This window comes from Rosa chinensis, chromosome 6 (genome assembly GCF_002994745.2).
Source record: "Rosa chinensis cultivar Old Blush chromosome 6, RchiOBHm-V2, whole genome shotgun sequence".
In the NCBI taxonomy this organism is placed as follows: domain Eukaryota; kingdom Viridiplantae; phylum Streptophyta; class Magnoliopsida; order Rosales; family Rosaceae; genus Rosa; species Rosa chinensis.
Window position 1 is genome coordinate 28,348,536 of NC_037093.1, and position 60,948 is coordinate 28,409,483.

Sequence of the window (60,948 nt, forward strand, 5' to 3'; positions counted from 1 at the left end):
CCTAGTCTCACCTCCTAGCAGCATCAAGACTCCTAGTGTCATCAGGTTTCCTAGTCCAACTGGGACTGTCATTTCTTTATTTCCGAACATCATTTTTCCGAGCTCATTCCTAGTTGCATTAGGATTCCTACTTCAACGGGGATTTCTTTTCCTGGTAGAACTGGGAAAACTTCATTTCTCCATTTCTTCTCATTTCTGCGCAAATAACTCCTCGCCTTCCATTTCCAAACTCAAAACTACCTAAAAACACAAAACAAGTTAGAAATGACATTGTTAAGAGAATAACTAAGCAAAATGTAGAGAGAAATGTACTAAAAATATAGTAGAATTTAGTCTCAACATGCACCAATGACATGTCAAACTGTAAATAGCTGTTTCTTATGGACTTTCTTTGGAATGTGACCATACTTGGTCATTTTTATAGTGACCTCGAATTGACCAAGGCCGTTGTTAGGCAATACTGAGGACAATTATTTTTATGTAGTCATTAAACTCTATCCATCTTATGCACATGGGAATAGTGAAGTAATGTATTGAAGATTCGTTTAGTATTGAATCCTTTTGGGTATCAAATTGATTTTGATATCAAATTTTGGATTCACCCTGACCAACTTCACAAAACTATAACATCACATGCACTTCATCTTCACCCTGACCAACTTCACAAAAGTATAACATTACATGCATTGCGTCTTCATATGCAAGTTTGCAAGAAAAGCTGGTATGGAGTTGTGGAAATGATGTGGGCTATGGTGACACGCTTCTAATGTATAATCGAGGTGCCCATAATGGTTTCAGTCTCTACTGGTAAGAACTAGTGTTTGAGATATATAATCGAGGTGCTCATAATGGTTTTAGGCTCTACAGGTAAGGTTCGTGGAAGAAAACTTGGAACTTAATGAAACTTGGTGCACCATGCAATCATTGAACGGATTAGCCATGATGATAAAATTGGTGCCAATGGGAAAAACGATGTATATTACTGGACGATATAAGGCATTTCGGAAACATTTCAAATTGCTCAAGAGAAGCAGCATCGGCTTGTATCTCGTTCGCCCATATTATTTTCTGTTTGTATAAATGGCGTATTGGGCTATGGCGATGCGCTTCTATCTTTGTTTCATTATGTTGGAGTTAGATTTGAACTTTATTACTTTATGTCTATGTGTTTAATATTAGTATACGAGCATAAAACATTGATGGTGGTCAATTATTTACAATGTCTATGACTTTGTTATTATGTCTATTACATATTTATATATAATGTGTGTGAAGGGAATGACCTCGTTTTCCATTGAACTGTAGGATTTTTATTCCTGCTTCATTACAACAAACCATTTTCATAAACCATGCATGTTGTGGTGGAAATACAATGTGTTCACCATAAAATAATGTAAGTGAGATGAAAAATCAAAATTTTTTGCCAAGATATCGGAATTTTTTTTTTCTCGGATGCGCGATATATATTATCTCTATATACTGTAAGAAATTTGCAGTGATTTTTATATTATTGAGATATTTACGGAAATTTTGAAAATTTTGACTAAATTCATGAAATGTAGTCCCGACGATGTTACTACAGATTTGATAAAATGGTATGATAATTATAAGTATATGAAATATCGCACCATATTGACTAATTGTTATTTGTTATATCCTATTATTATTAATAAGTTTCATCTCCACAACTACCGTCAACCTAGATATCTAAATTATACAACATTAACAATGCACCAAAACAGTGGAAATTTCTGGAAACCTCTTTCAATCATAAAATAAGCATAAGCATGTATTTTGAAAATATATTAGTACATTAATGTGTGGCTCAACCCCAACTGCAAACGTCAACTTCTACTATTATACTATATATTAAAGTTGAGTTTTCGGTTACTGTTACTAAGCTGTTTTTGTATCGGCTCCAGCCAAGCCAGTTGGTGGAAATCACGTTTTCGTCTTTATTTTGTGATAAAGACGACATCGACGTCGTCTAGCTCAACTCTTCTAGATTATCATCATCTGCACTCCCTTTTTCGCTCTCCCAAACCTAATACACCAGAATTGATATTATCCCAAACAATTATCATCCCAAAATCTTTTTCAAATCCATCAATCGTATCTTACCGGACCAACAAAATTAACTTTCCTCAAATCTCTGTCCTCGAGATCAAAAATAAAGGAGCTTGAAATTCTTTGCTGATTCATAAGGTTAGTAATTCAATTTCATTTGTTTCCCATAATTGGAAAAGCTGGAGTCATCTGATTGGTAATATATAAAATTGACAGGGGAAGAAGATAGATAGCTCAGAGAAAAGGAAGAGGGGGACGGGAAGCAGTCAAAATCGGTAATTTTTTTTTTCCTTTTGAGGTTTTGGGTTTCCTGTGTCTGCATGCTTTTTGGGATGATTGATTGTATAATCACACAATTGGTCTTTACAAAGTGAATCTTTGTTTAATTTCCTGCATACCTACGACTAATGTTCCATTTAGTTTGGCTCTTTTCAATTGAGTTCTTGTTCTTTTCCACTATTGATTTTGTATTTTTAGTCGATTAGGGATAAATACTGGTAATGATTTTGTTCATATACGAATTCTGATGTTCTTAGTTGGAACTTTTAGATTATATTTATTTCATAGAGGGGTCGTGATTTGGATTCCAAATCAGTTCAAACTTGAAAAATTGGTGGATGATACTGAATTTTTTCATTTGTTGACAGCATAGTAGTTTTAGTCTTTAGGTTAATCTAGAATTTTGATTGCATGGACTTTAAATAATTGCAAATTTAAAGGATGATGGTTGATTCCGAATTTGGTTGTTAGTTGGTAGGATATTGTTTGAATATTATGCAGTTTTCTTCAAAGCTTGGGTTTTTTGCATATGGATCATTAACAAGCTGTTACTTAATAATAATAATATTGATAATATCTTAATTTTTTTTTTTAATCTTTTGCTTTTGGTTAGACTAACTTTCTGTTCAAGTTAGTTTTGCAGCTTTATGACTAATTTTCAAATTTCATTGCTGTTTTGTTTAGGTATAGAGTGTGCATTATTCTTCTGCCGCTGTTCTTGTGTACATTGTTTGGTGTTATCTCAGTCTCTTATTCCTATTCAGGTATGTTCTTCATATAGAACTGATATGTTTATATTCATATTCACTATTGGTCATGATACATATTAATTAATATTTTGAAGATCAGTTGTTAACTTACTTATCATATGTTTGTAGTCAGATTCATGTTGTGTTTATATTAGTTACTATAGAAGAAATAAACTGCAATGCATTGTTTTCGGTTTGAATTAGATAATATTTTGGAATGAAGTTAGAGTCTCACAGACCTAAATTGCCTCCTTTTTAAATGCCTTACAACTCTTAAAATATCCTGCCTTTTGTTTTGATCTTTCGTTACTGACATTTTGAATCAAATAAATATGTTGATTTACTGCAAGCAAAGAAAGTCTGAATGCAAAATTATATATCTATTATTTTAAATAACCTTAAAATATAAAGAGTAGAATTATATGGCCATTGGCCACAACATTATCTAATTTTTCAAAACTTTTAGTTTAAATAAGTGTTAAACTTAACCATGTGTGACTTTGGTTTTCTTTCAGCAATTATTGGTGAGAACAACAAAAAATTAGCATATCTTCTCACTTTTGCTACTGTTCATCCAACTCAGTTAGCAAGTGAGTGGCTTTACTACATACTTATATCTGTAGTTAACTATATTTAAATTTAACTATATTAGTATCTTTCAAATTATAGAACTTGATGGAGTTAGATGTCAGATTTTTTTGATGGTGTATACAAATTTGTTATATTCAATAATATCAGTAACAATTTTTAAATTTTACACACAGTTGGAGGTTCATCTTTTTTTGGTTAGGCATCATATCAAAGGAATAAACAGTGAATGGTTTTCTATTTCAGCTTTTATTGTCTGTGTTTATAGAAGATAAATATATAAATCATTTATTAAAAAACTACAATTGCAGGAGTTATTATAAAGTATGAAAATTTTGGCGACAATAGTTTCACATGTATTCATTGCAATGCATCTTTTTGGTTAAAAGAAGCAAACAAACAAAAATTGAAAAATGCACCCATCATCTGTACAAATTGTTGTGAAAAAGGAGAAATCAAAATCGAACAATCAAACCCAACTCCATCATTTCTTGAGCAACTACTAGATCCAAAAAACAGAGAAAGCACATTTTTCAGAGAGAATATTAGAATTTACAATTCAATGTTCTCTGTTACATCAATGGGAGCAATAATTGATCATGATATAAATAACAGATCAGGTCCTTATGTTTTCAAAATAAATGGTCAAGTATATCATTTAATGGGTTCTGTGTTGCCTCTTGATGGTGAATGTCCAAAGTATGCACAATTATACATCTATGATACAAAAAATGAGGTATCAAATCGTATTTACGCAATAGATCCTTCTCATATCAATAGAAAAATCAGACCAGATATTGTGCAGGGATTGATTAACATGTTTGATGAAATTAACGAATTAGTTAAAACTTATCGAACGATCAGAGATAAATTTGATGATAGTTCTTTGCCTTCATTTAATATAACTATGCTTAATCGCCAGCCAACTGACAGTAAACAATATGAGGAACCAACAAGTGAAGAAATTGGGGTCTAATTGTTGGTGACATTGGAGAATTCAATTCAAATAAAGACATAGTTATTCAATCAAACGACGGACATTTGAAGCGGATTATCAAAATACATCAAAAATACATGTCATTACAATATCCAATTCTTTTCCATATGGTGTAGATGGATATAAATTTGATCTTTTGATGCAAGCAATTGCAACAAACCGTAAAAAAAAAAAAAAAAAAAAATATCAATGCGATGTTTTATTGCATATCAGATTCAAGATAGAAATAATGAAATGAGCACTTTGTTAAAAGGTGGACGATTGTTTCAACAATTCTTAGTCAACTCTTATGCAACGATTGAAGAACATTGTTTAGACTACATTAGAAAAAATCAAAGAAATTTAAGAAGAGAAACTTATAAAGACCTTTACACCACAGCTTCAAATGGAATTAATGAATGCCGTAATCTAGGACAAGAAATTATTCTGCCAAGTTCTCACACTGGAAGCCCTAGATGCATGATCAACAATTATCAAGATGTAATGGCAATTTGTAGAAAATATGGCAATCCTAATCTATTTATAACTTTCACTTGCAATGTTAAGTGGCTAAAAATATTGAGATATTTTGAAAACAAACCTGGATATAAACCAGAAGATAGGCCCGACATAATTTCAAGGATTTTTAAACTGAAATTGGATGATATGACTAAATATGTTAAATCTGGAGAACCTTTTGGAGAAGTTGAAGCAGATGTTTGCATGATAGAATTTCAAAAAAGAGGACTCCCTCATGCCCATATGTTATTTTGGTTGAAAAGAAATTACAAATGTTATATAGCAACTGATATAGATTCCGTTATTTCAGCTGAATTGCCAGAGAAAAATACTAATCTAGAGCTTTTCAAAATTGTTAGCGAATTCATGATTCATGGGCCTTGCAGACAAATAAATTTCAAATCTCCTTGCATGCGAGATGGAAAATGTTCTAAATTCTTTCCAAAACCATACAATATAAACACTACATTTGAAACAAATATACCTCTAACATATCGACGCCGTGACGATCACACAAAATTTGTAATAAAAAATGGTATCCATATTGGAAATAATTTTGTTGTGCCCTACAATTCAAATTTATTATTAAAATATAATACTCACATTAATGTTGAATCTTGTTCTCAATCTATGTTAATTAAATATTTATTTAAATATATTAATAAAGGCCCAGATCAAGCTCGAATTTTAGTACATGAAAATTTAAATGACGAAATTCAAACCTATCTTAATTGTTGATATTTAACTCCTCATGAATCTGTGTGGAGGTTGTTTGAATATCCAATTCATTTCGACATCCAGATGTTCTATATTTGCAAATTCATATGCCTTCAGAACAAAATATTATTTTTGATGAATCTCAATCTCCTCAATCAATTATAAAACATAAAAGTATGGAAGATACTATGCTTACTGGATGGTTTAAAGCAAATACAACTTATCCAGAAGCATGTAAATTAACTTATACAGAATTTCCAACTAAATTTGTCTGGAATGATTGTAAAAAATGTTGGACACCAAGAAAACAATATGAAACTATCGGTCAAATAGCACATATACATCCTCCATTAGGTGAAGTATAATTTATGAGAATGTTATTAAATATTCAAAAGGGTTGTCGTGATTACAATTCAATAAGAACTATTAATGGTATTACATATCCTTCCTATCAAGAGGCTTGTTGAATTTTAGGTTTATTAAGCGATGACAGAGAATTGATTGAAGCATTAACAGATTCTTCACATGTTGCAACAGCATCTGAAATGCGTCAACTTTTTGTCACAATAATTTTATTCTGTGATGTTGCAAATCCCCAAATGTTATTAGATTCACATTGGTCAAACATGTGTGATGATATTTTATATAAAGCCAGAATTAAACTTGGAAATCCAAATTTAACTCTCCCATAGTCAGAATTAAAAAATAAACTTTTATTTGAATTAGAACAAATATTTAATATATCATCAAGTTCATTAAAAGATCACCAATTACTGATGCTTGATACAAATAATCTGTTACAGTTAAATAATAGACTGTTAAGAGAAGAATTAGATTACAATTGTCTTGAATTAAAACGTCACCATATAGATTTAGTAGCTCAATTAAATACATGTCAAAAAATTGTTTATGATCAAGTCATTAAAGCAATTGAAGAAAAACCAATGAATACCTTTTTTGTTCATGGTCATGGAGGAACTGGTAAAACATTTCTATGGCATACAATAATAAGCAAGCTAAGATCTGAAGGCAAAATTGTTTTAGCAGTTGCTTCATCTGGAATTGCTTCATTATTACTTTCAAATGGTAGAACGGCTCATTCTAGATCTAAAATACCTCTCACTGTAAATAATTTATCAATATGTCCAATAAAGAAAGTCACTCAACTTGCAAAATTAATTGAGAAAACAAAATTAATTATTTGGGATGAAGCTCCAATGTGTGACAAACATTGTTTTGAATCATTAAACAAATCTCTGCATGATATTTTATCCAACCCAAATAACACACAAATTGAAAAACCATTTGGTAGTAAACCTATTTTATTAGGTGGAGATTTCAGACAGATTTTACCCGTTGTTACAAGAGGAACTAAAGAGCAAATAATTGAAGCTTCATTAAACTGTTCATACCTTTGGTCATCGTTTAAAATATTTCATCTAACTGAAAATATGAGATTATCGAATAAAAATTTAACTGATGAAGAAAAAAATTTGCAAGCTGGCTGTTACAAATAGGAGAAGGTCGTATACATTCAATTGATTGTGAAAACGATAAAGATACAACTTAGGTTGAGATTCCAAATGATTTACTTATTCATTCTTATACAAATCCAATAGAAACAATTTTTCTTGCTATTTATTCAGATTTTAACATCAATTACAATATTTGACTATCTGAAAGAGCGTGCAATTGTTACACCACGAAATGCTACAGTTTGAGATATAAATGATTACGCTATAAATTTATTGCCAGGTGACACAACAACTTATTTAAGTTCAGATAACATTTCATTGAACTCTGGAAGTAATGAAAATATTAATCTTCTATACCCTACAAAATTTTTGAATACACTTGAATTTAGTGGATTACCATCACACATATTAACTTTAAAAATTGGCATGCCGATCATGTTATTGAGAAACTTAAATCAAGTATCTGGCTTGTAATGGTACAAGATTAATAATAACAAAATTATTTGATCGATTAATAGAAGCAAAAATATTAACAGGAAGTAATACAGGCCAAAAATTTTACAAACCGAGAATTGTTCTAACTGCAACTGAAAATAAATGGCCATTCACTTTGAAAAGACGCCAGTTTCCAATTAGACTGTGTTATGCCATGACAATTAATAAAAACCAAGGTCAATCACTAAATCAAGTTGGCATATATTTACCTGAACATATTTTCACTCATGGACAATTATATGTCGCACTTTCAAGAGTTACATCTAGAAATGGTTTGAAAATTCTAATAAATAATAACAATGATATGCCAAATAGATACACTAAAAACATAGTTTACAAAGATGTTCTACAAAATCTATGAATAAAAGTGTGTATTACATTATATGTCAATATAATCATAGATACCTTTTTTTTCTACTTTTTTTCTGGCATAAACATCAAGAATGAGGATGTACCAATCTACATATAGTTATGTGAAAGAACAGATAGTGATTTTTATCGTTCATGTATTTGTATAATATTTAGTCAAAAGAAAAGTGCTGGGTTCTGCTAACAAAAATGAAGACTCAAAACGAATGCAGTTTCTCTCTTTCACCCCGTGATTTCTATGACAACATGATGTACATATATTTGATTGAAGAGTTTTATGAACGTGGAGGAGCTATGTACTGTAGATAATTTTGAAGCTTTTGGGAATTGAAAGAGGAAGAAAGCAATACTAAAACAAAGTGATTGTGGTGTGGAAGTTATCTTTTTGTTTGATCAAGGTTGCCTTCATGTTTGTAATATATGTATTATGGTGGACCTCTTCCTTTACTTTTTTTCACCAGGCTTAATAAAGGACACTGAACAATTCTTAATTTTCAACAGTATTGACCAATTATGGATGGAGGACTTACAAGCGTTCAAGTTCATTCAACAGGCTATAAATTTGCATGGGTACGCACAACCAAGTGAGTGTTCTCTGAGATTTGACCTGTTATATACAAAATAAATTAACTGAGTTATGTATTTTATTGATATGATTGTAGTATCATGGTAATTTTTCTTTAGGACATTGGCTTCAACAATCACATTGACTTCCAATCTTGGAGGATATTCATGCATTGGACAAGGAATCTGTTAGAGGGGTAGGAGATGACAGAGTTGGGGGACCTGCAGTTTCTCACCAATTACAGATGATTAGATTATTAATGCAAAATCTGTTAATTGCAGTATGCATCATTCTCTATTAGAATATCTTTCTTTGCATAGAATTTTCCTTCAACAAAACAATGAATGGGGATGTTTTCTGATGCTTTTTCTATTCAGAATAATTACTTACTGAACCATACAGAGGTGAGACTGGAAAATGTGCACATAAGCCCAGTGGATAGACACATATTGGTATTAGAAGAGTGTAGAAGGATATGGAGCGGTTTGAGAGTGGGAATAGTATTCAGGAGGCTATCTGTTCCTTACCAATTTGGAGTTAATTCTTCAGGTTCAATTCTTTTAGCTTTTTAGGTGTTCTTATTTTTTTGTTTTCACGATTTGATGTGATGTGTTTTGCAGTTGTGGTGTGTTATTTGGATATTGGGTGTGTTCTCTTGCTGATAGAATAGAGGAGTAGAGTGAAATTTTGAAGCTTGAATTGGGTATTGAAGAATTTGATGCTTTATTGCTTGGAACTAAATGGAACAGTGTGAAGAGTTGGATGTCTAGAGTGAAAGTTTTTAATTTTCCTGGGTGTTGGAACCATTTTTGATGGTGCTGTTTACGTATAAATGTGAATTGTTTGTTGCTTCAGTATAGTTATTATCATAGTTAATTGCAAACAATACTTATAATTATGATTTGTTAATGCTACTTCATATATACTTCATACCGATAGAATTACAGTTACCTCAGATAGATTGTGAGGTCTCATTGCTTCACAATTCCCTTCTCAAAAGGAAGAAACACTAAGTTTGGTTACTTGAATGACTGTTCTGTTATCCAAATACACATGTCATTTCGTCAAAAATGTGTGATAAAAAAAACTTTAATGGTTTTTTTTTTTTTCCATAATTATCTTCTATAAGGTGTCCCCCCCTCCCCCCTCCTCTTCTTTCTTGACTTCATTTCTGCTTATGAATTTGTGATTAATATCAATTCCAACCAAAGAAATAATTGTGACGGAGGCAGAAACAGCTCTAAGCAACTTAGGGTAGGAGAAGAAGACAGCCTGTGACTGTAAGTGGGCTCTGAATAGTCTTCGTTTATCTAATATTCAAGTCCATGCATAAGCCCAGTGGATAGACACATTAAAGTAAGCGCAATATTTCTGTTTTCATAATCAAATTTCAAGATGTTAATATTTCTTACAGTTGTAGCATTTGTCTATTGTATGTTCCATCGCCATGAAACATCAGAACTTAGATTTTTGCCAACTTCAATTTGATCACTAATAGAAATAATCAAATGAGTTATTTGACTTATAACTTAATATCTAAAAAGAAGATAATCCAATCAGGTCGAATTATTAAAAAACACTATGGACTCTTATAAAGATAGTTCAAATAGTGGCACAATGGATGTTAACATGGATAGCCTTAGTGTTATCACAGCTCCATTTCACATGGATAGTTTTCAGGACTATAGTATTTGAATTTCACTGTTTATCTACTTTTTGCAGCTCTTTACAATGATGTTTAGTACTTTTCAATACTTTTCACAGCTCTTTCCAATGATTATCTGCTGTTTGGATTATACCTCTTTGGAATCATTATTTCCTTTTTATATCAGATTTGTACTTGATCTGTAATATCTACCATCTCCTTTTAATCTTGGTAACTAATTGCTTTTCAATATCTTCTCCATTTTTCTCACATTCACTGAAGCTATAGATAGTTATTGTCAATTTGTGGTTCAATTGATAAATTCTTTTCGACTGTTCAGATTTGTCATCTGTCAATTTGTCAGCCAGAGTTTCAAATTGGATTGAAGTTTGCGTAGGCTTTAGAATTTCACCAGCCACTGTTGAGCTTGAACCAGGTAATTAGAACATTCAGTTTTGTGTCATTTAGTCTCTTTGATGGTATTAGAATTATATTACTTAACCCTTGACCTTTATATCACTACACTATGTTCGTAAAATTTTACACTACTTTTATTTATAAATTGTCTTCTGTTCAATAAGCTGCAATAATGAATGAGATAATTAGAAAATTCAACTAAAACATCTGAAAATTTAGTCATAACTGTAATTACTAATAAACAGATTGATTTCAATTTTGTTGAGTTCGTTTGGATCTTTTTCCCTTTTTTTTTTTTTATAAATGTTTAGTTGTGATTTCAAGAGAAAATTTTTACTTATCCATTGTGTTTATATGCAAACCAAGCATTACCCATGTAACTACGTTCATTATCTTGGCTGGAAGGTTGAAAGACAGGGGGTTATCTTTTTGAAGTGGATTTCTTTTGGCTTACTTTTGATCACTGGTAAGTTCTGTTGATATGTAGAAGCAAGATAGTTTTTTCTTTGCTGATTGTTTGCAGACCACGATCCAGGTGCAATTTTCATTTCCACTATAGTTAATCAATTCTTAGCTTTTAGTATTACATTTTGATATTTTACATTTAACCCAGAAAGACAAAACCCATGTACGTATCCAAGCTTTGTTGCCTATATATGTTATTTTTTTTGTCGAAGTGGGTTCCTTTGGCTTTCTATATTGAAGCTTACTTGACATAGGTTCCTGTGTTTTTACAGTTCGAGATCTAGAATTGTGGGTTTCATACCTTGGTTTTGGATAAAGAATGTCGAAGTACAAAGAGATAAAGAAGATGAGTATTTTCTTTTGAATCATTGAGATAGATGACATTGTTCATGTTGTTGTGGTGGTTAAGTGGTACATATGAAATCTATATGCTTTAGAAGCACAACAATACTGCGAAAACATCAATCATCAAAATTTTGACATTTTATTGATTTTGGTAGGTCGTTAAAAGGTTTCTGTTGTAAAATGAAAGCAAAAGTGTTTCAAAAAAAGAGAGAGTTTGGGCGTATGGAGATAGAGTGTGTCTATTCATCTCACCATGAGAGGGTTTATATAGGAGTACATGATGTATACAAATAGGCAACGTTTAATAGCAACGTCAATTACTCCTATTCACAGTCCTATCAATCACTAATCTATAGTGAAAGGCATATATGACTCTCCATCTATTTACATGATATTAGCCATAACTATTTGCAACACTCCCCCTTGAATATTTCATGTCAATAGTGTTGCCTAGGCTGAGCGTTTCTAAGTTGCCTCGTCAAAAACCTTGGCAAGTAATAAAAACCCTGTGGGAGAAAAAACAACCTTGGTCGAAGGAGAAAAAGAGCACAACGCGCATGAATGTGGAGTAATCGTATCACAATAGAGATAGGTGAAGTCTTCTTATCAGCATCATAAGTAGATAGTATGTCTACGAGAGGGATGCATTAGAGTTGCTACACCAAAACCTTGCCCGGTAAACCCAGTGGGAGAAACCCGTGGTCGAAGGGAAAAGATGAGCAAATGCATATATGTCAAATCAAAGCATCTTCAGGATGCAGTAAGTGGGGTGACCGTGCCAAAGATGTGCCTCATCAAAACCTTGCCAGGTAACAAAACCCAGTGGGACAAAAATAACCCTGGACGAAGGACGAAAAGAGTACATGATGGTCAAGTGGGTATGCTTCAGGATACTCCCCCTGATTTCGACTCCCCCTGAAAATTACATGTTAGGTAATTCATATAGTTTACGTAGACCAATACCTTGAACATGCTTCTGGAATGTAGACTTTGGTAAAAAGGTCTGCACGATTGTCTTCAGATCGAATATGTTTGACTTCAATCTTCTGATGCTCCTGTTGTTGCTGATTGAAGAAGAACTTCGGTGCAATATGTTTGGTGTTGTCTCCTTTGATGAAACCCGTCTTCATTTGCTCAATACAAGCAGCATTATCTTCGTGGATAGTGGTTGGTTCATCAGTAGTGGAATTAGTCCACATGTGCTTCGAACATGCTTTGTGATAGCTCTCAACCATATACATTCACGTACTACTTCGTGAAGAGCTAGAATCTCAGCATGATTCGAAGAGGTAGCAACAAGAGTCTGTTTTGTAGACCTCCAAGAAATTGCAGTATTCCCAATGGTAAAGACATAACCAGTTTGGGAACGCGCCTTGTGCAGGTCTGATAGATAGTCTGCATCAGCATATCCAACAAGGCGAGCATCATTCTGAGGATCAAGGGGGTTTGATCCATTTCTTGATGCATAGAGATAGAATAAGCCCATATCGGTCGTATCTCTGAGGTAGCAAAAAATGTCTTTTATGCCATTCCAGTGGCGGCGTATTGGCGCAAAGTTATATCTAGCTAACAAGTTCATAGAGAATGAAAAGTCCTGTCTAGGGCATTGAGCCACGTACAATAATGCGCCTATTGCACTTAGATATGGGACTTCTGGCACCAATATCTCTTCGTTATCATCTGCAGGACGATACGGTTCTTTTTAGACTTCTGACGACCATGGGTGTGCTTGCTTTTATCCTCATTAAAGCGTCTTAACATCTTCTAGATGTAATTTGGTTGATGGACCAAAATTTCATATGCACTTGTCCTCGGGCTTCAGGTTGAGACAATAATTTGTTTTCCCAAGGCCTTTCATCTCAAATTCCGACTTTAGGTGCTTTGCGGTTTCCTTGATTTCTTCAGGAATATCAATCAAATTCAGTCTTTGACATAGACCGCACAATTGCAAACCCGGAACTTGTTTCCTTAATAAACAAGCAAGGGCATAGTTTATTATTCACATATCCCATCTCGATCAAATATTCACTTAGACGGTTATACCACCTCCGTCTAGATTGTTTCAATATATAAAGTGAACACCTCAAAACTATTGGGGAGCATGTTCCGTGGTCTAGAACTATTTGCATCGGGTATCATAAATCCTTCAGGAACTTTCATATATATATATATATATATATATATATATATATATATATATATATATACAGTCCGTCTCAGGTGCGGACTGTACGGATTTCCTATTTTCGACCACTTTCCGGCCACATTTTTACATCTTAACCGTTCAGTTTTTAGATCCTAGTGTATAGATCACTTCTGCAAAATTTCAGCTAATTTGGTGATCGTTAAGGCATCCAAAACTGCAATTTACCATTATAAATACGAACGGTTCCGGTTCGACAGATTCTGTCTGTTCGTGTAAAATGCAGTTTTGAATGCCTTAATGATCACCAAATTGACTGAAATTTTGTAGAGATGATCTATACACTAGGACCTAAAAACTGAACAGTTAAGATGTAAAAATGTGGCCGGAAAGTGGTCGAAAATAGGAAATCCGTACAGAAAATTCGGTACGGACGTCCGCACCTAAGAAAATTCCTATATATATATATATATATATTTGTATTGTGATCCCCATAGAGATAAGCTGTGACCACATTCATAAGCTGCATATTCAGTTTGTCGGAAACTACCAAACTGATAAGGTAGCGGAACGTTATGACGTCCATTACGGGAGAATACGCCTCCTTGTAATCAATCACAGGGCGTTGAGAAAATCCTTGTGCCACTAGACGAGCCTTGTGTATCACAATCTCGTTTTTCTCATTACGCTTCCTTACACATACCCATTTAAATTCTACGGGTTTAACATGGGGAGGTGTGGGAACAACAGGTCCAAACACCTTTCTCTTTGTCAAGGAATCTAATTCAACCTGGATTGCTTATTTCCTTTTTAGCCAGTCATCTTTTCATTGATATTGATCAACAAAGCAAGGTTCGAGGTCATCGCATATTATAGATTCGGTGGCCACCGCAAATACTAATATATTATCGATGATAATCTCAACCCGATTCCAAATCTCACTAAATTTATCGAGTTTCTCTATTCTCGGGAGTGGGTTCAAATGTTGGAGCGTCCCCCAACATCATCTCTTCTAGGACAGACCCATAATCCGGATTTATCTCATGAGATGGATCTGTTTGAGATTGCAATGTTAAGAGGATTCATTTGTACCAAGTTTACCCTCTTCTGGGGATAAGAATCCTTCGAACCTAATGGTCTACCTCGCTTCTAGGCAGGGACATATGACTGCGCCATGGTCGTACCTCGTCTATCTGGGACAACATATCCTACAGGGACGTCTATCCTTGCAGGCACATTTGCAGCAGCTATATATCATCTCGTCACTTAAGCTAGATCAGAGAAACTGTCTAGCATATTGTATTATATACTCTATAGATCTAGAATTTTCCGCACTTCAGTACTTTCGTGCGGTTCGGGGATCATGATGAAACATAGTGGAGACATTTCATGTTAGTTCACGCCGTTCATCAGGAACGGTGACGTTCTTATCTCCCCCTAACGTCGGAAGACTGTCTCATCAAAATGACAATCCGCAAATCTAGCGGTAAAGAGATCGCCTGTCAAAGGCTCTAAAGAGTACATAATGGATGAGATTCATAATCGACATACACGCCCATCCTTTGTTAAGGACCCAATTTTGTACGTTGTGACGGCACAATTGGCACGTGGACTGCATACCCAAATGCGCGTAAGTGCGAAACATTAGGTTCGTACCCAGTCACCAGCTGTAAAGCGGAGTAAGGTTGGGTAGTAGTGGGCCTCAAAGGGACCAACATAGCTGCATGCAAGATTACATAGCCCCACGCAAAAACTAGAAGCTTGGTGCGCATTACCAAGATTCTATTTGCGAGACCATCTTGGGTGTGAACATAGGGAACTATATGTTCAACATCAATCCCAAGGGATATGCAATAATCATCGAAAGACTTTGATGTAAACTCTCCGGTATTATCAAGTCTTATAGACTTTAAGGGATAATCTGTGTGGTGAACCCTTAATTTCATGATCTGGGTGAGAGTTTAGCAAAAGCAGCGTTTTCTTGTGGACAATAGTGTGACATGTGATCACTTGATAGGAGCATTTTTATGCGACGTTTTAATAATTATTTCCTCATATTTTTCTTAGTTATTTCCTTTATTTAATCATTTTTAATTTAGTTTTTATTTTATAGGTACATTGAAATAAATGGAGAAGAAATGAGCTGAAATGAAGAAATGGAGTTTTCCTGGTCCAACTAGGAATCCCAGTCAACGCAGGAATCCTGATGAGGCTAGGAAACCTGAAAGCATTAGGAGACAACATGATGACATGGGAGATATTATGGGAGATTAAATCTGATTTTTTGCATGGGAAATCATGGAGCTAGTGTGAAAATCATGGAGTTAATGTCAAAAATCAAGAGAGGATCAAGGATAATGACGCCATGGAGAGATTTAAGGGAGAAAAAGTCCAAAACAAGTCCAGATTCATTCCTATTTTCACTCAAGAGTATTTTGGCCAAAAATTAAGAGAAAAATCAGATAAAATCAGGGCAAAATCAGCAATAATATATTTGGAAAGATTATGGGATGTAATTTGGAGGCTTCTGATTGGCTGGATGACTCAATAGAGCTGACATGGCATTCTGTGATTGGTCGAAGCTGTGTGGCATGATTGGATAGTTATTTGAGGAGATAAATCAGAAAATAATCATGCAATTAATTCAAAAATAATCTCCCTAAATCAAGGTGTTAAATTGGAGGTTTCTTATTGGTTGGATGACATAGCAGAGCTGACGTGGCGTTATCTGATTGGCTAATGCTGTGTGGATCAATCTTGAAGACTTGGAGACTAAGTTGTCATCCTCCTATAAATAGGAGCATTCTCTACACAATACCACAACACACCACCACAACAAACACCTCTTCATTCAGAAAATTCTCTCCATCCTCTAAAGCAAGCCACCGATTTCAAGCAAGGCCGAAGCAAGAGAAGAAGGAGCCGTGACCTATTCCTCCACCATCCACCATTGAAGACTTGCTTTCAAGCTTCAAGGATCACAATGAAAATCATCCATCTTCATCTTCCATCCACGGTGTAATTCGACCTCTACTTTGTAACCTTTGTTTGAATTTCATTGGTTTTGTTTTAGTTGACATTCAAAATTGAACAAAATTATTATTTCTGGAATTTTTATGATTAAATGAGAATTTCGACTCTTATATTGTAATTCGAGAGTTGCTTATGTGAGTTTGTTTAATTAAATTTGCTTTATAGATATCTTTTGTATTTTAATCTTAGGTGGTTCGAAACACTTAGGGTTTTGATATGAATGGTGCTAGGTTTAAGAACATGAAATCAACTTTTTGTTTTGTGTAACTTGAATCGAAGTAGTAAAAGTTTTGGACAAAAACTGAATTTAATTAAAGAGGATTGCAATTAGGTGGACTTTTTCATACTAAGTTGCACACTTGAGTTGATAGCCTTTCTTTGTTCTTAATGCGTTAAACATGTCATGATTGACTAGCTTTCTAGGGCTTGATTACATGTTTGATAGGATTAATCTTTGTGCTTTTACTTAGGTTAATTGGCACTGAAAAGTAAAAAATGGGAAATTATTTGGTTTCGAATATTTCACATAATCAACTCCTTTCTCATGACTTAGATGAAGAATATTAGGATTTAATCGAATTTGATCATAGTTTCGGTTTTGATCTTTGTTCTCTTATTCCACCCGTGTATATATGTTTTTTTACATTTTGTTTATTTTATTTATTTTAGTTTTTAATTTAATAATCCTAAAACCCCCTTTTGTGTTCATTTGTATATATTTTTATTCTTTGTTTTATTTTTGTAAATAATACTTTTTACTTTTATTAATTTGTTTTTGCAATTACAGGTGTACCCTCAATCCCCGGAATAGAGCGATCCCTATTTACTATATACTAACGATGACATTTCAGGAAATTATGCGCTTGCTTTTAGCGTATCATCACTTTGTCGATACATCAATCAAAACCATTAATATTTAACTGATCCACATGGTGGTTGGATATGTCCACAAATTTTCCTTGCATTCTGTGCAGAAAAATGGTGGTGTATGTACTAGTCTTTGCATATGATGGTCTAGTATTAAATATTCTTAACGAGTATGGCATAGCGTGTCATTATATACAAGACCCTTATTCAGAAGGGGATGCACCTGCAATGAATTGAGGATACGGTGCATCATACTTTGACCTGGGTGTCCCAAACGGTCATGCCATAGCAAGTAGTTGCTTGAATTAGTTAGCTTCTAGCTAACAGATTCCAATTTCTCCAATGTACGCTTCTGGCCACACACTTTGGAGGTTATGCAAAGATATTACACTCATTTTTCTTAGTGGTTTCAGCGTGATAATCGTTGGTTCGAATATCCTTAATACTCAATAACGTTCTTCTGGAACGTGACGATTATAAGGCCTCATTAATGGTAGGTTCAGTACCATTGGACAACATATAGTGGGTTTTACCATAACCCTCTATCAGGTTGGATTGGCCTGATACAGTTGTCACTGATGTATGAATAGACAATAAGTTTGAAAAATATCTCCGATCTGGGAGTATGGTGTGCGTAATAGCACTTTTAACCAAACAACAAACTTCCCCACAGAATATGCTGTGAGCCCCCGAAAATTTTATTTAATTTTTAGAAGGTAATTTTTTGCCAATCAGATTTTTCCGCAAGTTGATTTAAGTGAAGAAATTGACCTTGGAGGTTAATTCGGTGTCGAGACTTCGATTTGGGCCTTACAATTTAAGTTTGGGCCAGAGTCCTTCGTTTTGGGCCTAAAAGGTTACTAAAGTTCATTGAAGTGAATGATCGTCGAAGCAAATTTGAAAGGAAGGCGAATTGAGTTGTAGTGAAGATTTGAATTTTTAATTTTAACGAAATTGAGTTTTGGGCCTAGGACGACGTCGAGAAATAAGTTGCTAGGAGAGTTTCGTAACTCGTCGCAAGGGCAAATTTGACTTTTCTCGCAAACGAGTATAAATAGGAACTTGAGAAAAATCCTAGCCTCATTTCTCTCCCTCTCTCTTCTCTCGGCCGCGTCTCTCTCCTCGACCTCTCACACTTTCTCTCTCTTCTTCCCTCTGCAAACGCCGGAAAACCCCATCACCGGCCACCACCTTTTGACACAGCCTCCACCCTTCGAACCAGCTCCTGAATTCGACCTAAACCCAAGAAATATCTGAACCATGCATCAACCTCCCTCTCTTCTTCTTTCCTCTACCACCACCGGAGACTTGCTCCGGCCACAATCTCAACACACTACCTCCACCAATTGACCCAGAGTACAAATCCGCCCAAAGCCCAACCGAAATCACCACCAAGCATCGTCGTTAACCTCCACCGACGACCACCACAGTCCCGCCGTGTTTCCCGGAAACAGAGCTTCCATTTCTGACCATCATTTCAACACACCGCCGACACCAACGTGCTCAGACCAAGCCAAACATTGAAGCCCCAAAGCTTCGCTGACGATCGACGCCGGAAAACGCTGCACGAGCTCGCTGGAAACTGTAGCTCTGCATGTCTTCATTTTTCGACCTCCAGTTTGAAACGAACGAAGTTACCTCCAAGGATAGAATCAGGACCTCATGATCGACCAAAGCCCCCTAGTTTCGACCTCCAACCCGGGCAGATGCCACCGTACGCGCCGCCGCTGGCGCGTGAACCACTGAGAGCCACCGTGAGGGCTACCAGCTTACTCCCCTTCGTCTGGTAAGCTGGATTTTTATCCCTTCTTCTTAACATGGGCTTCTGGTTTGATCTAGATTGAAAACCCTAACTCTATTCCTTAATTTGAAACCTGTGAGGATTGTGGAATCTGCACTTTGGAGATTTTGGAGGGAGAAACTGTTGGTTCAGCCTAGTTGGTATCGAAGAGTGGTAAGAACCTCGACCTCTGTTTGAATGAGATGTTGGTTGAGGGTTGTTCATTGTTGGTATATTTTCTGTTAGGGATTTGAAAGGTTGGTGGTGATGGAGCACGACTATGTTGAATCGAGTCATAGTTTGGAAAAGAAGAGATGGTAAGGGTCTGGGTTTTGAATCTGCTGTTGTGAAACTATGGTGGTTGTAATATGTTGTTTGATCGAAGAATGAGTGTGGTTAATGTGTGAATTATTAGTACCAGATATGTGACTCGATTAAGTTTTGGTATTGTGATTCACGGTTAAAATTGTAAAGATGGGTAATAAGAGTAATTTAAGTGTGAGTTGATGGTAATTACTAAATCACCGGGGTTTTGGCCCTTGTAGTGTAAGGTGGGAAGTAAATGGCTCATTTAGTGAGCATTTTGACGAAATTGGTAAATAAGAATGTACCACTCATGACAAGTAAATTAGTGTGGTGAATGGTATTATTGAGAATGGGTTAAAAGTTGAATTAAGTGTTCTATAGCTATCATATCCCGAAATGAATTTGAGAAATGAATTGTTCGGGAATGCAATTATTTATTTTCTTAAGGTTAACGAGTAAGTAAAAAGGGTGAAACCGGTTGACCCAAATTACATAAAGACACGAAGTATGATCTCCATATCTCGGATAAGCTTACAACGTTAAGTGGATTATTCATGAATGGTAATTGTTGTTTGTTTTCTTAAAGTAGAAATGCTAAACAAATTTTGGTGAAAAGTGCTAAGTATAATTACCATATCCTAAATGATTCAAATGCTACATTATTTGGATTGTATGGGAATGGATAATAGAATTTATCAACTAAAGGAGAATTCTACAAACACAAGGTACCTAGCTCATTGTTCGATTAAAGTATAATCCGTTGGATTATAAAGAAATTAAGTAAATGCTTTGGTTGCTCGGTTAGTTGAGTTATAATGAAGTCAAGTTACTTATTGGTTTAATTTTATTATAAAGGACTCGAGCGTATGCACATGGATTTGGACAAATGATCGAAAGTTGGGAACGAACCCGAATGTGGACGAGCACTCCATATGCAGGTAGGGTGAGCTGTCCCTTCCTTGTTAGAGGCTTTTCTATATGTGGAATGCTATAGTATAATAATAATATGTTGCTTGCAAGTACGTTTTTGGTTGTTCATTAGTCGATGCCTCGTGATATCCGTGTTTCCATAACTGATAATTGCTTATTGGGAAAACCGAGGGTAGACTTGCATGTTGAGATACTGTACCCATTGTATGTTTGTACTTGTGACCTGAAAGTGAATGGGACCTAGACGCGTAGATTCCTAGGGATCCCACAGTGTCGATAACCGTGAACCTCCGGAGGGGGCTGTGCTCCTATGTTCGTCAAGGAAAGGTAAGTACAGACAGTGAACCAGTCATAGGAGACTCAGAGCCAGGAAATGGACACTTTCGCTACTTGTAGTCACGGGGACTACATAGTAGTTGGCCGGTTCTCGAAGGATGACGAACCAGGTCGGTCACCTATTTGTTTTATTTTAGCCGGCAGGTAAGTATCTTGGAGCTCCAAGTTGTGTGAAGTATACGGCATATGCTTTTATAAAAGAAAACAACTGTTTGTGGTTGCCTATTTTCTTAAAGCATTTTTCGATAAACGTGCACAATATTATGTAGTAAACATTTTCAAGTATATTATTTTTCAAACCTAGCATGGTTGGGTCGGCCCCTACTGGGCATGCGAGGACGAAAGCTCACCCCTACAACAGTGTGCAGGTTTCGAGCATGTGGTCGAGGAGCGTACAAAGGAGGCACATGGCCCGGCTTGGCGCATTCTTCTTTAATTTTATCAAAAGAAGGTTTTGGTCCTTTATCGGATTTTGAAGTAACTTGTTTATTTACTTTCTCATTAATTTATTTGTTTATTTATTTCCTACTCGTTTACAGAAATTCCGGGAGACCCGTAACCCTGGGACGCGTCTCCCATGCTTGTAGTTACTTAGTGATTTGTTTTATTTTCTAAATTGGGCTCCGATTGCAAGCCCAAAACTTTTAGCCCATTTCAAATTCCACTTTTGAAAATGTGTTGTTTGGTTGCTAGAACGACTTGTCCAGGAAAGTGTTTTGTAAACCAACAGTTTGAACCCAAAAAAAGAAAGCCTCGTGATTTCTGGTTGATGAGTTATCGGGATGTCATTCGTGACATGTCGGTTTCTCATTGGCTCGGAGTCGCGGCGCTGTGGGACCCCCTTCTCGGGTGACCACATATGCCTATTCATTTATTTAATTCAATGGATCACATGTATGAATTAGTTTATTGAATTAAATATATTCGAACATAACCACATTTCTATAATCCAAAATAATTGAAAACATAAATCACCAAAATCCGAAGATGTTTAATTCATTAAGATGAAATAGCTATGGCACAAGGAGCCAATTATACCCATGTCTTCGAGTTCTAATCCTCGGTATGTTTAGTAACTGCCTGAAAATCCATGATCTCTAGTGTGGAATAGATAGAAAATGACCCTTTAATAAAGTTGGTATTTCAAGTTCCGCGATCGGCGTAATACTCATCTATTGCTTAGGCTATCGCACAACAGGTGTGGGACCAGCAGTCAATTCTTCCACATCGATAACAAAGATCACGCTGATTCTGGTGGCAGTGGGCCGGACCAGTGTTCCTTTCAACTCGGGCTTGCTGAGTTATGGCATCATGGTTCCTACCACGTGGGCCTTGGCCACGTGGAGCCTGATTACATGACCTCTTGGGCTTTGGCCAAGTGGCAGACGGTCATATGGGCTAATTTCGTTCTGCCAATCATGTCTTGCTTCAAGCAAGAAAATGGTCATTTGATGGTGAAAGTGCTCTTCTAGAGCGACCCAAAGAGTCTGTGTATCCTCTTCATCGGATACTCAACTTGGAGTGTTTTCTCCATATGTTTCCGTTTTGAAAATTATGGCACTCATATTAAAAGCCTCAATGATGACATTGTTAGCATTGATTGTTGATCTCATATTCTTTGCAGTCAGATGAATTTTCACATCTTGAGTTCACTTTAGATAGTTTCTTCTGGAGACCTCCAAAGCAACAAAGTCAAACATGTTAAGATTTGACATTTCTTATAGGAAAGGAACAAATAATATTAGTGCTTTGGGTAATATCATCCATAAGCAAGTAATGAGAACTTCAGGTTCTATAACATGGTATGAAAAATCGGATTAGACATGTAAAATCTACTGGTTTTATCATGTGTGGTGAATTTATGAAAGAAACTTCAAGTTTCTTAAATGACATTATCGAAACTACAAGTTCGATTTATGTATGAACTATTGGTTCATTTAGAACTTCTAGTTCATTAGGTACCTGCATTTTCTACACATATATTCTAGTGCGAAAATTTAGACAAGTAACATAAAAATATTGAATAAAGTAAATTGTAATAATATCTCACAAATTGGATAAATGGAAATCATAAATCAATTGAGATATTACTTGCATGCTAGTAATATAACAGATTAATTATCACACAATTATGTAAATAAATGCTTCTGGAAATTAATTACACATATTAGATATGGTGAATCTATTTACAATATGAAATCATTTTTCCTTTTATTTTGATTCTGCTGGACCAAAGAAGGAGTGGGCTTGATAGTGAAGCCTATCGGGCTTAGTTTGCGGGCTCGTGACCTAGGCTTTCATGCGCTAGTCAAAGAGTATGTGAGGCCTGCTGGGCTGCTAGGTCATGCGCAAGGAGAGTGGGCCTGCTGGGCTCAAACTGGTCTGCCAAGGAATGAAAAGTTATTACTCAACCCTTTTGGTAGCTCCAATTGAATACGACCAAGTAAGGAAAGATGAGGATTAGGTGGAGCGAGGCTCACTTAAGTACATAGCCTCATCTGAACCTTGCCTAGACATCGCATCCAACTAGATTAGCCTAGTTGGAGAAGATTCATAACCATTGTCATGACAACACGTGGTGAGTTTCTGTGCTAGCCTTACACCTTGGGCCTGAGCTTCTGGCTCAGATTTGTTGTTGTGACTTTTGGCTTGATTTTAGCTTCTGACTCAGCCACATTAAATATTCTCAATTATAACATAACCAAATTCAATATATGTTATTAAATCGTAACGTAAATAAATTAATGCAGCGGTTATGTACCTAAGGAAATGGGTTCAAATCCCATTAATGCTTCTGGCATTTCGTATAGGTAATAAATTGGGCAAATACTTCTGGCATAATGTTTATGAAATAATCGCGTAATAATTTAGCTCATAATGCTTCTAGCATAAAGAATTATAATGGCAGATTCAAATTTGTGTAACAAAAAATTAAGCCCATAATTCGCGTAATACACAATATTAAAATGTAGTAATAAAAGATACATTGTGAAATTATTTTTTGGCAATTGCTTTGGATAAATGTCAATCAAAACCAAAACATGAATTGAATCAATTGATCAATCACCAATTAAATGGAGTTGATATTTCTGGCAATATTAATATTAAATGGTGGTGATAATTTCCAATTGGCCATAATGGCACAGTGGACAACATGCTAGGCTTGTACACACTGTGGTTGGGTTTGAATCCCATAAATAGCAGATTTTATTTTTGCATGATTGATTGATGCTCTCTAGTTGTGAATTGGTGCTACTGGACCAAGTGCTAGAATTATAAGTATCCTAATTTTTTTTCTTTTCCAATCAAACAATATTCCAAAACATGAACATATATATATATATATATATATATATATATATATATATATATTCCAAATAAAACAATCAGAATTTAGGGTTCATGCATCATGGAGGATTTTTCATGTTCAATCAATAGGCTCAATAATCATGAATATAAAATTAGATTTTGGAAAACATTACTTGATGAAGAACGGATAAATTTCAACTTATATGTGTAGAACTGAGAAGGTTGTCTTCTCAGCCAATCCAAGAACTATTCGCCTCTTCTGGATAGCTCCCACTTCGAATGGTGTACAGGTCTCAAAACGACTCCAATAGGGCTGAAATTTGGAGGACGGATAGAAGAGGCAGAGACGAACAACTTTGATGAAGGAAAGATTTTGATCTGAGGTCCCGATCAAGAGGTTGCTGGGCGTACAAACAGGCTGATCTGCACATGAACTAGCATGCTGCTGTGCTGCAGGGACAGCAGGCATGCGACAATGCTGTAGGGGCAGTGGGGGCTGCAGGGAGGTTGCGGCAGGGGGGTTTTTTTTTTTCCTGGCTAGAGCTTGGGTTAGAGTATCGTGCTGATAACGTGTTGTAAAATGAAAGCAAAAGTGTTTCAGAAAAAGAGAGAGTTTGGGCGCATAGAGATAGAGTGTGTCTATTCATCTCACCATGAGGGGGTTTATATAGGAGTATATGATGTATACAAATAGGCAACGTTTAATAGTAACGTCAATTACTCATATTCACAATCCTATCAATCACTAATCGATAGTGAAGGACATATATGACTCTCCATCTATTTACATGATATTAGCCATAACTATTTACAACAGTTTCCATATTTTTGTTTTTTGCAGCCAATGGAAGAGATGAGTTTTGCAGGCAATGGAAATCTCGCTTTATATATAAATACTAAGCCCAGGGTAGGCCCTGTGAGTTTGGAGGCTCAAGGCGAAAAAAAATTTGAGGCCCCAAAACAAATGCTCAAAACATTACAAAAGAAAACAATATCTCAATTTCAAAGTATCACTGAAATATGACCGTCTTGCATTTTTAGAAGAAAACCAACAAATACATACAGCAAGAAAACTGGGTAAAGTGCTAGAGCTTTTCTCCTGGGGTTGACTGCTGAACTCATGAAAAGATATGCAGACCAAGAACTCCAAGCCAGTGTAATGCTTACTACAACAACCTTCAATATCACATTGTCCTTCACCATATAGATTAAAGCTCCAACATCCAGAGGGAATAAGAAATAACCAAGAAGACTTATGCTCTGAAAGAAAATTATGTGTCCACCCTGAAAAAGACCACTTTGTTAAGCTTCTTATTTTATGGGAGAACAATCTCATATTAACATATCTAGCATACAACAATTTAATCAGCTCTAGATATTCATGTGTTGACGCACTTACCAATTTGTTTACAAAAATCTTTTTCACAAAATGATGAGATTGTGTTTTCTAACATATTAGCATGTAACCTACTACATATTACTGATATTAGCTTGTGATCCACTTATGTTACATATCCACTGCCTATACTCAATCTCAACTAAGCCGATCCCACAACATCATTAGGTGATAGAAGAAAAATAGAGAATCACAATAGTGCTAGTATACATTCTGTTATAATAACCAATCAACTACCATGATTCGCAATTCCTCAAGCTGATAATGATCATGATTAACAGTTTCACAACCTATATACGATGCTATACAGCTTCACCCAACATTTTATGGATCTCCTAGCGCCATTAAAATCTCGACATGCAAACCCCAACAGAAACAAATCAATAGGAGTAAAGAGATATGTGTTATTACCAGTAGGAGTACATTCAAAGTCAAAATGACAGCACCAGCAGCAAGTACAGCAAAAACTTCAGACTGAAAAACCAATTCCATTTCCCATCAGATTACCCATATCATATGCTAATCAAATTAGTCGCAAAGGTACTAATCAAATTTACATACTTCCCATGAATTCCCTGACAAGCATATAACACATCTCTCACCAAAGTCTCTTTGGAAACTTCATTCTCTTCCTTAACCAAATTCACAAACTTCCTAAACTTAATTTCGTCGAGATTCTCTGGGTCCTTGGAAACTAACAAAACCCCATTGCTCTAGCCCTTTTCCCCACTTCCCCTTCCCCCAAAACCCTCGACTCGCCGCCCGATCCGGGGTTGTTTAAACCTAAATTGGGTAACATAACCGAAGAATCCAACTGGGAATTCACACTCTTTCGATCTTCCGATATAATCTTAAGCAAATAAAGAACTGCCCACTTGTTATTTACACCTTCGGGGCTTGTTTTGGATGCGAACTTAGTATAAAGGTCGGCCAAAGTTAGGGCTTTAGAGGACTTACCTTGAGTGGCGAGTCGGCGACGGCGGCGGAGTCTGGAGCGACGGAGGGAGTCAATCTTGAAGTATCGAACATAACAGAGCGTCAGTATTGGTGTTGCGTCTAGGAAGATGCTAGGCCTCTTTTTCTTTTTTTTTTACTCTCTTTTTTTTTTTTTATCTGCAGGCCTACATAATTTTTTTTTTTGAGGCCCTAGGCCTAGGCCTGCTTTGCCTAGTCCCAGGGCCGACCCTGAGGAAGCCCAAACCAACAACCAAGGCCTCTCCATTTCCAGTGTTATCACAGGAATATGGCATGTCCAGCTTATAAGGCTTTGGAGGTTGTTGCAGTGACATGCTATGATAGTTACTTTTCCATTTGCCCATTTGTTGATAACATCTCATGTATTTCAACTAATTATAGTCTTACAATTTTGCTTCAATTCACTGCCTCTACCTTCCATTCATTTCAGCACAGTTTAGTTATTTTTATTAACCAAACTATATCAAACTAGATAAATCTTTAAATAATGAACAAAAAATGTAACAATTTTTTCCCTGCAGCATCGCGCGAGCTACCTTTTCTAGTAGTTATTAAAGTTTAGAAAATGGGTCAAGGGATAGCATTGATCAGATAACCCACATGGACACATTACTTCTTCAAAAAGAGAGGTCATGTCAATCTAGTCAAAGTACCAAACCGATGCATGTGATGTTGGAAAAGAAAATTCATGCCTTATATTATGAAAGTTGAGATGTAGGGAATTGTGGAATAATAATGTTCATGTCTTCATTTGGTCTTCATTCATGTGCATGTGGGAAGTCCACTTGGAACAAGGTTTCAAAACGCTGACCAAGTTGCTTATATAAGCTCATGTGTTATGATCATGATAACCAATTCATATAGAGAGTGCATGTCTCACTACAACTAGCCATATAAGTCCCAACATACAAGAAATTTGTATATGTTATCCAATCGTATCAAAAGTATCGGGTAAAAGTTTATCCCTAAGCTGAAATTTTCAATGGTACTCCACGATTTTAATATATCTAACATTAGCCATATTGTATATGGATCGTGTAGTGCAAATATATACATGTTCAAGAATTTATATTTTGTTGCCTTTATATTGGGAACTATAGTTGCTGAAATTGTTGTATTTTGATGTTTTTGTATATGATGGACATTGCAACTGCAAGGTGTAAGGTTGATGGAAACCAATAGCAGTGCAGTTACGATACAATATGAGTTGCCCTATTCCACTCACACATCAGCCCAACTAAGAATTATGAATGCCTTGTAAGTTAAACTCACATAAAATGATGTTTATGGATTTTGTAGTCCATTTGTTGCTTTATATATAGGTTATATAAATTGGTCATCATTATATTAGATAGTAGGGAACAGTTATTGTTAATATAACTCGTGCTCCATTATTGCTTATATTTTGGTTCCAATGTGTGCCGGAAGTTCTTATAAAGTTTAGGCTCCAACATTTGAGAAATGACCGAACTTCTTCTACCCATATGACTCCAAATGGAACACGTCAATTGATATGAGTTTGCGAAATTCGGCCCGAGGGGATGGAGATGTATTTTGAAGAAGGAAGGTTGAGTTCAATTTTTGGTTGCCATTAACGATGGGAAGCCGAGCCTAGATCTCATTTTCAAATACAAGGGCACAATTATGAACTTCCAGGTCACAAGATTTGATGAAAAAGGGAAACAATGCAATGCCCTCCAAACCATTCTTCCGTGGAACTCCTATACTGCATCAATGGGTTGGAAAGGTTAAATAAACAAGTTTTCTACATTATTGGGGAAAACCTCAATGACCATGTGGTACGCTCTCTGTTAATAAATTAAAGGCATATTTTGAAGTACATAGACATTATGTAGTTGAAGTAAATCAAACATAAAATGCTGACTGCTCTTCCCATTAGAGTTTCATTGACCTGCTTTTTCAATTTACTTGTTACAAATTAATGGAATGACATCGGTATATTGTTGAGTTCAGAATATTACTTGCAGTCGATTTGCTAAAACATTAATGGATAATGAATTACCGGCGGAGTACACACTGTTGCTTGAAACCCCCCTTGAAAAAAACTTAGTATATTATGGTAGGGGCCGGAATGGGGGTGGGAGACGGATATTCAATCCAGTTCAAAGACGGTTGGTGGGATTTTTCTTGTGAATGTGAATTGAGTGAGGCTAACTGTGTCAAGTTCATGTCCGCGTTAATATTTAACCATAAAAATGGTGAGTTGGTATTGCCTTCGTTTGGGTTTCATCATGACGAAGATGATCCGTTTCGGCCTGGTCCTTCCAATACTAACCCGAATGAGCTAGTGCCATATGAAGCAGTCTCGAATGAGGAAGAACCAAATGTGGAGGTGCCTAATAAGGGGTTTTACTTGGAATTTGGGCAATCATTTCACTTGGAACAATTACAACGCCTTCCAAGTTGCACGGCCACATTTTACGATCACACGGGGTTAGTATGAAAATGGCACTGCATATTCATCGTTGGTTGTAAGTAACATATGTCAACCATAGAACACACACATTCTCGGCCTTAAATGTAACATATGTTAAAAGGTCAAGCCAAATATTGATAATAGTTTGAAATTAATGTAGAATCAAACTTCGCACAACTAGTAAAAAAAAAAAACCAATAATGATAGCATTCAAGATACAAACGTTCTAAAATGTAAACGACAGAGGATTCTGAGATTCACAATAATAAACTCAAGGAATTGACACTGTGATCTCATTTACAATAATACTTAGTTAGTAACAGCTGACCACAATTTGTAAGAACTGAAGGCTCTTTTGGGACCAAGCCGAAGACGGAGAAAAAGCACTTCCACAACACCCCTCTTGGTAATTATGCTTCATTTGTTTTCCAATCATTTTTGAATCACATTCTATATATTCTTTATTCTCTTCAATAGTTGATATGCTCAGGAATCTCATTATTCATTCACAACAAATTTTCGTTACACCCGAAACCGTGTAGCAGGGAAAGGAAAGAGCTATTGGAAATGTGCTAAAAAGTGCCTCATAGTCTTCAATTCTTCCAATCAAATTGGTGGTCTTACAAAATTTTACAAGCAACTCCCGAGTTTTGCAGCTATATATAGATTTTATTGTTCCTCCATACGCAAAACACAATTACAATTGAAAAAAAATCGAAGAAAATTGAGGATACACATTGAAATAACGAATCAAAATATGAAAAGAAAAGAAGATACAAACTAAAACTCTACCTGATCGATCAAAAAACAAGAGGAGGAGATTAGAGAGTAGATGATGTAGTAGTAGTTTGAGGTTTGAGGCTTGAGGTTTGAGGAGATGGATTGTCGGTCGAAGGTGGTGTAAGTGTTGCCGACATATAAAAACGTATAATGCCCGAAATATCCCCGATCGTATAAATAAGGCTGGTGCTAACCATTTCCCCAAAAGTTGATGATGATGGCATCCCAGTTTCTGGCAGCGGCGGCGGAGAGGATAGCTCCGGCGGCGAGGCGCCAAGCCGTCATCTTAACAGACGCTGCGGCATCTAGAGTACGACAGCTCCTAGAGCAGCGCCAGCGGTCGTATCTCAAGCTCGGCGTCAAGTCCCGAGGCTGCAACGGCTTGTCGTACACTCTCAATTACGCAGGTGGTGCACCCCCCCCCCCCTCCCAGGCCCTAGCCTACCCTTCAATTTTGGTACTCTCATAAGTCTGGTTTCTCACAAAAATCGAAATGGATGCAGATGATAAAGGCAGGTTCGACGAGTTGATCGAAGACAAGGGTGTGAAGATATTGATCGATCCAAAGGCTCTGATGCATGTTATTGGGACCAAGATGGATTTTGTAGACGATAAGCTCAGGTCCGCCTTCTCCCTTTATTTTTGTTTTACTGGCTGGCTCTCTGCCAAATTCAAATTTAATTGATATTAGCAAAAGCCTACTGTCATAATATTCAGGTTATGTTTATTCTTTAGATGCTACAAATTGTTTGTTTTTTTATTATATACTTTGTCATGAATTTCCAAAAATACTATACTGGAGGCAATTGATGTTGCTTTCTTTTCCTTTCTGGGGTAGAAATGGAGTTGTGTGTCATTTTTGTTGTAACCTAGTCTATGCATTTCCCACGGAAAATATGAGCCTTCAATTTTCTTGTGTGAAGTGCAGAGAATATGGTAGTGTCTTTTACTTAGAGATGAACTAGGAGCAAACCAAAATCAACAAGTTAATGTGCTGCCATTGCCAGTTGTGTCCATCCCAGGTGTAAGCCTGCTTAGCAATTAGCATGCTATTACACAGTGCAATGTAATTGAGAGGTGCTTTGCACCAGGTTTAATTAGGTCTGAATCCTCAACTACTGATATTAAGATTACCCTTTTGGCCACCTGCAATGATGTTCGCCCTTCCGCTCCTGCCATGACGACTATGCCCACTACCAATTAGTGGAGTCCCCATGAGACTATCATCACCCTCTTGAGGAATCGTTAGTTCGTCCTTTGTTAGTTTGGCATCCAAGAATTGATGGGAGGCAGTATGAGGGTGTGTTTTGGAAGGAATATTGAATGTGTATGTTAGACTTTTACTAATTGCATCAATCAAGTTGCCTTCCACTCTCTCATGTAATTAACCCTGTACATATAAAACTAGATTTACATACTGTTGCATGTGCATCCTCAGACTTTATTACAACGTGAATGAGTACATCTTGTTGATTTGATGAAAACTTTTTACATTTAGTTTCTCTCTTTTTGTTTCTTGGTGGAGCAGTTTTGCACTGCGACACTCGTACAAAATATGCCTTCCTGATTGTGCTGACAGTTAAAATCAATGTTTTTGGCAGGTCCGAGTTTGTCTTTATCAATCCCAACTCCAAAGGACAATGTGGTTGTGGTGAATCTTTCATGACAACAAGCAGTAGTGGAGCTACTAAACAGAGTGCTGGTTAAGGAAAAATGCAATTTACTAACTAGTCATTTTTGTTGGCACTGGCTTGTGTTTCATTGCAGTCTGTGCTTATAAGTTCCGATGATTCTGTAAAGGCTGATTCCAGTTTTGATTGGAAGAAGATGATGTATATCTAATTATCTATAGTTTATGTGCTTGTTGAATTGTATGAACTTACTGTAATAAGAAATCTCCATACCTATTCTTTTGCCAAAAAGTGGCTTCAGTAGTGTTAACCGACTGTGTCACAAGAAAATTCCAAGTTGTTTAATTCTTGCAGTCATCATCTCTCCTCTTTCTTCTTCTTGGAAAGGAGAAATGCTTTAGGAACCTAAAATCCGATGCGATTTTGAAGTACTTGCCTGTGATCATACTACACCGTATAGTTACTTGTTTATACTGAGATCTGTTCTATCGGAAAATTTTTCTAATCGGTAGATCCAACAGATCTCAACTATTTATGTGCAATTTTTTTTAATAATAAAAAAATATACTTCTTGTTATCTAACCGTTCATTCTTATCGGTGCAAGTGCACGTCGATACACTGAATACTCTCTAGGTTCCATCTCCCTTCAACGATCGAGTTTAACTCCCCCCATTCATGCTGGGTTTAAGCATTGACAAGGGTATTTTGGGAATTCAGTGAATTAAATGGCAAATATAAATGGTATTGGCGCGCACAAGAGGGCATTTGGAATTGGAATTGGAATGGGCGAGGAGGGTAATGAGGAGCTTACGCTTATTGGGGCTTCCTCTTGCTTCAACGATTAAAACTATAATTCCTTGTAAAGTTAAACCCAGGCAATTCCACCTGTATCACAGTTCGAAACCCTGTTCTTCATGCTCTTATCCCTCCCTGGGTAAACACTCAACTGCCATTGCCGGCGCTCTTTCCCTCGCCGAGACTTCAAACTCCTGTTTTCTTGGTCTCCAAATCCATGCCCGCATCATCAAGCTGGGACTCACTAGCGACATTTTTTCATTGAATAACTTGATCAAAGTGTACTCGAAATGTGGGCAACTGGGTGATGCGCTCAAGGTGTTTGATGAAATGCCTGAGAGGAACCTCGTCTCTTGGACTCTGCTCGTCACTGCTGCCGTCCAGGATGGTGAGTTTGAATTGGGATTGGAGGTTTATTCGGAATTGGTAAAAACGGGCTTGAGGCCGAATGAGTTCTCTGTTGCTAGTGTTCTCAAGGCATGTGCAAGTACGGAAGCGTATAAGTTTGGCGTCAGTGTTCATTGTTGTGCTCTGAAACTTGGGATTGAGCAGAACCTTTTTGTCGCTAGCTCTCTTTTGAACATGTATGCTGAGTTGGAGGATGTTGAATCCGCGGAGGGGGTGTTTGAGTCTACGACCGATCTTGATACTGCTTGTTGGAATACTATGATTGGAGGGTATACGAAGTGTGGCTATGGCTTTGAATCCTTGAAGCTTGTGTCTTTAATGGTGTGCAAAGGGATAAGCATGGACCACTTCACCTTTGTTAATGCTCTTAAGGGGTGCTCCTCTATGGGGAATTTAGATTTTGGGAAGCAACTACATGGATTGCTCATCCGTAGTGAGATGGAATTTAGTACCTCAGTAATGAACGCTCTTATGGATATGTACTCTACACACGGGAAGAAGGATTTGGCTTTCAAAGTTTTCAATAGGATAAAAACCAAAGACATAATATCCTGGAACACTGCATTTGGGGTCTTTTCTGAAGACATAAATGCAAAAGAGCTTTTAAACTTAGTCCATGAGTTCATGCTAGCAAACATGAAGCCAAACCATGTCACTTTCTCAGTCTTGTTTAGACAATGTGGTCAGCTACTTGATCTCAACCTTGGGCTTCAGTTTTTCTGCCTTGCATTGCAATTTGGAGTCTATAATGAAGCTATTGTCAGAAGCTCATTAATGAACATGTTTTCTAGATGTGGGGCTGTGGAGATGGCATTCTTGTTTTTTGACAGCTTACTGTACAAAAGCATAACTTCTTGGAATGAGTTGATTTCTGGATGCAATTCAAACTATTACTACGTGGAAGCCATGAAGAGTTTTTACAATCTATGGCACTTGGGAGTTGGAGTCAATGAATTTACCTTGTCCATTATATTGGAAACTTGTTTTAGAGATGAACACCAACAAATGGTTAGACAAATTCATGGTGCTATTGTCAAGTCTGGCTATTCATTGCATGGATATGTTTGTAGCTCATTAATTAAATGCTATGTTAAACTTGGACAACTTGATGAGTCCTTTGAGTTTTTTAATGGGTTTGAGAGATTGGATGTGGAAATTTGGGGGACCATGATATCTGCGCTGGTGCATCAGGGATATCATTTTCAAGCTATCAAATTTCTCAACTCTCTGATGGAAGCTGGCAGGAAGCCTGATGAATTTATCTTGGGTAGTATTCTAAGTAGTTGTGCTCATATTGCAGGCTATCATTTAACTCATTCTGTTCATTCCATTGTCATCAAAATGGGATTTCAAAAACAAGTATTTGTGGTTAGTGCAGTTATAGATGCTTACGCAAAATGCGGGGATATTGAAAATGCAAGGATGATATTTAGCCAGTCATCTAGATCTGGCGATGTAGTTATATGTAATGCTATGATCATAGCTTGTGCTCATCACGGTCTGGTCGAGGAAGCTATGGCAATCTTTGAGAAAATGAAGTTGGCTAATCTAAAGCCCAGCCAAGCCACATTTGTGTCAGTGTTAGCAGCTTGTAGCCACATGGGACGGGTTGATCAAGGTCGTTTGTTGTTTGAATCAATAGCCTCTGATCATAAGTTGAAACAAATTTCTCAGGATATTTATGGTTGCATGGTTGATATGCTTTCACGAAATGGATTCCTTGAAGAAGCTAGACAAATAATTGAAGTAGTGCCTTATACTCCTTGGCCTGCCATATTAAGATCCTTGCTTAGTGGTTGTCGGACGCATGGGAACTTACAGTTGGGAGAATGGGCTGTTAAGGAGTTAGTCCAGTTGGTTCCAGAAAATGATGCACCTTATGTATTATTGTCAAAGGCTCATTCTGAAGCAGGTAGTTGGGAGGATGCTACAAAGATAAGGAGGGAAATGATAGAAAGAGGGGTACAAAAAAATACAGGATATAGTTGGATTGAGCTATAGAAAAAAGCACTCTCAGGATTATCCTCAGCATCATCAGGGCCTATAATCATGTTGGTTGTGACAAGCTCATGGTACCCCAACTCCCTGCCCTACCCTTCCACAAAATTTTTTCTACAATTTTTTATTTTCTGGTGTTTTAGTTTTCTTTTTGGGGGTTTTAAATTTCAGGCTTATTCTTTGCCACGGGGCAACCTTGTTCATTTCAGGCTTCTATTACGCATGGATTGCTGACCATGCTTATAAAGGAGACAAGGGATTCTCTTTCTCCAACCAATCACCTGAATGGGTCTTTAGTCTTCTTCGACTTCACACGTACAGATCTCTCCTCCCTCATATCTTTTTCTTTTATACCCCTTAATTTGAGTCTTTTTTGTAATTGGTTTTTACATTGGTTGTCCTTGATGGAGGGAGAACGGTTGAGTTTTTTCTTAGTATACTCATTGCCTGGACCAAATAGTGAACTTCTACATATCTTATTACATGATATATGCAGGCAGGGTACTTAGCATATATTATGAATAAATAGAAAGAGCTGTGTTTTGTTTCCTCTGATTTTTACTTTGGCCATATTCTTTTCCTTTTGACAAAAGGTGATTGTGCAATTTGTTTGCATAAATTATACAAATACAGGATACAGCCAAAATACATATGATCTTCAGGGGCATTGTCCTTATTTTTGTTTAGGTTTACGTTTGGTTTTTTCTGACATCGAGTTATTTAGCATTATGAACCACATTGAGATTCTTATTCTTAATAACTGATTTCTGAACATGGGGAGTGGTGAACCAGTGTGCTGCTCTATAACCTTTGCCAACAATAACTTTCTTAGGACACCGTTTCTTTTTGCAAGCTCATGGGACTATGACAGTGTTAAGATTTGGAATGTGTATTCCCTAATACATAATGATACTAGTTTTGATTGGAGTTCTGACATGTTATTCACTGGAGAAATATAGTTTGCAAGTTTTTGTAGTATTTATTATGAGCAAGCAAACTTGATTTTCAAAATAGAGAAAAAATAAATTTTGGGTACATCATCATAAGTTCTCTGTATGGTTGAAGGTTTCTCTGCACTTAGATATTAGTATTAACTATTAAGAGAGAAGCTCAATTATCAAAGTAAAGATGATACACAAATCAAGATTATTATGGCTGAACAGCCCCAGAGGGAATGTATCTATCTGTGTGCATGTGTATGCAGTGTGATAAAGTATGAACCTCATCAGTCTCTTTTCAACTACATGGTTGCATTGGAAAGCTGCAGTTAGGTTTCTTGGAGGGTTTCTGTGTTGTTTTGCATTATTGTGCTGATGTGATTTGTTCCACCTTGTGCGTATCATGTTGGTGCTTTCATAAAACTGTGTTTCTAATAAGTGAAATATAATTTGTATTGATCATTTTTCCTGGTTTATGTGATTTAGTTATGTGGTTGCTTCAGAGAAAAAACATATTGAAGAAGTGTAATTTCTGAGCAGAATGAAAATTTGTTCTGTTAATTTTGTGGGTTTATATTAATTTTTTATTCTAGTATAGGGGATTAATGAGAATTATAGAAGTATTGTCTAGCCAACAGAGGGGAAACAGAAAAGAAATAGTCAAGGGGGGATTTTTTTTCAGTAATTCAATTAGTGTCTCTACGTACATAACATTTCAAACTTCAAACCTGCAATAAAGTTTATTGATATTCTTTTGGGAGAACAAGAGAGCTAATTGCACCGAACATTCAAACCTGATTTTTTTTTTTTCCCATACAAAAGTGATTGTTGACTAAATGTAATGTATGTACCTATAGTCATGTGCTTTTAATGCCAGGGCCCCAGTTCTAGTGATTTTTCTATGTTGTAATATTAATGCTTAGGTTTATTAATAGTTTATCACATCAATGTTCCAGTTATCTTCTTCTTCTTCTTCTTCTCTCTCTGTTTTTTTTTTTTTTTTTTTTTTTTTTTCTGTTCTCTGGATGTAAGGATTTCCTGTGTGAATGATGCAAAGTAGTTCTAGGCTTCTACCAGCTTTTTCTCCAATGGTTAGAATGATGGATAAGAAATAAGAAAAGCAGCTAATGGTGGTGGAACTAGAAATACAGTTATGAAGATAACTTAGATAGTTCGTTAAGATTAAAAAGCCCTGTTTTACAGGCATTGAACTCATGATTTAAGCTTGCTTTATCAAGAGGGATATAAATTGGAGGTGGTGCCTATTGCCTTAGAGTAGAGGGTTGGTTTAAATAAAATTATGAAAGGGAAAATTATGAAAGAAAAAGATACAGGTCACAACCTTTTTACACTACTCCTACGGTTGTGGCAGGCCTCAATCTCTTACATTTTATTTTAATGAATATTTCTTTTGTTATGGCACTATGTTCATATGGAGGAGGTTGAGATTACTTATTTACAATTTGCCGACAACACTACATTCTTCTTTAGGGATAATGAGCAGAAATAGACCAATATGAATTTGATGCTAGAATGTTTTTGTTTGTTACCAGGGCTGGAATTCACCAACACTAAATGTTCTTGGAGAGATTCTACGGATAGCAAATTGGAGAGATTGGCTCATGAAGTGGGATGTGAGATAGGATTTGGCCCCTAAAATATTTGGGTCTGCCCCTGGGTGCCAATCCTTTTGGCACCCTGTGATTGAGAAACTAGAGAAGAGACTCGAGGTTGGAAGTTGGCTTTTTTTATCAAGAGGTGGCAGGTTGACCTTGGTCCAAGCAGTTCTGGGCTGTTTACTTTATATTTCTGTTTTCCAAGATATCAAAACACTTGAATCATATGGGTTGCTGCAAGAGCCTTCTGGAGATTTTGCCCGAGTTATATCTTTGCTGCCGTGAAAAGGCTTTTTAGTTTTCAAGATCGACTACTTATATCTAAGCTTTGTACTACGAACATGCCCTGGTGTTCCCCAGGTTTTGTATCATTACTAGCATTTCCTACAGATGGCTTGTTTGAGCGGTTCCTTCACTTTTCAAACAATTCCTTCTAGTTGAAGAGTGCAATTCAAATTTATTGGTAACGTGGCATTGAAATTACTTTGATAGCGCACACTTGATTCCACTGTTATGTTTGGATAGTGATATCTCTGCGAGCAATTGATAACAGTTACTTGCTGCTGCTATTTGGCACTATGCTATTATTACCAGGCACACTTTCTAGGAGAAAACATGATAATACTTTGTCCCGTAACACGTGAACCAAGCATCAAGTTTTTGCCATCACAAAGCACCAAGGTTTAGCTGTGTATGCTCCCACCCGCTTGTTACTCAAACAGTATATGTACAATTCTTTTTTCAACAACCACTTAAGCACATAGAACTCTTGTTAGACAAAAAGTCCAGTTAATTTTTTCACACACATACATCGCGTGTTCATTGCTGTCACAAGGTGTTGGATTTTCCCATCATTTAAGAGTTTCAATTTGAGATTTTTGGAAAAGTACAAAATGGTTGATAAAAATTAGAGGACTGAAATTCACACTCCATGTTTTCTATTTTAGTATATTAATTTTTTCTTTCTTTTTGTAGTGTAAATTGTAAAATATGTGATGTTAAGATACTAAAAAAAAAACAGAGTGTGTATTGTAAAACTGAGTGTAAATTTCATTCCTCAAAAATTATTTGTCATTATGTCCGGTGATGGAGGCATATGGTGACAGGCAATTTACATCCTGTTGCTGGTAGCCATAAGCTTGCATTTTAACGGGTATTTAGCCGACTTCTGTGTACCAAAGATAATGCTCGAGGATCTAAACCATAAGCTTGCAACTTTTAACTGGCATTCTCACAAAACTAAAGTCCAATTACTGCTACCGGTGCTTATGCAGACTTGGTTAACCTCATTAGTTATGAACAATTATGTAAAAAATTTAAGTATGGACACCACAAACTCGCTATCCGCATACATTATGTTGTAGTATCGTGATCGGAACATTCATTTCCTAAATCATTCATAAATCATCTCTACTTAAAATCAACCAAATCGAAGATCATCTATTCAACTAACTATTGGACAAATACAGTGTTTGGATAACAGTCAGCATTTTACTGTTCATTTGTCTGATAGAGTTTATCGACTAAACAACCTCCAATTTGATTGATATTTCATAGATAATTGAATCGATGATTTAGAAAATGGATAGTCCCAACCATAATATTACACTGATATACCTTGACAATCACATTTTCCCTCATAATTTATGTAGAAAGAGGAGAACATAGACCTAAAACTTTATCAGAAACTTATTCACATTATATAACTGACCTCCAAAATATTCTAGCTACTAACAGTAATATGAGATTTCTGTAAAGATTTGTCTATAAACATAAACAAAGGCATGAACATCAAATGTTAGTAGGGGGGCCGCCAGCACAGCACCTTCATTCTAGCCAACAAGAAAAGTATGAGCACTTCAAAGGTTTGTAGCAAGAGACACACAACATCTTCTCAAGTTCCTCCCCAGTGAGTCTCCATGTTGCAATCGTAAAAATCAACCACCTGTAGGTTTGTATTTATAAAACTTGCAGCTGTAGTATTTAAGATTTAAACCATCTGAAGGATATGGTTAGTCTCCTATATGTGATGCCAAGCTGCTAAAGACCAATACCTGCTCTTCGAAGTTTGCAGGAATCTCAAATTCTGTCCCTGAAGCATTGGCTAATTCTTCCAGATTCTCCTGCAAGTTGCAATATGTGAGTTGAGTGAAAAAAAAGAAAAAACTAAACAGGGCAATTGCAACAAATCTACATTATTCAATTTACAGTAGCCAAGATTTAGGAAACCTCCTGATATTTTCTATAGGAATATATAAATACTAACTACATCTAAGTTTTTCACACTATCATTACCGTAACCTTCAATTGCCACGGACACTGCTTATGTTAATTGCAGTGTAAAAGTGACTGATAACTTACTCTAGTTACTAAGTATAAAAATAACATGGCCACTACGTATAACAAAACAATACACAACAACATGATGGATTCTGACAACCTTAATTCACTAGTCCATGTCAATACACATACTTAAGTTAAGCTTCCCCTATTTTAGTGATCTAACATTTGGAGGTGGAGCCAATGTAGATGTAGATGAAAAGGCCTTTTTTTTTTTTTTGAATACCTTCCATTGATAGTGAATGTATTAAGAGCTGTGGAAGAGAGGGTGTAGTTTTTAATTCAGTAGAAATGGAATACCATAATGATGATAATAACCTCACTCACTCCCAAAGCTCCTTGACCCCATTCCTTTGTAGTCTTTGAAGATCCTTTTATGCCTTTCCATCCAGATTACCGAGAACACAGCAAACCAAAGAACTTTTGGCCTTCTTTCCTTTATCGAAAGCAGAACAGTGACCTCTTAAGAGACCAGCTAACTCTGTTGAAGCTGCCCAGCTCACGACAGCTTCCATAAACAGTGGTTAACATAACTACAGAACAGTGCACAAAAACATGACACGCACTCTCTCCCTGACTTTTACACAGAACACACCAATGGGGGTAGAAACAACTCCTCCACCACCTACGTGAAGTAAATCACAGGTATCGAGTTTGGGAGGGGGGCTTAGCTTTTCATAATGAACTTGCAGGAGACCAAAAGAGGATCAGAACTCAGAAGAGCTATCAATTAGAAAATTGTGAAATAATTTACAAGAAAATCCTCCAAAAAACTCCAGAATCCATTTCCTGACATCCAGTTCAATCTCCATTAATGTGAGTCCGATCATTGGAGATACTTCTTGAATCTCCTCATCTTTTAGTTTCTTCTAAAGCCAAAATCCCAGTACACTGGATAGCTTAATTTAGCAGAATACTTGTTAATCAGAGAATTATAAACACTTGAAAGTCATGGAAAATAGCACCTTAGGTGTTGATCTCCCACCCATATGTCCTCCAAAGCCCTCAATCTTTCCTATTACCAACTGCAAACTGAAAAGCAAAAAAGAAATGGTTCGACCTACTTGACAGGCCTGATTGGTTTTAACAAGTCTAGGCTTAATTTCACTTTTATATTTAGTTTTGAGAGATACAGGTCTTCTACATATGCTCCAGCAATTTCTAATTTCACAGATAACAACTACATAATCATATACGTTCGGAATTATTTTTGGTCTAGAGTTTGTATGATCTTCTTAACTATCATAGAAAAGAAAGCTTTTCCCATATTTCTTTGCAGCCCATTCGCCCCTTTCTTCCCCATCAGAATCCTTAAACCTACTTTTATGCCCTTAATCCCTTCGATTATTCACTTCCAGTATGCGCAAGTATCAATCTTTCTCAACTTCGATCCAACAAGTTCAATCTCTGCATCTCATTGAAACTTAAAAATCAAATATTGTTATTCTACAACCTGAAGACCCTTTAAATCACAGGTCCTCCATACCTAAACTCCACCACGTAAACATACTTGGCAGCCTCACTAACCTATTGTAATTTTTCTAACAATGGTTCAGCCAAAGCTTCACACTGTTTCTCCACTTAATAGCCAGATCACTAAAGCCCCATTTAATATGGACAATCAAAACATCATTAAGGTTTACTGACAGTTCTTCTGGAGTTACATCTCGATTGAATATACATCGTTGGAAGGGCTCTCTCTATAGGGGGCAATGATCTAAACTGAACCTCACCCGTAGCGCACTTCCTCCACTTATATATTCATGTAAATGAAATCAATATTCATGTAAATGAAATCAATATTCATGTAAATGAAATCAATATTCATGTAAATGAAATCAGTACAAGGGAATTTAAGTTACTGAAAACTAACAAATCAATAATACTGGCCAAACCATCTAGTCAATGTTGAGCCTAGAAAGAGTACCTGCTCATCAAGGTTGACTGATGAATTCTCCATTTGGATGGATACCTGATTAGTAGCGGCTTCAGCAGTTTCAAGCATGTCCTGCACATCAGACAGCTAAATGTGATTGAAATATAATTTTCTTTAAATCGAATTAACAACACACGAACTATTATTTAAAATATCTCTCTGATATTGCATAATGACCCTAACTAGCCAACCTAAGCAATAAAACTCCATTTAATCTACACAGATATTACAAGATTGTAGTTATCAATCTTCAAGAACTCCTTCTCATTTCTCCATAGGAGGACAGATGGCCGGAATCCAAATAGATTGGAATATGAAAGTTTACATATTCATGTACTATTCTTTTAGCTATTTGGGAAGACATGCTACCTGGTCGCCCAGTCTCAGAGGAGGGACTTCAGCATCCAATGCAATAGGCTTATTCTCCTCTGGGCTTTCCTGATGATCAAAATATTAACCAGCACCAAGTTATGCAAGAGAAAGCATTTTGTTTCAGCATCTTAGAATAGGCAGCTATTATGTTCTGAGAGGAAAGAATCAGATAAATTTCCACAAGGTACACAAATCAAAAGTAGACTCAAATGAGCATTGAAAACCAAACAAGCGATGCACATAGAGAACACATACACCAAACTATATAGCCATAAAGCTATTACTAGTGGAGCAACAGTTTACACAAGATTTCTCAATTATAATGCCTGTGACTTCAAGCACAACAATAGGTAACCATGGAAATTAATAAATCAACTCATTTACTTGTCAAGTGTCAGAAAACTCATCACTTGCACTAATTGACATTCATAGCAACCATTCTTACAAATCATGCCTGTTTGGCGAATTTGCTCATTCCAAGATTGAAGGTTCAATGTCAGATGGAGTTTATTTAACACCTCAGAATTGATAGTGCAAATTAAATTTTTATTGACATAAGAAAGCATCAAATGTGAAAAAACAGATGGCAAAGTGAGTAAGAAACTTGTATGCTCAAGGGTAAAGCCAAAATGGTCAACGGTTTATCAGATTCATGAGTATTAATTGAGAACATTCTAGCATAATACTTTACTTTAACTAGTATTCCTAAATTAAAGAAACAGATCATTTAAATATTAAATAGTTTCAACATAATATTCTGATGCCACCTCCGGAGGCAACATAGCTTATAGAATACATACCAGCTCATTTTGGTCGAAAGAAACATCCCTCCCTGATTTTGTAAGATCTCTCAAAGTTCCCTTCAAGTTCAACAAAATCATGAGAAGCAGGTTAAGAAAAACCAAATAATAAAGGGGTCAAAATGTTCGCGACAGACAAGAATCTAGGGAGCAAATATTAAAAATGGTCATGACAATTGACTGCCGGTGCATTATATTGTGTCTTTTTTTTTCTTTTTTCTTTTTTTAACAAGATATATGTATGTTAAGGGAATATATATATATATATATATATATATTCACTCACATTATTGCCAGTGCATAGAAATCAGATGACTTCCAAACGAACATGAATGAAGCTTTGTGAGATGTTAATATTGTGAAGTTCGCCATACACACAGATTTGTACTCCACTACCCTTTTTCTTTTTTTCTTCTTTTACTTTTTTGTGCTTTCCAAGTCAGTGGAATCAAAAATATGGTATAGAATATAAATCATAATTACATCAACCCTTCAGCTTACACATATTCACTAACAAGAGAACACTGAGAGCTCGCAAATGAAGCACTAGGATAACATAAAAAGTAGAAAATTATTAAAAACATCTATCATGCCTGATCTTGCATTCAACAGCATAAATCTTTCCTCCAGAGTTTGGAAATTGAAAACAAAACGATACTTTCTATTGAATACGCAAAACCATAATGATTCCATGAAAACATTTGTACGTCAACCATATTCACATTCATCATGAGAAAATGATTCCCAGAAAAAATACAGCACAGATCAGGTGCATAGATACATGCATGTAATCAAACATAATCCCTACTCAGACGAGCCATAATAGACAGCACCTACCTTATTTGCCCACCTAAGACCACAAGCATTACAGAGAGATCTTGGGCCATTTGGTCCCCGCCGCATTGCTGGGGTAGACTTTTCACTAATCCCACAGTGCTGACATCTACGTAAGCTTAAAAATTGCAGAAAACCAGAAATGAAGCAATGAACATGTCAGCAATCAACAGACAGATAAGATAAATTAATCATATAGCACATCATCCTTGCAACAAGGATGGAAAGTGATGAAGAATTCATGAATGATTTACACCAAAAGTGTTATGTTAGCTGAAAGTAAGGATTTAACTCACACAGATTCTGGACAAGAAGTGCTATCACTTGAATCACAATTCCCCGCAACCAATTTGGAAGGATCCTTCAAAGATGCAAACTGTCCATTCTTCCGATGCATTCTATATAGAAAGGTATTAAAAGTTAGTAGATAGTACCATCTCATCCTCTGCTTTTTCATATTATTATCTATTGCATAAAGCAATGCTTTCTTTCAAGTGTTGAATATTTTCAGTTGTGGAACACCCAACAAACACATTCATACTAATTACTACACAAATGTGAGTATATTATCCTTAAAAGTAGCTGTAACTAAGCCCATAATGCAGACCAGTAGAGCTATCGATTCCAAAGCTCATCCACTCTCACCCCCTCATAAGAATAAAAAAGTTCTTCTGTATGAAGCGAAAAACACATAAAAGGGAACAAGATCACAAGTATTCACCCTACCAATTGCCACCAACCAGGCAAAAGATCTTACTTTGGGAGAAACTGAATATTATGTCCCTATAATATTTTTTTTTTTTAAAACTAAAGGTTGTTATTAACATTGCCTCACCTGCATGTCTATATCTTCCCGTTAAACATGCATAGCATGTGTACATGCTTCTAGTGTATATTAATAAAAAGAACAAGGAGAACCTTAGTATAATTATAAATTTAGCACTGTACTACAAAATCTCATTTACATCATTGCTATACATAATTAAATAGTACAGTTGTCTGTGTTATGAAAGATAAACTCTCCTATGACCTCCGAGTCAGATATGTTATGCCTGAAGGATAAAGCAATATGACGTGTACTAGGGCACACTCTCTTTGAAGAAAAAAAGAAAACAAGAAAAAAAAAAGATTTAAACTGCCAGAAGAAAGCTGGGGAACCAAGACAGCGAAGCCCTCGTACTACCAATAAAAGATCACCATCCAAATATTCACTTGGATTTCCAGTGAATTTTAAAAAACAGAAAGAATAACTAAATTAGAATCAAAGGCATCAGAGGCAATGAATTGAAGAAGAAAAAGAAAAGGCTGATTCCCGAGTAATGCAGGAGATCAAGTAAAACCACTTCTTCAAAACCCATTGTTCTTCATAATATATTATAAATTGGATCCAGAGACTACAGCTGTATTGCACCAATCTTAGTTTTAAGAACATTTTACAGAACATTTATAAGAGAAGAATCACAATATTTTCAACAAGAGCTCACTATAGCATCAGCCAGAAAAAAATAATTTATTCCATGCCTTATGATCAAAGTCATCAAGATAGGATGCACTACCTCTCTGCAATGTCTTTACGACAACTGTACCGAATTTTCTTGTCAAAGCATCTCTCTTTCCGTTTTTCACGGAACCTAACAAGAGATGCAAATCTTCGTGAAAGTTTTGAATTTCGTGAGATGTCCCCTATACCCTACAGAATGATTTTGAAAAGACAACAATTAGAGACATATTAACTCCACAAAATGGAAAAAGAAGAACCGAAGTGATTTTTATAGGATTACCCTGTTATTCTGTTGTATCGAAAACCCAGAGCTAGGAACGCTGCTTGGTATATCACTGCCTGGTATATCACGTCCTCCCAGTAGCAACAGTACTGCTTGAACCTGTTATTGATATTCCAGAAGTCAGGCACTATTTACGCAAAGGAACTCCAAACAGCAGATTTTAAAGCGTAATGGAACATTGCACAACATATATGCACTAAAGATTGCACTGATTAAACCATTTTTAATTCAAGTCACATATGAATAGACAAAGAGCAAAGAGAAGCAGACCTAAAAATTAGTCAAGTCTAACTCCATATTTTGATCAGATAGAAAACATATACATCTTAGAAAACAAAAACATAAGCTCTACATATGTTGTTTTGTCAGAATCAACCGTATCCCTTGCAGCTCTGATTAAAATGTGTGTTAGCACTGCTTCAAGAGGAACAGATTTATCTAATCTGCCAACTGTTTGAACAATTTCAAAAACGTATTTCCAAGTCTGCCATTTTCCTCAGAGATTACTTTAAAAAGCATGACCGTATCTTCGAAAAACATTTCTCATCCCAGCCGACAAGCAGCAGTTCATCATCCAGGTAATAATAATCAGCTGCAATTGGGCTTTTATTATTAAATTAACATAGAAGTGATAAACCAGATGAGCCAACCTCAGAATTCATAAACAAAGCAACACTATGAAGTATGAACCAGTACCTATCATCCAAATTATCACATGACTCTAACAGTTAACATGCACCTAGGTGAATCTAAATTCGCAAATGAACACTGAAAGTATAAAAGAGCCAAAGGAAGGAAGGAAGGAAGGAACCTTATCGGGAGTAACGGCGGGAAAAACGTAGACCTCGCCCTCGAAGGCGATGGTGAGCTCACTGGTGCGAGTGGAATTGCTGCAGCGACTCATTGTGACTTGAGAAGGAATCGCTCCGGCTCCATTATTCATGGCGACATAGTCGCCTTCCGACTCTTCTCCCTCGTAAGGCCTCCTCGCTTGTATTGGTTGAACATTCACCGCCTCCATTTTTGAAGCATCACTCCCTCTGCAAATTCTCTCAACTCTGAAAACACTTGTCTACTGTGCGTCTCTGACCAAAATTTGACTTCAAGGTTATAACGTCTCAGCCCTAATAAACGACTCTGGATGACGACGCTGACGGTGTTCCAAACTCTCATTTTATCATTGCTCAAAACTAACACGCTTGGGCCAGACTTTTTCTATGAATTTCAAGTCTAAAGCCAGGCCCATGCACCTGGCAAAATGGGGCACGTTCAGGCTGAGCCGAGTCGGGCCTTTTTTGTTTTTCATTCCTCATCCCACCCATCCGATGAGATTGAGACGTAGAACCTCTACAGTAGGAGTGAACTTTTGGCCACCGAAAAATCAGAGACCGGCCGAAAAGGCACCTGACCGATGTGGAGAAATTGAAATTGGACCGAACCGACAAATCGGTGCCAGAAACCACACTAAACCGACCTCTTCCGTCCTAGTTTTCGGTTCAACTAAGAACAAAACCGAAAATAAAACGAACCACACCAATCCCTGGCAACGGCGCCAAAAATTGACATGCTCAAAATATAACTCTACATCGAATTATAGTAAGAATAAGTAGATATCATTCTAACCGGAAATTGAGGGTACTCCTGTCAAAAACATCACAAGTATTAGTGAAAATTATGAAATCTATATATAAACAAAGTATTATCTACGAAAATAAAATAAAAAGGGGGTTTTAAAGAGTTGTAATCTAATCTAACTAAGTATTGATCAATCAAATCTGAATCAAAGTAGAAGTAGGTGAATGGAGAGAGTAGATATGTAATTAACTACCATTATTAACAGGTAAAGAAGGTGTCAAAATACAAATTACGAATCAAACATGTCATAGAAAGAAATCAATCAAGAACAAAGATAAACACATACAAGGTAGCATTTTTAAAAATTGAATCATTTCTGCCTTTCCAAATTTGCCAGCATAACATGAGAATTTTTGGCAAATAAATCTTGATTATAGGGCTTATTGGTAAACAAATCCCTAAGATTTGTGATAATACTAACATTCCAATCAGTAGCGTCAATTAGACCTGCAAATCTCCAAATAGCCATAGTAACAACACAAGAGCCAATAATATGATCAGCAGATTCATTGTCATTTTTGAATAAGGGGCAAGTATTATCATTTAGCAAACTAAATCTAGATAATCTATCCCTACTTTAAGTCTTCCTCTTATGTGTAACCAGCAAAACATTTTGACTTTAGGAGGTATATTAAGCCTCCACATTTTCCTTAACAGATCAACATTATGATGAATAACTTGATCCTTTCCTTGTAACCAAGTGGCAGTTTTTTATAGAATAGCAGCCATTAGAAGTCGGGCCTCAAATGAGTTCATCTTCCTGCTCATAAATAGAAATGGGGATGATGCTAGTAATTTGATCAACAATATCATGGTTGAAAAAAGAAGCTAATTTATGTTTATTCCAATTGTTTCCAATCAAGTAGTCAGATGTAGTCTCATTCCAGTTTATATTACCTTTTTGAGAATCTGAGAGAAGGTTTACCAGAGGAAAGGGGAAAACTCAATTGAAGGTCTAGAAGTTGATGGTCTTTCCACTCTAACAATCCATCTCATTCTTTGAGCTAGAAGGTCCCTGCAATCTAAAACACCATTCCAAACTAAAGAGTTAGTTTGTTTTCTCTTAGCTTGAAATAAATTATTTTTCCTAAAGTACTTTTTTCTCATTATTTGAATCCACCAATTATTTGGTTCAGTCATAATCATCCAACCAAGTTTGGCAATGGCTGCCTTATTAAAATGGGAGCTAGGCCTTATTCCTAGCCCACCAACACTTTTTGGACAACAAACCTGATTCCCGGCAATTGGAGAGCTCTTAGCCTCAGAGCCCCAAAAGAAGTTTCTTGCTTCCTTATTAATGGCAATGGTGAGTTTAGCAAGGCATTTGAAACAAGAGATTACATGGTTAGGCATACCTACAAGATTTGATTTTATTAAAGTTAATCTACCTTCTATGGAAAGAGTGCCTTTTTTCCAACTAGCTAGCTTGCTGGTAATCCTTAGCATTAATTAGCTCCTTTGCATTAGAAGGGTCTCTCCAAAAATTACATTATGGATACCAAGATATTCTCTATTGTAGTTTTCTGTTGAATATATAAAATATTAACAATACCTATCCTTGTACTAGAACTCACTTTAGGATAAAGGTAAAGTGAAGATTTGTGAAAATTAATTTTCCATCCTGAAGCAGAAGAAAAACAATCAAGAACCTTTAAGATACCCCTAGCTGCCTTAGGGGAAGCTTTTCCAAAAATTAGGTGGTCATCTGCAAACATTAAGTTAGAGATTCTAAAAAGATTTTAAAACCTAGGGGCGAAGAATGTAGACCAACAAAGTTTACTATTGCCAGTTAACTTGTTGAAGTGCCTTATGAGAGGTTCCATTGCCAGGATAAAGATATAGGGAGAGAGAGGGTCTCCCTGCCTGATACTTCTAGAGGGTTTAAACCAACCTACAGCTTTCCCATTAATAAGAATTGAGAAAGTAGTAATGCAGTTCATGACAAGATTAATCCAGCTTCTGTCAAAGCCGAATCTTAATAGATAGGCTTTAATATATCTCCAACCAAGAAAATCATAAGCTTTTTCAAAGTCCAGATTAACTGCCATTGCTCTAGTTTGACTTTTCTTTTTCTAGAAATCCGAGAATAACTCGTGAGCAATTAGAATATTGTCCTGTATGGATCTACCTGGAGCAAAAGCTCCTTGGTTCTTTGAAATGCACTTTTCAAGCAAGGGCCTCAATCTTTTAACTAGAATCTTCGTAATAATTTTATAGCACACATTACAAAGACTAATAGGGATAAAATTGGAAGCAGTTTTGGGATTTTCCTTTTTGAGAATTAAAGCAATATTTGTATGATTAATAGGATCTATATTTAAACCTTGTCAAAGAACTTTTTTATTAGAGGTACAACACTGACCTTAATCTCATTTCAGCATTGTTGATAGAAGATGGCATGGAGTCCATTAGGCCCTGGTGCAATCAAGGGGCCAATTAGTGCCTCCAATATTTCATCTTCGCTCACCTGTTGTAACAAAACAGCATTATCACTATTAGTGATGCAGGGATCTAAACTTTCTAGAAACTTTGAAATACAATTGACATTAGAGTTTGTCTCTAGGGTGAATCTTTTTTTTAAATTTTGAATGAAATAATTGGCAATATCCTCATGTTCAGTCAACCAAAGACTTGAATCTTCCTTTATTTTGGAAATATTATTTCTCTACCTTCTGATATTTGCCTGAGTTTGGAAGAATCTAGTATTTTTATCTCCCAAAGCTAGCCAATTGGCTCTAATTTTTTTAGCCCAGTAAAGTTCCTCCTCATTGTACATCTTCAAGAGAGCCTCATTCACTTTTGAGTTCTTTTGATGTAAGTAAACAGAGAAGGGTGAAAGCATAAGTTGTTTTGAGTATCAGCACTTTCCTCTAGTAACTCCTTGAGTTTTTTGAAGAAATCTCCGTAAACATTTTTATTCCAAACTTTTAGTCTGTGAGTAAATGGACTGTAATGGTAATGAAATTTTTAAGAGGGTCATTGTCATAGGTTTTATTCTAAATATTTGCAGTCATTATCTTAAAATCCTTCTGAGAAAGCCAGATTGCTTCAAACTTGAAAGGTTTCCTTGTAAATAGGACCTGAGGATAAAGATTCAGACAGATTGGACCATAATCCGAAGAATTGATAAGAAGGTTAACCAAAGACATATTTGGGAAGACATTGATCCAAGCCGCAATAGCACAAGCTCTATCAAGTCTTTCATAGATGATAGTATCATCTTTGTGATAACTGGTCCAAGTAAAAGGAACACCAATAGCATCTAAAGAACAAAGATTTGCATTATTAAGAAATTGAGCAAAGTTAATCATGTAATTGGAAGTAGTTTGTCTTCCACACATTTTTTCATTTAAGTCTAGGATGATGTTGAAATCACCCATGAGTAACTAAGGCTCATTATTGTTAGGCTTTAGAGCAAGTAGCTCATTCCAGAGACTAGCCTGTTTTTCCTTTTGGAGGTACATATAGATGAAGGTAGTTATCCAAGAGAAAGTAGAAGCATTATTAGTAATTTTGCAATGAAGAAAACATTCATGAGGATAAATAATACTAATAGATATCATTATGGGTTTACAGCATAACAAAAATCCACCAGATTGGGCTTGAGCAGGCACTACAACATTACTACCAAAGGGAAGCTTCTTTGCTTTATTTGCAATATTATTTGATGCTCTAGTGTCAAGGACACACAGAACATCAAGATCTAGACTAGAAGCATAAAAATTTAACTGTGTTAGAAAACCAGGCGAGGAACTTCCCCGGCTATTCCAAGAGAGGTTCTTCATGGGTTAAGATTAATATTTAATGAGTGCCAACCTCCAAATTGTTTCCAAGAGCAACAATCATATCAACTATCATTTCTTTAGTTTTCTCCTTGTGAAATCTAACTTCAATGCTACTAAACAAAGAAATATGGTTGCTGAAACAGTCTTTTCACAATTATAAGTGATTATCACATCAGTAGAGAAGCTTACTAACTCAGATTTGCCTATAGCAAAAGGATAAAGTCCCTCAATAGAAGGGAGGATATAGTAGTGTCTCCTACTGCTGACGGTTTGTTCAAAAACCCAATACGAATAAGGGTAAAGCAAAGAAACTCCAAATATATAAATAAATAAATAATCAACTTAACATAAAAAAGAAGATAGGAGCAGAAACATAGTTGCCTAACAAAGCTTGAGTTAATAAGAAAACGTACCTGGGTCCAAAATAATACTTTAAACAAGTCAAGTATGAAAAGAGCAAGTCGAAACAGCTGACCTTAGTTTGAATTTCATTTGATATGTAATGGGTTGATGCGGCTGAAATAGCCTCACAATTTAACCCTGCAAAATGTAGTTGTCAGTATAGGATAAGCAGGGATCGTTCAGTCCAGGGATTGTAGGGTACACCTACACAAAAAAGTCAATTAACAAATAAAAGAATAAAAATGGGGGTTTTGAAATTTGGTTTCTAATCTACTTAAAATAAAAAAAAAAACAAAAAAATTATCTACAATGATCGACTTCCGTAACCTAGACCACTGCCACTCGAAAATTACTAAGTGTAAAAACAGAAAATTCATTTCAACATGCTACAAAAACGTGCCCATCTTAAATGCCTAGATAAGAGTCCAAATGAAAAGTTGTCACGGTCTAATTCATTTATCTGATTCATTCTAATGTGGGCTTGGATCAGAAAAGTCCTTACCAAGCCCAAGACTACTAATTTCAAAAACACTTAGCTTAATTTTCTTAACTAGTAGTATTATCTAACCCTCGAATCAACTCACACGTGCAAATTAACCATTACACATAGAATTTAACGCGTAATTTCCAGAATCGTTTAACCATTGAAACATGATTTTTACCACTTTTTAGAACTAATTGCTACTTGTTTAACTTAGCGCCTTAACAAATAACAATTACTCTTGGCAAATTAAGCAAACACACAAGAACTCTCACCTTTATTCTAGCATGCAAACTTATTAACCTAACTCTTAAAATTACCTAAACACGTAAAAGGACATAAGATTGTAACATGCATCATCAAAGAATTCTCAAAATTAACTCAATAATAAACTGAAAATCTCAAAAATATTAATAAAAATATTCTGAAAATTTCATGTCTCCAATTACACAACTCACAAATCCAAACACACAAAACCGAAACAAAGATTGTAAGTAGAGTCATAGTTACACTTTGAAGCTTTCCTTAGCAGCTTGGCAACAAGGTGATGAACTCGTCTCTGCTATGGTGGTGGAGTGTCCTTGACTTAGCGCCTCAGAACTTCGTAGATTGATGGAAGGATGGTGGTCACGGTCTTGTAAGTGATGGAGGTTTGAGAAGTGAATTGGGCAGAGTTATGGAATAGTTTTTAGTCAGGAAGTGATACTCTTGGTGTGAAGAATGGCTACTATTTATAGTGGAATTCTCCTCTCTTGTGATGCAATCATGGCCAATCATCTAGAGGTGATTTCTCCTCCAAATTTCCTTGATTTCCAAATTCCCTTGATCTTCTGATCTCTTTTTCCCTAAAATGCTCCTTCTCTTTCCCTTGAATAGTGACCAGATACATCCCTTATTCCTCTCCTTTGAATTGTACTAATTTCTTCTTCCAAGAATTGTGCACACAATGAAGTCCTATAATCAAGAAAAATCAGAAATTAATTAGTGTCTATAATCAATAAGAAATAAGATAATTCTGATAAATATTGATTATAAACATTCCCTTTTGATCTCCATCAAATAAGAAGAATTTATGTGATTGATAACTCCTTGAATTCCTCATGATTTATGCAAGTCTTCTTATCCTTCAATTTTCCTTGATTTCATCACTCAAGAGTTCTTAATGGGATGGACTCTCTTTAAAACAAGAAACTCAGAAATAGGAAAGTTCAAATGAAGAAAGTTCCCTAAAACAAAATAGGAAATATTTCCTAAAATGAAAGAGGAAAGTTTCTAAAATAACTTATCATTCATTTATGCTCATTTATGCTCTTTTTCACCTCTTTTCTCCAATTCCGACCTTTTGTACCTAAAAATAGAAACTATGTTATAATTAGTAATTTTAAGAGAATAACTTAGCCAAATGAGGAAAAATACATATTAAAACGTCACACTATGTGCTCTTATCAGGTTGTTCTCGAACCTGTGACAGTAGCTATCAGAAGTATTCTTGATACGAATACACATCAACACAAGTACTATCCATCCTTGGCTATGAACGATCCTTACTTTCTCTATACTATGAACTGACAACCTTTTATAGGGTTTAAATTGCGTGCTTGTTACATTCCATACCTTAATTTACCCGTTTACTGGTCATTCAGACGGTAAATGATTAAAATCTTTACTTTTACCTTCATTTTGATCATCTAGTGGACTAAAAAGTTGACTTTTTGTTTCTTCGTCATTTGAGAAAATTTTTTTCAGAGAAGTTATAGAGGACGTTAAACCGAGTCTATGGACATATGGCACGCCTAAATTGGAATTCTTGTACAAAAGTAATGGACGAAAAAGTAAAATTTAATGTTCTGGGTAAATTTCTATATAAATGAGAAGTTACTGTAGTAGGTTTCCATTTTCAAAAACCTACCCCGCATCATTCTCTCTCTCCTTCTCTCTCTCTCTCTCTCTCTCTCTCTCTCTCTCTCTCTCTCTCTCTCTCTCTCTCTCTCTCTCTCTCTCTCTCTCTCTCCAACCCGCATCGAGTTTTCTGTCAATCTTCACTATTATGCCACTTGACAGCGCGCCACTGTACTGTTTGGACCGCCTCCTCCTCCTCCCCGGAGGAGAGAGAATCGAAAAGAAAATCGAGCCTAGTCGCGTTCTCCGATCGCTGGCGATTTCTCTCTATTTCGTCCACCTCCAGTGATGAAACCGGTTGGGTGTTGAAGCTCTTAAGGAGTACTCGAATCCTTCCAAATCTCTTGATCCAATTTGAAGTGTGGAGGAAGAATCAAAGATTTGAAATTTCTAGGGCTTGGATTTCGGCCTATTTCTTTTCTAGCCAAGTTCCGGCCAATCAAGGTAATTTTGGACTTTGGTGTAGCTGGGAAAAGTTGATGGGCTTCTTGTGGTGAAGATTTTGGCATAGGTATTGTAACCCAATTCGGGGGTTGACCGGCGGCTCTTGCCATTGTTGGCGGAGTGTCGGGGGGGGGGGGGGGGGGGGGGGGGGGGGGTGCATGTGACCGTTTGTGGCCATCTATTTTGGTAGTTAGGCTCCTTGTAGCGTATAGTACTTGTGGTATGAGTTTGGTGGAAATCGAAGGAAGTTTGGTATCGATTGGGAATTTACGAAGTTTCGGAATTTAGGGTGTTTATTTCCGGAAATCCGACTATTGGATTTTCCTTGTTTTTGTTCTAGAAAGCTAGAATTGATGAAACGATGTTGTTGGTGAAGTTTGGAACTTGTAGATCTTGGTGGATCAAAGATATCGAGTTTTCGGTTCATTTATTATGAATTTAAATGAATTTATTTCGGACCTTCCGTTTGGTTATTTTAAGATGTATTATTGTATACAGGACAACATTCCTAGCTACTTCTCGATGAAGAAATTCTTATGCGTGACTGCCTAAGTCGTACTGTGATTGAAATTTTGTTTTAAACAATTATATGCATGCAATTATAATTCTAAAAGAATGATTTCAATTATAGTTTGAGCATATGACTCATTTCCCGAGATAGATTCGATTTATATCGTGGATTACTTCCATTGATGATTTTTCGGATATTAGTTATGTTTTATTTCGATGTTGACATTCAGAAAAGATTTGCTTTACCCTTTACCTTGATATTGAGTTTCCGATGATTTATCTCCAATAAATGATATTAGTATTGGATTTATGAATTTATTTTAATCTCAATTAATTCTTTATTAATTTGAGATTATTTTGACGTTTGGGACGCGTCATTGATTTAATTGAATTATCATGAGAATTTCCTAGTACGGTTGGGAATCGTACTCATAATTTCATTTGGGAGATTTTGGGGAAGCTTTATGGATTTATGGATTTGCTTGTTTTCGAATGTTTTCTTCACTGTACTTAGGTTGCTTTATTTTAGTCCTCCTCTCCTCACGTGAGTTGCAGTCGAGGCTCCTCCTTACTTACTTTGTGTTTGTGGGTCGAAGTTGAGGATAGAGTTTGGGAGGCTCCGACCCGAGCCTGGGAGGCTCTTTTGTTGTATGGTGATTCCTTCTTCCCCATACTTTACTATTACTTGACTAACGAGGCTAGTCCGATTTCTTTTAACCAGCAAGGCTGATATGTTTTCACTAGAATTCAAGCTTAAAGAAATATGTTTTATAAAGCTTGCATGCATCAAAGTTTTATAAATTTAAATACGTGGGAAAGTATTAAAGTTTACCTTATTTAAAATTATCTTGTTTATTTATTTTTGTTCACTCACGCTAACGTGTTTTTTTCAGTACTTTCTCTTGGGCCCTTCGGTTTCAAATGCCTAGTTTGCAGGCTAGTTTAGTTGAGGTCAAGCGTACCTGGAGTCGAGGCATAGTCAACATCACAGCTTCCGTATAATTAACTTATTTTTAGTTTCTTATATACCTTGTGTATTAGATTGTTCTGATAACCTGTGGGCTAATTGTTTGGAAGTTGAGACTTGTATCGTGTTTTGGGATTTGATAAGATTTAGGAGAGCAAGTGGCTCCAGAAGAATAAGGAAGATTGTTTAGAAGTGTAAATGTTTTTACAGGTTTTGGGTAGTCCATTTTTAGGGTGACGCTGCCGAATTTTCTATAGAGTTATTCCTAAGGTGGGCCCCACAGGACCACCTCAGGTTTCAAGGTGAAATCCAGGACAGGTCCTGTCAATTTGGTGTCAGAGCATTAGGTTGTCAGATTCTGTAGACTTGTTTCCATGTTGTTAGCATATATACTTATATTACTCAGTACCTTTCGAGTGATGGGCCGACTACAGCGGTTCCCCATCACTTAATCTTCAGTGCTAATGTACTCATCAAGTGTGTTAGGTACATATTTAGTTGGCTTTCTTCAGGTACTATGCTTCTTGTACGCCGACCTCATAGGGATTCCTATGCGTTGTGGTAGGTATACTTATCTTGCATCTTTTCCTGGTGATGGTAGAGTAAGACTACTCTACAGGTTCAAGTTGTACTACAAATTGTGATTCGAGGAATGTTTTGGCTATCTCTTCCTTTATTCTGACAAGTTTGTTGGAGCAAGTTTAAGGTGCGAGACCGGGTTCAATTTTGTGTTTGATAGTCTTGATTGTCTGAGACGAGCGACCATAGCTTTGAGCTGTCTCTGGATACTATAATTGTTTGGAATCAGGATTGTTGGTGGAAATAGAACTAGTGGTAAGTGTGGTTCTGACTTCGAAACTGAGTTTTGGGAAATGTGTTACATGACGTGATTGGTCTTGTAAGCGGCATTTGGAACATTATTGGAACTCGATCGATGGAGATCATTTGGGAACCTCAGTGTTGGAGATCATTTGCAAAGAATCCAGGTTGGAATTTTTCTTACTAGACACTTTATAGCGACCTTGTGCACGAATTTCCCTCTGATAGACAACTCGTCCTTAATTTTGAATCGTTTAACTGTGGAGGGTGGAGAAAGATTGAAGCAAAGAAAATCATTGGTTTTCACGGCTAGTTCGGTGTTTTCTTGTGACTACGGCCACCAATGGTAATTGGTGAAAAGTGGAAATGGCGACGGTAAGTGAGAGTTGTAATTAGAATGGAAATCCCAGGACTGGTCATCTTGGGTCGTTGACCTAATCATGACTTTTGGACATAGTTTTGTTCGAAGTAAAGGAAGTTGATTCCAAGTACTTTGAGTTATAAATTGGTCTTCTTAAGTTTTGGATTGTAGTTAAGAAGGTGAGATGGACAGAAGTGAGTTTTGAAGTTAGCCTGTGTATGGGGTTAAGAAATTGGTTGGATATTTACTGAGTTGGCTTGGAGATATGAATTTGGTTCACTAATAATTGGGGGTAAAGAATCTAACTCTTAGTGCATGAATCTACTCTTATGTGTCTAAGCATATCTGTTCTGGTAGAATCGTTGAATTTGGGATCAAGAAAAGAGCATTGTGACACCGCGGGGCGTCCATAGTAATTCAAGTGATGTGATTACGATCTAAGTTTTGAATCTTTGAGTCACAGAGAAGGTTTGGTGGTAGTTTCTCTATGAGGCGGTGCTAGTCGACAGATTGACATACTTAAGGGAGAGATTCTGTCACACCCCAAAATTTGGAGGTGAAAACTGTACTTTTATTAAGTCGAATTGAAATAAAGAAAAGCTTTGAAATACACTTTAGTTCACTTGAAAAATAAAAACTTAAATAATAATAATAAATAAAAGGTAATGGAAGCTCCATTCTAAAATTTAGAACAATCTTAAACAAGAAACTTGAAATTTATTCTAGGGGACGCCGAGCCAACCACTAGCTGCTACCAAGTCTTCTAAGCATTCAATTCATCTTTAGTACCTGGAACCACAAAAAATTACTAATGAGATATAAACTCAGTAAGTAACGATAACACACACATATAACAAATAGGAAGGCATTCCATACTTATATACAATATAGTAAAATGCATAGTACATGAAGTGCACTCAAAACAAATCAAACTGAACTTTCTAGGTCCCTCTAGACATAACATACCAATGAGACCCAAACTTATCAAAGGTGGGAGACATACGTCACCCGTCAGTGGTGAACCCACTATGTGGGCCATATAACAAATAATACAGAACCTGCAAAGACAAAACAGTGCATAATTTGCACTTACAGAACATATTTCTCCCCAGACAGCCTACTGGTATTGATATACCAAGAGAGTACCTAGCAGAAATCTCTTTCAAAACTTATCAAATGTTGCATGATGCATACGTATTAGTACAAGCCAAAGCACTCACAACGGAAACAAAAATGGTGCACTCAAAATCATAAGTGTATAATATATAATATAGTAACGTATCATCAATAATATATTTATCATGGTTCCAGAGCAAACAAAAGTTACTTACCTCAACTAACCAAGCTATACAAGCAACTGGTACAGTGTTCTAAGTTGTGGTTTCTCGGCTTAAAGAAAACAAAAACTCAAAATGAGACATGAACTAGAACCTTATAACCTGCGGTAAAAGCAATCTGGCAGGGCCTATGTCCGAAAGAAAAATATCACTTTAGACAGTCGTTAATAAAATCCATTGAAAATTTATATCATTAAACTAGACATTCTCAAGTATCTACTGTAAAAATATCAAGTCAAAAGAATCCGAAAAACTTGTCCAAATAATTTTCTAAAACCGACATCTGTTGCTGCCAGGAAATGAAACCTTCACCAACAATGACTCTTCTAAAAATTCCACGGGATACAATATGAACTAAAACTTATTAAAATTTGGAATGTCTATTTAAGGCTCGATATTTAGCATATGATAAAAATTTGGGAGTGAAATCAGTTTCTCTAGAACCCGAAAGCTGTCTTCAAACAGAACCCAAAATAAGCCTCTCCACCTAAACAGCTAGATTCGGATAGTTAACGAATTTTATAAAAATAATTAAGAAAAATAAATTCATTAAAATTTTATCCCAGAAATTAGACATAAAGAGAAATGTTCCAGAAAAATTTGATGGCTAAAACAAAGCATTTGGCTCTTTAAACAATGACTGTAACATGTTCCTAACTTCTGTCAGCAGAAAACCTGTTTCCTCTATGTCAACTTTGAAAAATCACCATAAATTCGATTCTTAATATTTTTCTGTGAAATCAATGCCAAAATAACCCTTGATAAGTCTAATTTCATATAATGAAATAACCATAATCGTTTATATAAAAATACCTGGTCGAAATTGTAACAAAAACACCTGATCTCAGACTTGATACTTTGTTTCAAGCTCTGTGGTCAGCGCAACCTAACCTATTTTCTCTTTTCTCTATCCTTGCATGCAGATGTTGTTCTCTCTTCTTTTTCTACCTTAAACATGTCTAAAAAAGACTTTTATTCTCTCTCAAAACTCATAGGTTCAGTTAATTTATTAGAAAATATCTGATAAGTTTCAGACTTCTAAGTAAACACATCCTCTTTGTAACAACTAGTTTGAAATTCCTATTTTCCTTTTTACCAAGATAACTAATTAACCTTAAAACTAACTGTACAAAAAAAATAAAATAAAGTAAAATAAAGTCATAAAAATATAATATGATCCAGCAACAAAATATTTCACAATACCAAAACAAATAAGGTCTGCAAACAACAAGGCCACAAAACAAACTAAGTAAATTGGTGGATATCACAGATTCCCTTAGTTGACTCAGAAGATTATGTTAAGGTCTGATAAGAGTTTAATTTTAAACATCGGTGAGACATATCGTGGCATGCTTGATAGCGAGATGTATTTTATTGGCGATTAGTTTAGAAATTGAATCGTTATGTGTTGGGACCACTTTCATATCTGGGTATACATGCTGTTGGATGGGTGTCCTTCATCTTAAACTAGAGATGTTGTCTGGGGAGGAGATCCTTGTATAGGTTGATGCCCTCGGTGTTGGTCTCGGAGCAATAGCCCTCGACCCTAGCGATAGGTTGGGTGACCTCGATTGGTAGGACGGCTTCGGTCCCGAACATCATGCAGAACGACATTTCACCGTTAGCGGATGTTGGGGTTGCCCTGATGGTCCACAGGACCTCCGGGAGCTTCTCCATCCATAATCATTTAGCATCATTGAGTTTCTTTTTTAGCAGTTTCTTGATTATCTTGTTTTCCGCCGTAACTTGTCCGTTGGTTTGGGGGTGCACTACAGATGCAAAGCACATCTTGGTGCCCAGATTAGCGGTAAAAGATATGATCTCCTTGTTGTTGAACTATGCTCCGTTGTCTATGATGATGGTATAGGGGACGCCGTAACGGCAATAGATGTTCTTCCAGAGGAAGTGGGTTACCTTGGCGGTAGTGATTACCGTCAGCGGTTCCACTTCTATCCATTTGCTGTTGTAATCGATGGTGACGATGATGTACTTGATCTCGCCCCTAGCAATTGGTAACTTGCCAACTAGGTCGAGGCCCCAAGTGGAGTGAATCCATGTGCCGATGATTATTAAGAGGGGCTCTGCCGGGGCATGAGGGAGGTCAGCGTATTGCTGACACTTGTGGCAGGATTTGGAGACTTCTCTGGCTTAGTCACTGAGCGTGGGCCAAAAGTACCCTTGCCGCATGGTGTGATTTGCCAAAGATCTGGCACCTGAGTGATTTCCACATTCCCCGACGTGTATCATTGCCAGGACGACCTTTCCCTCTTTTGGGGTCAGACATCGGAGGTTGGGATGGGTGAACCCCTAGCAGTAAAGCTTGCCATTCTGTATGTTATAGCGGGTTGCTCTCCGCTTAAATTGGCGCTTTGACCTTGTCGGTTAGCAGCGTTCCATTGCGCTTTTATTCTATGATTTCATCCATCCAGCAGGGATTGACCTCAATGTTGAATACTTCTGCTAGGGTTTTTGTGATGCTTGGCCTATCAAGGCATTCCACCTTTGTGTCCGCCGGACTTTGGTGCGGTTGAGCGGTTCCCAATCTTGAAAGAGAATCTACCTTAGCGTTCTTTTCTCTGGGGATTTGTGAGATGGTGTGGAATTTGAATTTCCTGAGCAGAGTTTTTATGTATCCCAAGTACGTCGCTAACTGTTTGTCTTTGGTTTGGAAACTGCCGTTGACTTGGTTGAAGACTAACTTGGAGTCGCTGAATATGTTGACACTGTTAGCGCCTGAGTCGATGGCGAGGAGCAAGCCTACAATGAGTGTCTCATACTCCGCCATGTTGTTTGAGACTGTGAAGTTGAATTTCAGTGTGTATTCCACGTTTAGTCCCCCTGGCCCTATCAAGACAACTCTTGCGCCACAGGCCTTTATGCAGGCCGAGTCAT

At 36.4% G+C, this 60,948-nt stretch overlaps 3 protein-coding genes across 5 annotated transcripts; 2 read left to right on the forward strand and 1 right to left on the reverse strand.

Annotated features, from left to right (window-relative positions):
- Positions 1–30,028: 30,028 nt before the first annotated feature.
- On the forward strand, positions 30,029–31,885 carry LOC112172815 (iron-sulfur assembly protein IscA-like 1, mitochondrial). Its single transcript, XM_024310301.2, has 3 exons — positions 30,029–30,370; positions 30,467–30,584; positions 31,565–31,885. The coding sequence occupies exons 1-3, from the start codon at positions 30,175–30,177 to the stop codon at positions 31,668–31,670; spliced, it is 420 nt and encodes a 139-aa protein (XP_024166069.1). The 5' UTR covers positions 30,029–30,174; the 3' UTR covers positions 31,671–31,885.
- Positions 31,886–32,318: 433 nt separating this feature from the next.
- LOC112169387 (pentatricopeptide repeat-containing protein At3g09040, mitochondrial) lies at positions 32,319–37,810 on the forward strand. 2 transcript variants are annotated; one of them, XM_024306410.2, is made up of 3 exons: positions 32,319–34,870; positions 34,968–35,111; positions 37,288–37,810. In XM_024306410.2, the coding sequence occupies exon 1, from the start codon at positions 32,334–32,336 to the stop codon at positions 34,797–34,799; it is 2,466 nt and encodes an 821-aa protein (XP_024162178.2). In that variant the 5' UTR covers positions 32,319–32,333; the 3' UTR covers positions 34,800–34,870; positions 34,968–35,111; positions 37,288–37,810. The 2 variants fall into 2 exon arrangements, with proteins under 2 accessions (XP_024162178.2, XP_024162177.2); XM_024306409.2 differs by having other exon boundaries at positions 35,006–35,111.
- A 1,061-nt stretch (positions 37,811–38,871) lies between these two features.
- On the reverse strand, positions 38,872–46,552 carry LOC112173968 (GATA transcription factor 19). 2 transcript variants are annotated; one of them, XM_024311656.2, is made up of 10 exons: positions 46,228–46,552; positions 45,414–45,515; positions 45,189–45,322; positions 43,929–44,030; positions 43,636–43,750; positions 42,799–42,858; positions 41,996–42,064; positions 41,618–41,698; positions 39,405–39,473; positions 38,872–39,295 (listed from the first exon to the last, which is right to left on the reverse strand). In XM_024311656.2, the coding sequence occupies exons 1-10, from the start codon at positions 46,435–46,437 to the stop codon at positions 39,245–39,247; spliced, it is 993 nt and encodes a 330-aa protein (XP_024167424.1). In that variant the 5' UTR covers positions 46,438–46,552; the 3' UTR covers positions 38,872–39,244. The 2 variants fall into 2 exon arrangements, with proteins under 2 accessions (XP_024167424.1, XP_024167425.1); XM_024311657.2 differs by lacking the exon at positions 42,799–42,858.
- Between the last annotated feature and the right edge of the window lie 14,396 nt (positions 46,553–60,948).

Excerpts from the sequence above, each read along its gene's own strand:
- LOC112172815 (XM_024310301.2), top strand. The coding sequence starts at position 30,175 with ATGATGATGGCATCCCAGTTTCTGGCAGCGGCGGCGGAGAGGATAGCT. Across the intron at positions 30,371-30,466 it reads GTACACTCTCAATTACGCAG|ATGATAAAGGCAGGTTCGAC; the intron begins GTGGTGCACCCC and ends AAATGGATGCAG. Across the intron at positions 30,585-31,564 it reads TTTGTAGACGATAAGCTCAG|GTCCGAGTTTGTCTTTATCA; the intron begins GTCCGCCTTCTC and ends TGTTTTTGGCAG.
- LOC112169387 (XM_024306410.2), top strand. The coding sequence starts at position 32,334 with ATGGTATTGGCGCGCACAAGAGGGCATTTGGAATTGGAATTGGAATGG.
- LOC112173968 (XM_024311656.2), bottom strand. The coding sequence starts at position 46,437 with ATGGAGGCGGTGAATGTTCAACCAATACAAGCGAGGAGGCCTTACGAG. Across the intron at positions 42,859-43,635 it reads GTCTTAGGTGGGCAAATAAG|GGAACTTTGAGAGATCTTAC; the intron begins GTAGGTGCTGTC and ends TTGAACTTGAAG. Across the intron at positions 39,296-39,404 it reads CTGCAAACTTCGAAGAGCAG|GTGGTTGATTTTTACGATTG; the intron begins GTATTGGTCTTT and ends ACAAACCTACAG.